At 41.2% G+C, this 72,089-nt stretch overlaps 1 protein-coding gene across 1 annotated transcript; it reads left to right on the forward strand.

Moving 5' to 3' along the window:
• The first annotated feature begins 11,063 nt into the window (after positions 1-11,063).
• Positions 11,064-48,283, forward strand: LOC124255331 (protocadherin Fat 4-like). Its single transcript, XM_046689225.1, has 30 exons — positions 11,064-11,151; positions 24,573-24,754; positions 25,395-25,623; positions 26,871-27,113; positions 28,686-28,921; positions 29,643-29,826; positions 30,313-30,854; positions 30,968-31,064; positions 31,213-31,460; positions 32,072-32,195; positions 33,068-33,316; positions 33,760-33,905; positions 34,022-34,118; positions 34,539-34,670; positions 35,088-35,834; positions 36,271-36,586; positions 36,775-36,890; positions 36,997-37,853; positions 38,366-39,041; positions 39,164-39,286; positions 39,472-42,091; positions 42,477-42,726; positions 42,837-43,815; positions 44,175-44,502; positions 45,265-45,413; positions 45,811-45,992; positions 46,078-46,138; positions 46,608-46,687; positions 46,978-47,149; positions 48,183-48,283. The coding sequence occupies exons 1-30, from the start codon at positions 11,064-11,066 to the stop codon at positions 48,281-48,283; spliced, it is 10,554 nt and encodes a 3,517-aa protein (XP_046545181.1).
• The last annotated feature ends 23,806 nt before the right edge of the window (positions 48,284-72,089 follow it).

Genomic DNA, 72,089 nt, shown 5'->3' on the forward strand with positions numbered 1-72,089 from the left:
AATCTGTGACACCACTTCTGCTCCCATACTCTGATTACAAAGCTTGCATTAGATCTTACATCCGTGATCTGATGCAAAAAGAAGTGGGACACCCAAGTAGGTATCAATAAATTACATGAAATAAAACCCTATATCGGTTACACTTACTTGGGTTGTCAGTCCAGATTTGAAGAGGTCATCATACGACGATGTCGTATTGGCCACACAAGATATACGCATGAGTACCTATTGAAAGGTGAGGATCCTCCGTTTTGTATCCCTTGTGATGAAAGAATCACGGTCAAGCATGTCTTGCTTGACTGTGTTGAGTACTCCATCACAAGGGATATTTATTTCAAAGTAAAAACTATGAAGGATCTTTTTAGTCATATAAGTTCTCATTTAATTATTGCCTTTTTAAAAAAATTAGACTTGCTAACTGATTTGTAAATAGATATATATTTTATTATTGGTAGTTTAAATTAGTAACTGATATTGTTAGTGGCTTTACCCTCAAAGGGGGGTTGAAGTATTGTAAAATTATTGTCCTCCTGAGAGGGTACGTAAGTCCCAAAACATATAGTCAATTTAAGTGTACCAGGTTTTTAATCGTAGAATATGTGTACTTTTAATTTATGGCTAGGTTTCTCTTCTGTCGCCAATGGCTGAAGGGATGGTGTAAATCCAGCTAGGGTCCATGCAGGAAGCAAATGTACTGTAAGTCCCCAGGGTCCCTAGTATGGTGATCTACCTTCAGTTGTTGGCGATCAATAGCCTGTTTTTTATATTGTATCGTCTTGTATAGTTCAAATGTTTTAGATTTAGTTACTAGTTTTATATCTATATCTGTGATAATCTAGTTCTTTTACTGTCCTTCGTCGGCAGAATTTTATAATTTCACTTAAATTGTTGATATATTTATAACTTGCTTTAGTCACGATATGGCTGAAATATTGCCGATGTGACTTAAAATCTTAACTCACTCACTCACTCACTTTTGCACGCTGCTTCACAGTATGTCAACCCAGACTCAGTGTCGAACGGAAACCCTGGCCTGATAGCATAATCCAACCTTTTAGCTGAAAATAACCAAACACAGTCAGACCAGCAGATCAGAGACATCATGTAGCATTTTTACAAAACGGTCGAGGTGGTCATTTCGATTAGTTTCACAAACGGGCACAATGTGTTAAGCCCATATCTGGTGTCCCCCGCCGTGATATTGCTGGAATATTGCTAAAAGCGGCGTACAACTAAACTCAGTCAGTCAGTCAGTTTCACAAACTATGTTTTCGGGGTTGAAAGTTGTATTGGTTATTAATAGATCTTGTAGCTCTTGGTGTGTTGTGAGTTGTCATCAGTGCTTGTGTGTGGCTGACTGTCAATGAATTTGTGTGTAACTTATGGCTAAATTCGACTACAATCGCCAGCGGCTAAAGGAATGGTGTAAATCCAGCTAGGGTCCATGCAGGTAGCAAAAGTAATGTTAGTCCCCATAGTTCCTAGTATGGTGATCTATCTTCAGTTGTTGGCGATCTATAGCCTGTTTTTATCTTGTATTGTCCTAATAGTGCTATTAGTTTTAACCTTCCACACTAGTTTTAAATCTAATTGTGATATTCTAGTTGTTTTACTGTCCTTCGATGACGGGTTTTATAATATACACATATTCCGTTTCAATGTAAAATGTTCTCATCACAATATGGCTGAAATATTGCCGATGTGACGTTAACTATTAACTCACTCACTCACGCACCGAAGTGATACCGAGGTAATAAAAATGTATTGAAACTAACCAGATATTCTGGTGCTAACGATGTTATTTTGTTCAGATTTGTAAGCAGTGAGAACAAATACATTAAATAAGTTAAGCTTTCAAAACACGTGAAAACAATACATTTACCCACACTGACATTATATCACATTTTTAATGCATAAATAGTTTCATTTCAGTATTATTTACAATAACAAAGATACAAATGATATGGACACTGAAATTCCTCATAGATTTAAACGTTACCAGCTGGAAGTGAAGAGTTATCCATGGTGACAATTCTGTCGAAGAGAGCGTTCAATTTAATGTTCACTTCATATGTCTTTCCTCAAAGTCGTGAAGGTTCAACCTGGATTTGGAGGAATTTGTAACAGCTTTTGTTGTGGATGAAGACGATGCTTGTGCGATTGTGGAAAAAAGGTCAAAATGGATATTGCCAGTATTGGGAGAAATGCGTTATTTGACTACACAAGTTGTCAGTGTATGAGAATTAGAATTATTGAAACGCACGTAAAATATCCCCGTAAGCGTCTTTGGAGACACCGAGTTTGCGACATAGAGATGCTTGGTATGTATTTGTCACCTCTTCCCCCGCTGAGCAAACAACGAAGCTGACGCAGCAGCAAAAACTGCTCTTCAATAAACCGCAACATACACTGAGACCTTCATACTGATTCAAAGTCAGCCATCAGGCAATACCAATCAGTGTTAACAATGAAACTGTGATAACCAGACCACCGAATAGCTACATGATGTACAACCGGCCGTGAGTGACTGACCTGACAAGCTACCCTTTGTACAGATGATTACGTTTTGTTCATGCTATTTCCTTTTGTGGCAGTATATATTTTATTTAAACAAAACCAAACAAAATAAACAAACTACCAACCTCTATTTCCCCAACAATTCCAACAAGTCGGCATTAAACAACATGCCAACCATACAGCCAAATGTTATAGAGACGATGTTATTGAATCAAATTTAACACCGCTTTGAACAGTCTTTAATTTACTAAGCCCCGAATTCTTAGATCTCTGACGTAATAATTGAGCTGGTTTAATAAAACTGATAGAAAATCTATAGTCATATGAAATCTTTGAAGGGAATATTATTTAGTGTGGTAAATATTGTTTTGGGTCCATTGATCGGCTGAGCATAGAACATTACTGAGCCGTGGTATCAGCATCTGACACACAGTTTGTTCCTCGACGCCACACTTTGCAATATCCCTGCTTTTCGACGTCGGCCTGAACATTATTACCATACCAAACAATAAAAGTCAATACGCATGTTTATGCCCGAGTGACTTGCATTGAAGTGCATGAACTGGAATTTTCTTGCTTCGAAAACTGGCCGACCTGGACAAGCAATAGATATTCATTAAAAATCGACCGTTCGCATAATCATACAAAATCGCTCTTTCCCATTTAGTCTTAAGAATGTGCTCGATTGTACATCTAAAACTGTGAAACGTGGGGGAAGTTGTATTAATGGTACCCATGCATCCCTCTCGTCAAACACTTCTATGGAGAATGTTGCCACAGTTAGTGCCGAAGTCCCGAAGTCCCGGGCTCAATTCCCCACATAGGTACAATGTCTGAAGCCCATTTCCGATGTCCCCCGCCATGATGTTGCAGGAACTCGTGAATATCGCGTCGCCTTCCTTGTTGTATTCATGTTTACTGCACACATCGATTGTTTCTCTGACAGGTGACAGTCATGAGTACCGAGCACACGTGAGCCGTCTCTTACGACAATCATGGGTTGTGCAAGACGAGTTCTAGCACGGATCTTTACGGGTACCAGATATACTATAATTTATAGTGAAAACACCTCTGGGTGTGAAGTGCCCGTGCATGACATACAAGTGCTGTAAAAGCTGTGTTCAATCGACAATGCACTGATTGATGTGACATAAAATATAGTTATCCAACCAAGTGGATGTACTGAACACAGTGGACAACATGCAATAGGTTTTCACGTTACTTTGTGAGTTGGCCAGAGCTGCTTACTTGAACTCGAACACCTGTCATACGTTCCCGAACTCACTGCTTCATGTCAGGGCGCTGATGCAGATACATGTATATGGGGTTATTCGCATTAATTGTTAAATATTAACGGACTGAGAGACAATGTAAGTGTCTGACAATATGTAGTAATTTGAAATAACTTACTGTAATTAACGAGGTTGCTTTTATCTTAATTTGGTATGCCGTTGAACAGAATGATTCTGGTTCCTTTAGAAGATCTGCACACACACGCACACATTGTACACACGCAGAGAGAGAGGGAGAGGGAGAGAGGGGAGGAGAGGGAGGGGGGAAAGAGAGAGAGAGGGTGGGGAAAGTGCGGGAGGAGGGAGGGATAGAAAGGGAAATGGGGAAGGAGGGAGAAAATGGCAGAGCTAGAGAGTATGTGTGTGTGTGTGTTTGTGTTTTGTGTAGTTTCCATATGGATGTATTAAGGGCAATGAGTTGCAAACTGTAAATTTACAACTTCTTCGGACGTTCGTGGCGAATTTCTTCTATGCACAACATGGTGCACAACATTTCCCTTCCGATTCAGACACTTACCTTTCCGACACACTATGCGGTAGGCGGGGCAAGGCTGAAATAACCAGTAGTCGTTAAAAGCCCGACTACTGGAATCTTAGCAGGTCATGGCTGGTCAAATTCTTGTCAACATTAGTTATGTGACCTCACAAAAAAGACTTCATTTCTAATTATATCAACTTAATAATTCTTTGAAATAAGAAAAGTTTATTTTTGTCAGTTGTGTTTCACATTATTGTGTTAGTTGGTTGGTTTGTTGTTTAACACCGCACTCAGCAATATTCCAGCTGTATGGCAACGGTCTGAAATAATCGAGTCCAGACCAGGCAATCCAGTGGTGAACATCATGAGCACCGATCTACACGATTGGGAAACCATGACATGTGTCAACCAAGTCAGCGAGCCTGACCACCCGATCCCGTTAGTCGCCTTTACGACAAGCATGAGTTGCTGAAGACCCGGATCTTCACGGGTCCTTTCACAAATGTTGGAAACAAAGCCATCCCGGGGCGGCCATGCCATATCACGTACATAACACCCAAGAGACGCACCGCTTCACACGAATAGAGCCAGTCTCTTCCAGGTGGTCTCATCTTTCACAACCAACAAGCCAGTAACCTTTAAATATAGTCATATATACATTCACCATTACCGTAACTGCATAAAACGTATACGTATCATGCTTCCAATATAATCATTGAAAGTGCCCACTGTCCATGATTGACTAAAAGAACGTCAAATCGTCAGTCGTTATTGTGATTTGAAATTTCCAGCTAACCAATCGGAATCAATTATTTGAACCTTTACGGTAAATAACAGAATATTGTCCAAGGATCGAGTACTATTGTAAAGCCTTGAGTGAGTGAGTGAGTGAGTTTAGGTTTACGCCGCACTATATGGTGGCGGTTTGTAATAATCGAGTCTGGACCAGGCGATCCAGTGATCAAGCGCATGAGCATCGATCTACGCAATTGGGATACGATGACAGGTGTCAACCAAGTCAGCGAGCAAGCATGGGTTACTGAAGATCAATTCTCACCCGGATCTTCACGGGTTCATTCACCCACTCACTATTGTAAAGTCTTTAAATCAGATATATCTCAGTATATAAATCGTAGTGCCCAGAACACTGGCACGAAATATTTCTTTTTTATGTTATGTCGTTAGTAGAATAAAAACCAATAGTTAAAATGACATTCCAGGTAGAGCATAGCCGCGTGATGAACTTGTCAGCGAGCATAATTGCATGGAGATTTGAAGATGTGTAATCCTTAGCTTTAATGCGACGCAACACAAATACCGTCTTGACCCTATGATGGGGCAAACAGCCCAGCCCTTTAAAGCCACATTTCCTATTCAGGATCAGCACATAATCCTGAAACCGATCCTTTGCCGTACTAAAGTGCTTCTGTAATCTGATAAAACCGTCCACTGCCTAATGTAAGAATACTGTGGGGCTATTCTCTGTGTGTACAAACATGTGTACATCCGAGCATTATAATAAACATGCATCGGGTCGTCACTAAGAGCTGCCTCTAAGCGTTCATTGAAACATATCGAGGAGTGTTTGGGCTCATATTTACGTATTGCCCTTAACAACATAAAGCAGAAAGTGATATGTACAACTGAATTAGGTTCAGGTTTCAAGTAGGGAGTTACAGGTGGAGAAGCAGTAGAGAGCAAGTGCAGGGGAGACTTGGGGGGGGGGGGGGGTTAGGGAGAAGAACGAGATGGTTTAGGATGAAGTGAGTGAGGGCGTGATAGGTATTGTGTCCGGAGACACAGAAAGATCACAGAGAGAGGGGAGAAAGAGGAGAGAGAGTGTGAGATAGAGGAGGGAGAGAGAGAGTAGAGGTAGCAAGTGTGAGAGATAGAGAGAGAGAGGTGAGAGAGAGAGGGAGGGAGATGAGAGAGAGGGTTAAGGGGGAGAAAATGAGAGATGGACGGAGTGAGATGGAGGTACGTAGAGAAAAAGAGTGAGAAAGAGAGGGGGGTGAAAAAGTGAGTGAGTGAGTTATTATTTAACGTCACATCGGGAATATTTCAGCCATATCGTGACGAGAACATATTTGATTTTGAAGTGGAATATATGTATATTATAATAACCTGTCGCCGAAGGACAGTAAAACAACTAGAATATCACAATTAGAATTAAAACTAGCATGTTTAAAACTAATAGCACTATTGGGACATTACAATATAAAAACAGGCTAGAGATCGCCAACAACAGAAGGTAGATCACCATACTAGGGACGGGGGTGAAAAAGAGAGGGAGGGGGAAAGAGGGAAATGGATAGATAAAGATAATAACATACAATCATTGAGTACACCATATAATTTACAACGTAAACCCTTTACCACTGAGTATCCTCGAAACGTGCTTCTAAATGTACGTTGGTGGTTACCTAAAAGTATCTGTTACTTTTTACAATCATACTTGTCCCACGACAATTGTCACTCTCACTCACCAATTACTAGGGGTGTTGTGTACCACTTACTCCCCTCTCCACAATCATATAGCTCTAGAGCCTGTCCATGGGAGATACACGACAAGCATTCAACACAGTTAAACAGCGAATATCGCGCACACTTTAATTGTTCAGACTATGAAGTTGCAGACAGTGTGTGCGTCTTCCAAGAACTGATACCAGTTTAATACCCAAATGCCGTGTTATGATTCAAAACATTCTCAAAAGAATGTTAGGAAATGCAACCACGCATTTGTGTTGTATCTGGGACAGAATGTAAGGAAATTGTTACCGAAAGAGAGACTATGGATGTAACTATTTCAGTGCTTTGCATTTTTGACATCATTACCATTTTAGGTTCCACTGCGTGTAGTTATTTATAACCTTCGATCCACAGACATCACCAAGCCGTGTATCTAATCGAAAAGTATCAAAATTATATCAGTATTCTTTTTTCGTATTTACACTTTGAAAAGGCATGAGGTATTTAAGTACCCGTGTTCAATTAGATATAATGTACAATGGCAAATTGTTAAACAAACGCATATACTTTATAGCACATAAAGTACGAATTCATATTAATTCTAAATGGCTACATATTTCAAAACTGTAAACATACATAGTAATAAGGTTACTATTGCCAAATATTTGGCAATAACAGTCTTCCGTAAGCAGGTATAAAACACAACAAAGTTGTTTATCTTCTACCAAAAGGACGTATTACTATCATCATGGTATTTGTATAACCTTCAATACCGTTGATACAACGTATCTTAGTTGGCTTTAAAAGGCCGTGTTTAATATCGCCATACCCAGGGTCATTTCAGATAATACCCTGCATGGGACTACACATAACTGCCGGAATCAGGAGGAGCTGCTTTCACACTGTTTATGGGAGCAAAATCAACTCCCGCCTTCGTGAATCCACAAAGACACAGTTCAAAGACTCTTTGACACTAAATCTTATTCCCAAGAGGAGACATGTTTGCTAGCTCTTAAAAGACCCAAGATATTGTTTGTTTGTTATTATTTGGGAGTCAAGCGAATAGCGGTCGCGATTTAACTTCATTACTTCGACTGTAAGGGTCATACTGAGAGATTAAATCATTGAATGTCGCGCTATATAACATCCCACAACACACTCGAAAACAGTCGACTGATGGAGGATATACATGGCATTGAATGAACTTAATCCGATGATTATTGCGTTGTGACTGTGTCTTTATATATAGTGGCCATAGGGGGGGGGGGGGGGAGGCTCTCGTTAACCCTCAGTGTCAAATACAGTTCGACCTCATTACACCTGTACTGCAGAGCAACTGGGAACAGTTGGATATTGAAATGTTTTACAGTTACTGGGGCGGTGGGGTAGCCTAGTGGTTAAAGCGTTCGATCGTCACGCTGACGACCCGGGTTCGAATGGGTACAATGTGTTAAGTCCATTTCTGGCGTCCCCCTCTGTGATATTGCTGGAATGTTGCTAAGAGCCGCGTAAAACCATACTCACTCATTATGCAATTACTTGCTGTATTATTGAAGTAACTATTAGCAATTTAATACAAATGAGAGCAAACTATACAAAATACTCAATTCAAGGGCAGTACAGTTCCAATGGCAATTATACAAATGACTGACTGACAGAGTTTGGTTTTACGCCAAACAATATTCCAGCAATATCACGGCGGGGGACATCAGAAATGGGCTTCACTCATTGTACCCATGTGGGGATTCGAACCCGGGTCTTCGGCGTGACGAGCCAACGCTTTAACCACTAGACTACCCCACCGCCCCTATACAAATGACAATAGTAGTGGTACTAATGTTAATGATATCACTATTCACCTGGCATCAAGAGTGTTTATTATTCAACATGGACCAAGGCTGGATATCCAGGGTGAAAAGTGATGATCTACACACAGTCACTATTCTTAAAGGGAACCAAACCCAGATAGTCAGCTTCTCCCCTAACATATTACCTGAATATCGGAGTGAAGCAAGACAATAGAATATCTAGTTATAGTGTATGCTTCCCCGTGAATACCCAGAGTACATAGGATGTGACCAAGCTCCCAGTAACGCCCCATTCAATTATACTCCAGTTACAGGACGCTAACCTGTACATATTCGAGATCCAGGTCTTCAGTAGCCCATGCTTGTCGTAAGAGGCGACTAACGGGTCGGGTGGTCAGGATCGCTGACTTGGTTGACACATGTCATCGGTTCCCAATTGTGCAGATCGATGCTCATGCTGTTGATCACTGGATTGTCTAGTCCAGACTCGATTATTTACAGACTGCCGCCATATAGCTGGAATATTGCTGAGTGCGGCGTAAAACTAAACTCACTCACTCATATATTCGAGTCTGAAACCGGTGCTTGATGCTATGAGCAGCACCACGGAGGTACGATGTGCACAATGCCGTTACAGTCCATTCATCCGAGCCAGTGGGTCATGTCATATAATTCGGACTTGTGACCCACAGAGATTCGAGTTGGCCCAGTGGTTAAGTGCCTCAGTGTTTTTTGACGGGATCCATCCCAGATTCGTCCCATTACGCCCTAGTATGGTGATCTACCTTCAGTTGTTGGCGATCTATAGCCTGTTTTTATATTGTATTGTCCCAATAGTGCTATTAGTTTTAAACTTTCCACGCTAGTTTTAATTCTAATTGTGATATTCTAGTTGTTTTACTGTCCTTCATCGACAGGTTTTTTATAATATACATATCTTCCACTTCAATGTCAAATATGTTCTCGTCACGATATGGCTGAAATATTGCCGATGTAACGTTAAATAATAACTCACTCACTCACTCGTCCCATTACGATCCTTGGTTCGTCAGCACTATACATGCCCTCGTGGGTTTCACATATAACATACCCGTGAAGATCCGGTTTAGTAGCGTTATTCAACAACCCATGCTTGTCGTAAGAGGGGACTAACGGGACCGGGTGCTCAGACTCGCTGACTAAGTCGACACATGTCATCGGTACCCAGTTGGGTAGATCGATGCCCATGATGTTGATTAGTGGATTATCTGGTCAAGACTCGGTTATTTACAAAAAAGCAGCCATATTGTTGAGTGTTGCGTTAACAACCAACAAACAAACACATAAAGCACATGCAACCCTCTTTGACGCCACTAAATCAGTCGAGTAGTTGGCGGCCTTCTTGATTGCATGTCCTTGTATGGTAATCTACCTTCAGTTGTTGCCGATCTATAGCCCATTTTTACATTGTATTGTCCAGAAATAATTTTCTACTTTTAAAGATATATGCTAGATAGTTTTAACTCAATCTGTGATAATCTAGTGGTTTTACTGTCCTTCGTTGACAGGGCTTTATATATTATATGTATGTATTATAAATTTAGAACTAGTTTTAGTTCACGATATGGCTGAAATATTGCCGATGTGACTTTAAATCTTAACTCACTCACTCACTTGATTGCATGTTGTATCCCAATTGCACTGATCAATGCTCACGATGTCAACCACTGGTTTGTCCAGGCTCTTTTGTTCACCGACAGCCATCATGTAATTAGAACAAGTGCAGCGTTAAACAACACCTCGCATACAACAAAGGGTGTGTTTTGGGTGCTTTCCTCCATTACATGGTATTTCAGTACTTCTGAAAACTTCGAAAACCCAACTGATTCACAATGCCGTAATGTCCACCCTGGACTAAAACTGAAGATTCCTGCCCGTCATCGTTTCTTTTCTTACAGTGGACAGATTCATGTGAAAGAGTTCCAAAACGATCAACCAACCTAGGCCGAGCCCACTGTTGCGACAGTCTGTGATCAATTGTGTGTTCAATCACTCTCGCCGCCGAGTAGAAAGCTACCACAGAAATACCCGCCTTACACACCCTCGTTATTTACACCGACGCCACAACAGCTGATGGCATGAAAAGCCGTTAGCTCTCGGACGTACAGATTAAACTGAGAAGGGAAGATCTTCTTTTCCAAGACCTTTAGTCCGTAATACAGAGAGAATCCTCTTCACTTAGACTAGGTAAATACCATCCGCCTCTTTATGCATACCCCCTAAATAGGAGGTGTTTGTTAAGCTTAACTTAGACCCACATTCTGTTTAAATGTTTAATACATAATATTTATAATCGCAAATGTTATGACACGGGTCTAGCAAGATATTTTGACATTGGGCAAACTAATATTTTGATGTCAGCGAGGAGAGGCGTTTAATAACCACCTATTGTGTAATGTAGAGATAGTTTCATGTGTCACCTAAATTCGTGTGTTTAAGGACACGGCTGAGTCTCTCAACATGGCAGGCCTCGAGGGCGGAGGACCTCGGACGGTGGTGTTGGTGTTGCTACTGTTGCTGTGCCAACTTACTTACACATTTGGAGCAGGTAGGTGTGACAATAGAGTCTATTATTTTTCTATCGTGACTTGTGTTACTTATTGAAATAACAACCAAACAAGGTTAGATTGTCAGCATAGATAGGATTTTTTTTGTGTGAGCGTATATTACCACTATTTAGAACCAGTAAACATTTCGCAATTTCTTACCTATCGACTATAGAATTATAAGAAAGTTCAAGAAGTCATGATGTGTCTGAGGGTTCGTTACCTTTTTAAAACTGTTTATTTATTTTTTCTTACAGTGGAAATGTTATGTTACTAAATTGCCAAGCGAAAATGGAAGTTTACAACCAGGTGTAATGGTGGCTAAAATGAAACAAGCTACAAATGATTGTTCGATCTGGTGTTAGGAAACTAGTATAACAGTTGTGTTTTAGAGCTAAGGTTTGCAGCGTTTCGGCGACTGTTGCCAGCCTTAAAATGTCAATAACGTTTATATATTTTAGGTTTTTAATCCATTTTGCAGGTGTACATGTGTACTTTTAATAGCCCGGAAAATCACAATCTCCAATTTAGTATTTGAATAGTTTACTCTGCCATACCCTGTTTTTCCTTCCTAGTCACACTAGAAAACAGTCGAATGATGGGCGATATACATGGCATTGAATGAACTTAATCCGATGATTATTGCGTTGTGACTGTGTCCTTATATATAGTGGCGATAGGGTGTTCGACCTCATTAAACCGGATCCTGAATCAGAACTGCAGAACAAATGGGAGCAGAAAAGTTATTTATTGGCGCTTGTTCTGTGAAGATTCGAAGATAGAAAAGTTCCAGAATTCTATACACGAAAAATATGGTGTATTTGAATTAGTTTACTCTATGCCATTCTCGATATTTTACCTTCTAGTCACACTTTATGACATCAATAATGACACAGCCGTATTATCCCAACCATACATGGTGGTAGATTTAGGTCCACACACATACCTTAGTACGAACTTAAGTGTGACCAATCCGGGGCTCCTTTCACGAAGCAACCTGTACTAAGGTTAACCTTAACTCCCATTCTTTAACATCGCACTAAGGTTACCTTAGTGACTTACGATCACCTTAGTGCTTTGTGAAAGGAGGCCCTGATCATTATGATCACTCACGCAGCTAGGACACTAACAAGAAGTATGTCAATCCCGCTACGTCCCAACTCAACACCTTAGTGATCATGCTTTGAAATGAAGTGTAGAGTTAACAGAATTTTTTAATTAAAATAATGCGGTAATGTATATGTCACACATGGTGTAACTTGTGGTAACAATAACAAATAACACATGATGATTGCTAAAGATTATATCTGTTTTTATTGGTCAGCGTTGTATGTACAAATTGTATACATCTACATTTAACACATGCCTGTCTGTGCGGTGTATATTTTGGACGTTCTTAGTAGCGGATGACCTTTGTGTATACAAATTATGTCGTACATGGCTCTAATTCCACGTTCGTAAATTTTGTATTCAATGCTGAGATTACGAACGATGATATTAAACTGCGCCCCTGTAGAAATTAGCGACATTTCCACTCGAATTTCAAGGATCGTTGTTTATGCATTAGTATCTAAGTTCCAGACAAGCTGTGTGGCGATATCTGGTCATAGTTATCGATAGGTTCTTTATCGGTACAATCCTGATTACATCAGCTAACGATTTTCTGTCCAGTGATGACATTAGGTACCTTGGTATTTAAAATGGTCCTCTTCAGTCAAGATATTCACGTCAGTTATACAACATAATCCAGACTCAAAATTCAGATACCAGTGAAAATGGATTTAGACAAGCGGAGTGACGATATCAGGTCAAAGTTGTCGATAGGGGCCCTATCAGTGTGATAAAATTACATTAATTTCAACTGACATATGGAGCTCACAAAATTCGAGATAACTCTTCGATAAATTGTGCAAAAGATAATATAAACGTTTTATCATATTTCATCGTCCAATAACTTGTAACATATTACTCCCTGCTCCTGGGTTTCACCCGTGAGGTAAACGTCTGGCACAGGCTTACCTTCCATATTATGTAGAACACTGCTGTTTTAGTTTGTTTATTTGTTTGTTGTTTAACGCCGCACTCATCAATATCCCAACTATATGGCAGCGGTCTGTAAATAATCGAGCCTTGATCAGACAATCCAGTGATCAACAGCATGAGCTGGGATACGATGACATGTGTCAACCAAGTCTGCGAGCCGGACCACACGATCCCGATAGTCGCCTCTTACGAAAAGAATACTGTTGAAAGAGGCATCCACTGTAACGTATTTTATTGTCTTTGAAAATGGAAAGTTGAAAATATTTTTGAGTTCACGTCAGTATATCAGGCAAACGTCTTTATGTGTAAAGAAACGGTGCTGTTACAACGAATTGGCAAAATAGATTTTTTTTATTTTGATAAGATAATTCATTTTTAAATAAGGTTTAAAGTAAAAATAGTAAGCATTTTGACCGGACAAAAGTACATTTGTGGTCGAGCTTGACCTGCATGTTTACCAAGGAGGCGGTGATATAAAAAGTTAAAGTATTGATGACGGTGAGATATCCTTATCCTACAGATTGACCTTATCCTATAACGGCCCTGTGCTGACTTTTACACCGGCTTTATCGCTGTGAATTACAGCCCGATCATCCAGGGTTTCGCGGTGAACGTGACACTGACGTTACCCGACGTTGACGTAAAAGTGTCCTCTTCTATGTTGCCTGCTATTATCCTCTAGCTTAATTGTGTATCAGTTTATCCGCCCACCTCAGTGTTGCTAGGCAATGTCTGTAAATCCTATCCTATTCACGTGTATAATCAGGAGGTTGGATATGTAGGGAGGCACAAAAGGGAACTTTTTCCACCCTTTGAAAGAGACTTTGTTCCGAATGTTGTATGGGTAACAACGGCATTGTGCGTGCTCGGCGTCATATCGGGACGTTTTTGTGCAGCTTTGGTATAATTAGACACAACATAAACTCTTAAAGGGGTGGAGACAAATTAAGTCTTTGTACTTGGAGGTTATTTGATATTAATATCGATACGTTATGTGACACAGGTCATGCGTGATTTTTAATATACTTTCCGTGGGCAATACGTCCTGTTGAATAGTACGTGGTTTATACATGTTACTGAAGAGCAATAAAAGTAGAAATCTATTTTTGTGTATAATATATAATAAACTTAAGACATGGTATACACTATGATGAGATTTTTAGTTTGAGCAGTGGCTATAGTTTGCACCACTCAATGGAGTTCATCATATGTTCTCGTCACGATATGGCTGAAATATTGCCGATGTGACGTTAAATATTAACTCACTCACTCACTCAATGGAGTTCACATGTACCGGATTGTGTTAATGTAATTGCAGGTAGTGTTTGCAAAGATCGTATCGAGTACATATTTGTGAGAATAATTGTACGCTAGTAATTGGTGTTCATGCCTAACAGGTAACTTTTGATTGTCATTTAAAAATATTGTCGAAAGCTTGTCATGCCATGCCAGTATTATTTAAATACTGTTTATCTCGGAAATGAACAATCTGATCCTGTAATTCCGACGCACAAAGCGAGTCTTTTGATGAGTAGTAGAGGTAATGATTGTCCTGGACCAAGTCCAACAAAAGCCTCTGCAAAGCCTTATTCCACAAATAAGGCTTTGGTCGGACCCTTAGCTCTTGCTACCATTACCCCTACTATGAAAAATTAGTAAAATGTCCCCGGCAGCCACAATTCCCCAAGGGAGAAATAGAAATGTATTGCGCTTCCTCCCAAGGGGAATTGTGTATCACATCACACAAAGTTGCGACGGTGGGATACGAACCCACATGTACAGCTTGCGCAGACTATACATAATGGGCCGCACCACTCAACCGACTGATCTACCGCGGACTTAGCTGAAGTAGGTCAGTTTAACGGGTATTGTATCACACACACCCACGCATCACGTGCTGTTGACAGGATCAATAGTCCTCTGTCTGGCCCATCAAGTAGTACAAGGTAGGTTCGTCTGATTTTATTTTCATTTTATCTATGTCCACGTGCCGCTATGTGGTTTAGGGACTGTGAGACAGACTACATTGCAGGGAGGACTAGGCTGTAGGGAAAATAATGTGGTTCAGGGACTGTGAGACAGACTACATTGCAGGGAGGACTAGACAGTAGGGAAAATAATGTGGTTCAGGGACTGTGAGACAGACTACATTGCAGGGAGGGCTAGGCAATAGGGAAAATAATGTGGTTTAGGGACTGTGAGACAGACTACATTGCAGGGAGGACTAGGCTGTAGGGACAATAATGTGGTTCAGGGACTGTGAGACAGACTACATTGCAGGGAGAGCTAGACAGTAGGGACAATAATGTGGTTCAGGGACTGTGAGACAGACTACATTGCAGGGAGGACTAGGCAATAGGGAAAATAATGTGGTTCAGGGACTGTGAGACAGACTACATTGCAGGGAGGACTAGGCTGTAGGGACAATTATGTGGTTCAGGGACTGTGAGACAGACTACATTGCAGGGAGGGCTAGGCAATAGGGAAAATAATGTGGTTCAGGGACTGTGAGACAGACTTCAATGCAGGGAGGGCTAGACAGTAGGGAAAATAATGTGGTTCAGGGACTGTGAGACAGACTACATTGCAGGGAGGGCTAGACAGTAGGGAAAATAATGTGGTTCAGGGACTGTGAGACAGACTACATTGCAGGGGGGACTAGACAGTAGGGAAATAATGTGGTTCAGAGACTGTGAGACAGACTAATCTGACCTGTTCTTTGCAGACTAAATTGAACAGTATGAATGATTTTATCACCTGTCAATGGAGTACAACAACACAATGACACAGTAGGGTGCGAGGGTGTGGCATTGTTACGTTATTCATTGTACGAGTCCCACTGTTGCGTGACGGACCACAGGCGGAATTATGACCAAGACGCTGGTCTGCACGCATGTGTGGACTGAATTGATCTCTCACAGCCAATAGAGTGTGAACCAGCCTGACCTCGACAGTGCTTCACACATGGGGGTGGTTCATATGTGTCGCATCCTTTTACTTCCTGGGTAGACAGTTATTGTCTGCATCGTTGATGTTCTGCATCGTTGATGTTCTGTATCGTTGCTCCTGCTACAGCGATTAGTTTCAAACTGAGAATCAACTAGCACTTCAACTACTACTACTACTACTACTACTACTACTACTACTACTACTACTACTACTACTACTGCTGGCACCCATGAAGGGCCACCTCCTCGTGGTTGGTGCTGGGTAACGCTAAGCGCCCTTCAACCCCCCGTTGTGGACCCGGGGGGATATTTGGTCCACCAACCCGTTTGCCGTGGGTTGCGCCCCTGTGTCGGTGGAGGAAGGGAGTCTGGTGGTTGAGGGCACTGGTTCCAGGAACAGTGTTCCTTTGCCCAACACACCACTTCGGCCCTAACTTCACCTAGACGGGAGGTAGAACTGGCCCGGTTCTATCAATCGGCTGGTCACGCCAAGCCCTGTGCATTGATTATATGTAATTGCACAAAATTTGATTTGGAATTGTTGAAATTTCGGTCTTGGCAGCCTTTGTTCCTTTACACTAATTTTGGAATATGTTTATCATGAACTTTGCCTAGAGTCGTATGCCCAGAAGGCGGTGGCTCATTGGCCAATCTGGTGGGATTTATCTTTTCAAGATTTTTTCTGCTTGAGTATACCCTCCTAGTATCCTTGGTGCCGTCTGCTGGAGATCCACAGACATGAGGCATCGTCCTTGTTGACACTCCATGGTGGGTGGGGAGCTAGGAGGACGAATCATATATATTTCTATCATGGCACCCCCACTCAAAAAACGCTCACACGAATCTGACGATTCGTTGTCTTCAGATGATGACGGTCAAGCAATCTCTAACAATCCGGATAATTGGCCTCGTTTTCTAGTTATGTGTGATCCCGACGGTGGCTCTTTAAAATTGAATCCCTTTGCTGTATCAAAGGGCATTGAAGGTTTGGCCGGAGACGTAAAGGAAATAAAAGTTGAGATCTGGTTCCTTGCTAATCGAGTGCAGGAAACAAATACAGTCAAATATTCTGCTCAAAACAACGTCTTTAGCAAATGTTCCTGTGGAGGTGTCCCCTCACAGGACGCTAAATAGCAGCAAGGGCATCGTCCGGGATACTGGACGTTGCCTTTCAGACATGAGCGAAATTGATATCATGACTGAACTGCACTCCCAAGGTGTAAGTCAGGTCAAACGCTTTACAGTCAAAAAGAATAACGAAGTTATCAAAACTAACACTTACCTATTTACATTTTGTTTGCCAGTTCACCCACAATCTCTGAAAGCAGGTTATTGCAACTTGAGGGTGGAGACTTTTATCCCCAACCCCTTAAGGTGTTACACTTGTCAGAAGTATGGTCACGGGGCCAAGTCTTGCAACAATCCAGCTGCATGTCATCGATGTGCGGGAACATGCGAGGACAGTAGTCTTTGTGACAAAACACCTGTTTGTGTCAACTGCGCGGGTTGCCATCCTTCTTCATCCAAGGAATGTCCTTCCTGGAAGTTGCAATCAAGAATTTCGCGAGTAAAGCATGAGCGAAACGTGTCATTCTTTGAAGCAAAACAGATTGTTCTTACACGAGAACAATCAGGTCCGAGTTATGCTGCCACTGTTTCTGCTTCTGTTCAGGCTTCTACATCAAAACATGTCTCATGTACTTCAGTTGGTTGCCAAACCGACTATACGTGGGCTAGGACTTCTGCCCCAACCTTGATAACTTCCGAAATTCAAGCGAGACCTCAAAAGGTGACTTCCAGTGTTCAAACCACACCTTCACAAACCATCATTCAGTCGAAGGCATCTTCTGAGAAAGACAAATCCTCATCTCAGAACCAACCATCTAAATCATCTGACACAAGTGCGAAAGCGACTGTGAAAAATCCATCCAAACCTAACTATGAAAACAAAAAGAGTCAAAGCAACAGACCCCGAAAGGGGTCAAATAACCAGGTCCAATTTTATAATAAGTTTGGATCCCTTGAGGACATGGATGTGTCCGACCATAGCCATAGTAGGACTCATAGCTTGTCACCCTCAAGGAAGGTAAGGGGTAGATCTCCTGTTCATCCACCGAAGAAATAATGTCCTCACCTATAATTCAATGGAATTGTAGAGGACTCCGGAATAATTTAAATGATTTACATCTATTAAACCAAGATTTTACACCTTCAGCGTTCTGCATCCAAGAAACGTATCTGAAACAAACAGATAACTTTGACTTCCGTCAGTTCAATGCATATCACTGTTTTTCTCCTCCGGGTGATAGAGCTTCTGGTGGATCATCCATCCTGGTGAGGAACACTGTGATCCATAGCCCAGTTCCACTTAAAACAAATCTTCAAGTGGTTGCAGTTCGACTTACATTACAGGTTGCTTTTACTTTATGCTCTTTGTACATTCCACCTTCATCGGCTGTACAACTAACCGATTTGCAAGCTCTTTATGATCAACTACCTAAACCCTGTATAATCATGGGTGATTTAAATGGCCACAACCCGCTCTGGGGTGGCACTCATACAAACACCAAAGGTAAATTACTTGAGGAATTTATTTCCAATAATGATTTATGCATTTATAATGACGGCTCAAATACGGAACATATTCAGCTCTTGATTTGTCTATTACTGACTCCAACCTATTGAGTGAATTCGAATGGTCAGTCCACGATGACCTCTGTGGAAGTGACCATTTCCCAACAATACTGAAACCTGTGAATCCATCTGATGTTCTTCCTTCATCAAGATGGAATTTTAAAAAGGCTAACTGGCCTTTATATGAAAATCTTTGTACTGACAAACTCAAACCTGAACTTTACAATGACATTCCTGATGCCATACAATGTTTTTCAGATGAACTAAATAACATAGCTGATGAGTGTATCCCAAAGTCCTCTGCAGTTCCTCACGTACGAAAACCATGGTTTACCAATGACTGCAAACAGGCTAGGAAGGCACGGAAGAAAGCCGAGCACTATTTCCGTCGCCATCCTATGGTCCACAATTTGGACAAATATAAAATTTTAAACGCCAAAGCACGACGTACTTTTAAGCAAAGTAAACGCCTATCTTGGCGAAATTATATATCAAAAATTTATTCTCGCACACCTATATCCAAGGTGTGGAATATGATCCAGAAAATCAAGGGTAAGGGCTCTAAGTCTAGCATTCACCATCTCAAAGATGGAAACGAATTACTTACTAATAAATCTGATATTGCTAATAAACTTGGTGAGACGTTGGCTAAACATTCTTCCTCATCTAATTATGTACCTGAATTCCAAAAATATCAAAAACAGCAAGAAAAGAAAGCTATTAATTTTAATTCAGATAATGGGGAAGACTACAATGAGACCTTTTCGATACATGAGCTACATACTGCTCTTGATCAGGCTCATGATACTGCTTCAGGGGCTGATAACATACATTATCAACTCCTGAAGCACTTACCTGAATCATGTTTAGAGACGCTCTTACACATTTTTGACGACATTTGGACATCTGGAAATTTTCCTTCGTCGTGGCGGGATGCTATTATTGTTCCCATACCTAAACCTGGACGGGATCATACAGATCCCTCAAATTATAGACCAATTTCACTCACTAGCTGCGTTTGCAAAACCATGGAACGCATGTTCAACAATCGACTTGTTTGGTACTTGGAAACCAATAACCTTATAACTGATATACAATGTGGTTTCCGTAAAAACCGTAGTACCATCGATCATTTAGTGCGTTTAGACTCTTTTGTAAAAAATGCCATAATTAATAAACAACATGCAGTGTCAATCTTTTTTGATTTAGAAAAAGCATATGACACTACATGGAAACATGGTATTTTAAGAGATTTACACGATTTTGGATTGAGAGGCCGTTTGCCTCAATTTATATCCAAGTTTTTAGCTGACAGGCAATTTCAAGTCCGAGTTGGTTCTACCCTGTCTGACCATTATAATCAGGGTGTCCCACAAGGCAGTATTTTGTCTGTCACACTTTTTAGCATCAAAATTAACAGTTTATCCAAGGTTTTAAATGATTCTATTGATGGATCACTTTTTGTGGATGATTTTAATATTTCTTGTCGTGGTAAGAATATGCATACTATTGAACGGCAACTGCAGCTGTGTTTAAATAAGATACATAAATGGTGTCTTGAAAACGGTTTTAAATTTTCCAAGTCAAAAACTAATTGTCTACACTTTTGTAGAAAATATAAGCCTCATAAAGACCCGGAACTATCTCTAAATGGCACTCCTATCAAAGTTGTGAAGGAGGCCAAGTTCTTGGGTATTATTTTTGACTCACACTTAACGTTTCTACCACATATTAAAGCACTTAAAACTAAATGCCTGAAGGCACTTGACTTGTTGAAAGTTGTTTCCAATTCTAAGTGGGGAGGGGATCAAGCTACCCTCCTCCACCTATATCGATCATTGGTCCGCTCGAAACTTGATTATGGCTCCATCGTATATGGTGGAGCCTGCAAAAGCAACCTAAAACTACTTGATTCTGTCCACCACCAAGGCCTAAGACTTTGTCTTGGGTCCTTTAGAACCTCTCCTATTGACAGTCTATATGTTGAAGCAGATGAGCCCTCTCTAACACAACGTCGTATCAAATTATCTTTACAATACATAACTAAACTATATTCTAGCGAGTCTAACCCTGCATTTAACTGTGTCTTTAATCCCCTCTACGAGGATTTATACAACAAAAAAACGTCTCTTGTTCCGCCTCTTGGGCACAGAATTAAGCCCTTCATTTCTGCTGCCGGCATTTAGCTGGAAAATATATCTCCTTCCCGTCTTCTTTCTTCTCCTCCTTGGCAACTAGTGAGGCCTGAAGTTGACCTAACTCTGACAAAGTTTAAGAAATCTGTAACTAATGAATTACAATATAAACAAGAATATAATCAATTAAAAAATAAATATAATACTCATAAATCCTTATTTACAGATGGGTCCAAGGATGGTGGCGCGGGGGCATGTGCCACTGTCATAGGATCCCGAACAATATCTTCTCGACTACCAAATAACAGCTCTATATTCACAGCAGAAGCAAACGCCATATTAACAGCTCTTAAATATATTAATAAAAACCGTAGATATAAACAATATATCATCTTTTTAGATTCTCTTTCGTGTCTTCAGGCTATTAAAAATCTTTCTTGCAAACATCCACTTTTATTAGAAATTCTTGAATTGTACAATGAACTTGCTACTGGCCAATGCGACATCGTCTTTTGTTGGTTACCCAGCCACGTTGGCATTTCTGGGAACACGATGGCTGATATTGCTGCTAAGGCAGCCCTCAACAAATCAGTGACACCACTTCTTATCCCATATTCAGATTATAAAGCCAGCATTAGAACATACATCCGCGATCTAATGCAAAAAGAAGTGGGACACCCAAGTAGGTATTAATAAATTACATGCAATAAAACCGTACATTGGTTACACTTACTTGGGTTGTCAGTCCAGATTTGAAGAGGTCATTATGCGACGATGTCGCATTGGCCACACCAGATATACTCATGAATATTTATTGAAAGGCGAAGATCCTCCGTTTTGTATCCCTTGTGATGAAAGGATCACAGTCAAGCATGTCTTGCTTGACTGTATTGAATATTCCATCACAAGGGATATCTATTTCAAATCCAAAACTCTGAAGGATCTTTTTAATAATGTCAGTTCTCATTTAATTCTTGCATTTTTAAAAAAATTAGATTTGTTGAGTGATTTGTAAATAGATATATATTTTATTATTGGTAGTTTAGATTAGCAACTGAGATTGTTAGTGGCTGTATCCTCAAAGGGGGGTTGAAGTATTGTAAAATTATTGTCCTCCTGAGAGGGTACGTAAGTCCCAAAACATTTAGTCAATCTAAGTGTACCTGCTTTTTAATCGTAGAATAAGTGTGTTTTTAATTTATGGCTAGATTTCTCTTCTGTCGCCAATGGCTGAAGGGATGGTGTAAATCCAACTAGGGTCGGTGCAGGTAGCAAAAGTAATGTAAGTCCCCATGGTTCCTAGTATGGTGATCTACCTTCAGTTGTTGGCGATCTATAGCCCATTTTTACATTGTATTGTCTTCTTTAATTGGAATATTTTAGCTTTGTTCGCTAGTTTTATATTGATATCTGTGATTGTCTAGTATTTTTACTGTCCTTCGTCGGCAGGTTTTTATAATAACTATATATATATTCTATTACAATGTCAAATGTTCTCGTCACGATATGGCTGAAATATTGCCGATGTGACGTTAAATAATAACTCACTCACTCACTCACTACTACTGCTACTACTACTACTACTGCTGCTGCTGCTACTACTACTGCTGCTACAACTACTACTACTACTACCCGACCGCGTCATACCAAAAGACGTTAAAATATGGTACTTGTTGGTCCCTGCCTGGCGCTCGGCATTAATGGGTACAACAAGGACAGGTCGGCTCGGAGACAGTATAATGTGTCTGAGTTGGGTATTCATGCTTCGCTGCGGCGTGGTATCTCAGTGGGCTAGCACTTTAAAACCAGCTTCAGTCTGGGCTAGTACAAGCAGCCGCACATACACATACACACGCATGCACGTCGTCATATGAGCGAAATATTCTCAAGCACGACGTTAAACCCAATTCCACCACCACCACTACTACTACTACTACTACTGCTGCTGCTGCTGCTGCTGCTGCTACTACTACTACTACTACTACTACTACTACGACTACTACTACTACTACTACTACTACTACTACGACTACTGCTGCTGCTGCTACTATTACTACTGCTGCTGCTGCTCCTTCTCGTCACGATATGGCTGAAATATTGCCGATGTGACGTTAAATAATAACTCACTCACTCACTCACTACTACTGCTACTACTACTACTACTACTGCTGCTGCTGCTACTACTACTACTACTACTACTACGACTACTGCTGCTGCTGCTACTATTACTACTGCTGCTGCTGCTCCTTCTCGTCACTCACTCACTACTACTGCTACTACTACTACTACTGCTGCTGCTGCTACTACTACTACTACTACTACGACGACTACTGCTGCTGCTGCTACTACTACTGCTGCTGCTGCTCCTTCTCGTCACGATATGGCTGAAATATTGCCGATGTGACTACTACTACTACTGCTGCTGCTGCTGCTGCTGCTGCTACTACTACTACTACAGACAGTATAATGTGTCTGAGTGGGGTATTCATGCTTCGCTGCGGCGTGGTATCTCAGTGGGCTAGCACTTTAAAACCAGCTTCAGTCTGGGCTAGTACAAGCAGCCGCACATACACATACACACGCATGCACGTCGTCATATGAGCGAAATATTCTCAAGCACGACGTTAAACCCAATTCCACCACCACCACTACTACTACTACTACTGCTGCTGCTGCTGCTGCTGCTACTACTACTACTACTACTACTACTACTACTACTACTACTACTACGACTACTGCTGCTGCTGCTACTATTACTACTGCTGCTGCTGCTCCTTCTCGTCACGATATGGCTGAAATATTGCTGATGTGACGTTAAATAATAACTCACTCACTCACTCACTACTACTGCTACTACTACTACTACTGCTGCTGCTGCTACTACTACTACTACTACTACGACTACTGCTGCTGCTGCTACTATTACTACTGCTGCTGCTGCTCCTTCTCGTCACTCACTCACTCACTACTACTGCTACTACTACTACTACTGCTGCTGCTGCTACTACTACTACTACTACTACTACTACGACTACTGCTGCTGCTGCTACTATTACTACTGCTGCTGCTGCTCCTTCTCGTCACGATATGGCTGAAATATTGCCGATGTGACTACTACTACTACTACTACTACTGCTGCTGCTGCTGCTGCTGCTGCTACTACTACTACTACTACTACTACTACGACTACTGCTGCTGCTGCTACTATTACTACTGCTGCTGCTGCTCCTTCTACTACTACTATTACTACGACTACTACTGCCACTGGGGCGGTGGGGTAGCCTGGTGGTTAAAGCGTTCGCTTGTCACGCCGAAGACCCGGGTTCGATTCCGCACATGGGTACAATGTGTGAAGCTCATTTCTGGTGTCCCCCGCCGTGATATTGCTGGAATATTGCTAAAAGCGGCGTAAAGCCAAACTCACTCACTCATTCACTCACTACTGCCACTACTATTGGGATATTGAAAGAATCAGCTGAAATGAAGATTCAGTAGACAGGCTGTCACCAGTTATTTTCATATCGTCGATATGAAAAAGAGATGATTATAGTTCATTAGATACGTGAGAGAACGTGTTATGGTACACATGTTTTAAGGGGGGTAAGTTAGGGCTCAGCTCACCTTTGTGTAACATATGTAACATTCTTATATTTTCCAACACAGGCGCCGCCACAACATTTGACAACATAGCAACTGATGGCAGTACTCGCGTCAGTATTGCTGAAAACACCGGAACAGGGGCCTCAGTGTTCGGTATCCTAGCAACTGACCCGGAAGCAGACGCCCTGACCTTTACACTGACCACTACGTCAGTGCCCTTTACACTTGTGGGTCAACAGCTGCAAGTAGGCGGGGCCTTGGATTATGAAACAACAACCTTTTATCTACTGACTGTGACGTAAGTTCAGTTGGGCTTTTTTACATGTGTAATTGCAGTCTTAGACAATATACATGCTTTTAAAATGTGTACACACTCTTTAACAGAAAATACTTGAGGATAGTTTAGTCAACCAATGGAGACAGGGACGGTGGGTTTGCCTAGTGGTTAAACGTTCGCTCTTCAAGCCGAAGACTGAGTGAGTGAGTTTGGTTTTACTCCGCACTCAACAATATTCTAGCTATATTGCGGCGGTCTGTAAATAATCGAGTCTAGTCTAGACAATCCAGTGATAAACAGCATGAGCATCGATCCACACAACTGGGATGCGATGGCATGTGTCAACCAAGTCAGCGAGCCTGACCACCTGATCTCGTTAGTCACCTCTTACGACAAGCATGGGTTACTCAAGAACAATTCTAGCCCGGACCTTCAAGCCGAAGACTGGGTTTGATTCCCAACATGGGTACAATGTGTAAAGCCCATTTCTGGTCTTACTGGTATTAGGGCCTGACCATATGTATCTGTCACTTCATTTATATACGTATAATATTATATGACAGAACGCCATTTAGGCAGTTGCATGATTGTGTATGTTTTACTATTAGTGCGTTGCATCCATTCAAAGACTTCCGTACTTCAGAGTAAGTGATGGAACCTCGACAACAACAGGAGCCGTGAACGTGGACGTTACCGACCTCAACGACAACTTGCCAGTGATTAGCGGAGCCACGGTCATCGCCATAGACGAGAAACAAAACGTTGGAACTGTCGTGCCCTTCACATATACTGTAACAGATAACGACGCCGGAGACACTCTGTCCTACCAACTGACAGGTTGTGATCTAACTCCTGACTTGTGGGGATGGGGAATAGTCCAGCGGCTAAAGTGTTGGCTTGTCACGCCTATCACCACAATGATGTGCTGAAAATAACAGCGGGGTACAAACCACACACGCACGCACGCACACATGCACGCATACGTACATACCGATGTCAACATGTTAAACCATAATGTTATACTTAGTTAGATATGATCGGTCAACCCATACTTGTCGAAAGAAGCGACTAACATGATCTATTCGTCAGGCTCGTTGACGTGGATGCCACGTGTCATCGTATCCTAGCTGCGTGGTTCGATGCTCATGCTGTTGATCACTGGATTGTCTGGTCCAGACTCGATTATGTACAGCCCGCCGCCATATAGCTGGAATATTTCTAAGTGTGGCTTTAAACAACAAACATTCAACAATTATTTGAATAGTAAAATGTGTGTGTATTTCTTTCTAATTTTTGACTCGTTCCCCGATAAGCTTCCTCAAGCACATATGCATATGTTTACATGATCTTATGATCTTGAAGATCGTTAACTCACTGGGAATTCCAGTGCTTGTCACAAAAGGTGACTTAGTGTATCAGGTGGTCAGGTTCGTTGACTTGCCGGCCAGCAAAGGCGATAATGGCAGCTTATGTTGTCAGTGAGTGGATTGCCTGGTCCTTTGTGAAGACAGCAATAACAACAAAAATCAATACTACATCTAAGTAGATGCATATATATTTTGTTCTGTTTATTTAGCGTTGAACGACTTCCTCAGTTATAGTCCAGCTATATCGAGGCAGGCTGTAAATTATCAAGTCAGTCTAGTGATTGATATCATGAACAGACATGGGATGCGATGACATGAATCAACCTTACCAATCGCTTTCGTTTATCGTTTCTTACGACAAGCACGGGTTGTTGATCATAAATTCTTACCCGTGTCATAAACAATTAGTGATATGTAATATACCCATGCCAATAATGGTTGTCACCCCCCTTCCCACCCCAACCCCGCACACACCTCAAACACACACCCCACACCCCCACCCCACACCCACTCTCCAATTAAAAAAATTGAAGGGGGTGACAACCATTATTGGCATGAGTATACAATCAGTTTAAATTAAACGTTAATGTGAGGCAAATATTAAGATATTCTAACTTCAATCCCTAAATGTATCAATCGATTGACAGTACAATGTATTTTTGCACATGTACGTTATCCTAGGATGAACTTATTGTATGACATACATAAATGCTGTAGGAGTCCACGCGACCTACTTCACTATCGAGAGCAACACTGGAACTATAAAGACTTCGCAGAAACTGGACAGAGATGCTTCGGGTGCAATCAAAGTTTTTGACCAGCTGACCTTGACGGTGACCGACAGTGCTGGTCAGCCCACTACCGGGACATTGAGTGTGACGTTGAATGACATCAACGATAACACCCCCACATGCACACCGTCTGCATTCTTCGCCGATGTTACAGAGAACTCTCCCGTCGGTGAGTATGACATTTCACTTTAAAGTCTGACCCGTGTCTTCAAGAACAGGTGTTCAGCAACATTTGGCTAGCTATTCTCGAAACGTTCGTAGCCATCTTAAGCCTATTCTTAACACATTGGCTACGATCAAAGTTAAGTATTCTTAGGGCTACGAACGTTTCGAGAATAAGGCCCCTGCTTTTCTCGTATGAGTCAAAAAGTGCCATCTGGGTGGTCCGACTCCCTGACTTGTTTGATGCATGTCACCGTATCCCAACTGCGTAGATATACGCTCAATGATGTTGATCACTGGATGGTCTAGTCCAGACCCGATAAATCTTCGCAGAAGTTTTAGAGACCCCTCCAGTCAGTGAGTAGCCACTCCGGAATCCCTTCAATATGTACCATAAAATGCGGCATTTTACATCAAATCATGAAACATTGTATCGACATAATAGTTGAGTAACCGGCCTGGTTGAGCTGGTCCTGACAAGGACGTTGTGTAGTCCATGAAGTGTATCGCTGATTAACATCATGGTTGCCGGCTATGAACGTACTTAAAACTCAAGTCATTGCTTACGGTATGTTCTGGAATCGTTCGTTACTGGCATCATGGCAGGTTCGGACCCACAAGTTGTGAGGTGAGGTGAGGTGAGGTGAGGTGAGGTGAAATTGGATTTAACGTCGTGCTTGAGAATAATTCGCCCATATGACGACGTGCATGCGTGTGTATGTGTATGTGCGGCTGCTTGTACTAGCCCAGACTTAAGCTGGTTTTAAAGTGCTAGCTCACTGACATACCATGCCGCAGTGAAGCATGAATACCCCACTCAGACACATTATACCGACTCCGAGCCGACCAGTCCTTGTTGTACCCATTAATGCCGAGCGCCAGGCAGGGACCAACAAGTACCATATTTTTACGTCTTTTGGTATGACGCGGTCGGGGATCGAACCCGCGACCTTCCGCTCTCCGGGCAGAGGCTCTAACCACTACACCACGGAGGCGGTCAAAAAGTTGTGAAGAAGTGCCTGGTTGTAGTTACTTGTCGTCCATTATGTCCACGTTGTGCAAGTCAAATTCATTATCGATGGCCTGGTGTAAATCTAGCTGGGTTCCATGTAGGCAGTAAAAGTTCTCCTTGGTCCCTGGTTACATGCTTGTTTTAAATCTATAACTGAAATATTATAAATGTTTTATTCTCTTTTGTAGACACGTTTGCTTTCGATGTATGATTTATTTTAGTTACGATATGGTTACAAAACTGCCAATGGGACTGTATTTCTTCACTTAATCATCATAGAGGTCCCGAAATTAGATCCGTTACCGATACACACTAAGCCTGTGATACTATGGCTGGTGAAATTTATAGGCCATAATGTAAACAGCGCAATAAAGCGAAAACCCTACGAAGGATTTTCTCTCATACTGAGCGCTCCTTGTCGATTTCACCTTATTGGTATAGTTCTTTAATGTTTCATATGAACCATCCGGTTTAATCTATTATTTGCTCATAGAACGCATAGAAGACGTTGACTAATTACTTCTGAATGTATTTGTTGAGATATCAAGTGTATTCCTGTTGTTACAGACACTACCGTCGTTGCTTTAACGTGTACCGACGACGACGCCTCCCCGAACAGTGATATGACAGTGACCATCGTCAGTGGAGATGATGCCACCCAGAAGTTCAAGGTCACTGCCATGAACATTCTGACGACGGCAACAGTGACGGACTTCGAAACGACGACGTCATACACCCTTGTCGTCAACATTGCCGATGGTGGAGCAACGCCGAACGTAGCCACAGCTACAGTTGTTGTTTCTGTAAGAAATATAATGGAAACATGTGAACGTGTTTAATCAATAATAACATAAATAAATTATCATAGTTAATACAGCGGCTACTGTCTCAATTACTGGTTGAACATCAGTTCTAATTGCTAGCTAGCCACCAATGTTTGAAAGAACATTTAATTAAGTCATGAACCCGTGAAGATCCGGGTTAGAATTGGTCTTGGGTCACCCATGCTTGTCTCGTGATGCGAGTAACGGGATTGGGTGGTCAGGCTTGCCAGACTTGCTTGATCCATGTCATCGTACCCCAGTTGCTTAGATCAATACTCATGACGTCAATCAGTGGATTTTTATACGTAGCATAAAAGAATAAAAAGAAGTTGTTATCCATAAAAACGGGTCACGTATCCATGTTCTTCAACTTCTAAATGCCTTTCAAGAACTTCGATCTAGAAGACCCAATTCTTTACAGACCACCGCTATATAGCGGGACAATTGCTGAGTGCTGCGTAAAAAAATCAAACGAACTTTTAACTCTATAAATTAATTTGTTCTCTCAGTTCCATGTGTTTGGAAAGTTCACATTGAGTGTTTTTCACGATTGGCGGTCATTTGCTATTTTGAGAAGTTCGGGATGAAATTACTAAGTTGTTACCCCCGCTTGAAATATGTAAGGCGATAGTATTCTATACACACGGTTCCTATTCTGTACAGTTATATGTAATATGACATTGCTGATCCCATCCAACAGGTTCTACCAGAGAATGAAGGCACACCGGCATGGGGAACGTTCGTGCCTGCGTTCGTATCAGGAACACCGTATCCCGTGTCAGAGAATGCCAACGTCGGTACATCTGTTGTTACCATAGCAGCAACAGATTCAGATGCTGGGAATGATGGCACAATCACGTACACACTGGTGACAACAACTGGAGGTGGGGGAAACTGTTTGCAATTGAGTCTCATATCCTTTACTTCATTTCCATCCATCATTTCTTGTTTATGTTTGACATATAGTGTATTGTCCCAGTAGCCTTTAAAGGGGGATGTCGGCAATATCGTAAAACGTACAAACAGGTATTTACTTAATATAACCTTCTTTGCGTGAATCAACCATGCGATGCACGAATGAGAAATTGTGTCTTTTGACAACACCACACCTTCCTCATTCGGCATTTGTATTATGAGTGAGTGGGTGAGTTGAGTTTTACGCCGCACTCAGCAATATTCCAGCTATATAGCGGCGGTCCATTTGTATTACGTATTATTTGTATTATGCATTATTTTTCAAGGATATACAATTATGTCAATTTCATATGTGTTGATTAAATCATCCTCTCTTTCAAACTTACTTTCATGATGACAGAAATTAAAAGATCTTTTATTCTGATGACAAGGTATTATTATGTTTATATCTGCAGCTGGTGTAGGCACTGTAAGCGGGATTTTCCACTTGGATTCCGTGTCAGGGAAAATCTCAACAACTGCGTCCCTCGACCGTGAATCGGTTGCATCTTACGATGTGACAGTTCGAGCATCTGATGGAGGAACTCCTGCTAAGACAGTAGACCGAACATTCACAATCTCAGTAGCAGATTACAACGACAATGGGCCCGTCTTTACATCAGCCCCATATTCCAACTCTCCTCTGGAAACTGCCACGACAGCAGGTGCAACAATAGTAGCAGTAGCGGCAACAGATGCTGATGCAACGTCAACCTTGGCATATGCGATAGAGTTTGGGGACACTACTAGATTCCAGTTCGGTGCATCTGGTCTTGAACTGATAACTGCAATCAACCTTGACAGTCCGGCCAATGACCCTGACTACTATGTCCTCAGGATCATTGTGACCGATGGTGGAACACCGGAGCTGACTGGAACGACGTCTGTGACGGTATCCGTTGTGGCAGTCAATGACCACGATCCTGCATTTGCTGCTGGCTTCCCATCAACTGTCTCGGTACGTGGTGGTATTTTAAAATGTGACCCAGTAGTCTATATATTGCCACTTCATAATTATCCTCTTCATCTGCTATTTTGCCGTGTTAGCTTGTTAATTGACTGTTGTTTCAGTTTGCAGAGAACACCGCAGTAGGGACAGTAATTGATACTGTGGCCGCCACAGATCTTGATGCTGGCATCGACGGACAGATTACATATTCTATTACAAGTAAGGAAATATACTATCGTTTCAAGTATCTGTATCATCGCCGTCCTTTCTGGAATAATGGCGTGACACCAGGCATTTTGTTGACATCGGTTACATTTTTTCATTTTATACCTGTGACTTTAATTATTTCAAACCACCTGTATTACAGATGGCAATACCAACACTGACTTCAGCATCGATCCGACATTTGGTATCATCACACTACAGAAACCTTTGGATTTTGAGACGACCCCTTCCTACACGCTTCAAGTGACTGCTAGTGATGGCGGAGGCACTGTGAGGTCGGCAATAACAACAGTGACAGTCACAGTTACCAACATCAACGACAACTTGCCTTCCTGTGCTTCATATGCGGTTTACGTGACTGTGCTTGAGAGCAGCAGTGTCAATGATGCGGTATGTATGTTTGAGCTTTGTATCATTGTAGATTTGCACCTGATTATTATGCAACATGTCCATTGGGTGATTAGGAACTAATAATGGCACTCATAGTACATCTTTGCAAGTAATGTTTTGGAATGAAACATGTGCAATTTATATTATCAATATTGGTAATGTTTCGCCAGTGTGGCTTTCGTAAAACTGTCTTTGTCATCACATTTGTGAGTTTGTTTCCCTCAAAAGGACGAGTATGACTACATTCTTCGTAGTGGTAGTCATACTGACGAATGTGCTGCAAGGAAACATCCAAACAAACTAGAAGACCCTTGAACAGGTATCCTGAAGAGTTCCTGTCAAGTACTAAAACCTTACATCTCGAAACAGATGACATGCGATGTACTAGGCAAATTGTGAAGACATTGATGACACCACATGTCAGCAAAAGGTCCTTGCATGTCCTGATCTACCGGAGCACCCGCTCCACAATTTTCACAAAGAAAACTTTGTTTCTGGACAAGACAGAATCAGCAATCCACTTACTATGCCTACCATTGCAAGCTATATGATGTAACAAGGCTCCATTGTCAACATAGTGTGTTGTGTTGTAATGTGTCCACTGGTTGTAGGTGTCCACACTGACGTGTACAGATGCAGATGCGAGTGACGTCCTATCGTATACAATCACATCAGGGAACGGTGACGGAAAATTCGCTCTCAATGCTGCCAGTGGTACTATAACGCTGGCTGCAAGTAAGATGACATTGTATTGTCGGTGGTTCTTTCTTAAACATATAACTTCAGTGGGGCCTTGTATAGGTAGATGTTCAAGATGTGTAAAAGAGCAGCCTTTTGTGTTGTTACTTTATTAAATAAAAATCGAAACTTCACACTTGGAGAAACGAATTATTATGAAAATTGGTTGTACAAAGTAGTTAATATGGGTGAGTAACACAATACTCAGGCCTAGCCTGAGGTATCCGCCTATTTCAACTGTGGTGAACCACGCGGGGTGCATGCAGCACGCTCTTTCGTGAACACGCGACCGGGTGAACAAATTCAGGTCAGGTGAACAAAATTTCATTTGCCTTGCCACTAACACGTGTGCAAATGTTCAAATCTGGTGATTAGAAAAACACATTAACAATCCTTGAAAGATGCTTTAGGGAGGCATGCTTCTACTATGGCTGTTGCACGGGTGATGAGATGTAATACACTGACAATTCACACGTGTGCCTTGAAACAGGTGCGAAATCTGATCACCCCAGGTGAGGACGACCATGTTTGACGTCACATGCCTAGGACGATCAAATTACATTTGCGTAACCGCTGTACAACCGCAACGTCAACTCTTAAGGCACTGTTTAGGGGTGATGCGCGGATCTGAACAAGCTCCAATGCAGATGGCTGGTCCCTGTGAAATGCAATCGGACTGCTGTTGACTGGGGAGGGTGCAGCAAACGCAACTAAATGCCTAATCCTGTTTCAGTGTACGACCATTACCTCCATAAACCATATGTATCCACTGACAACGCACTTTGTTCTATAGGGGTATGTCTAGGATATAACGTAACATGTATGACGTTTGTACAGCCTGTTGGTGTAAATTGTGGTATGTTTTTCAGCTGTGGACTACGATTCTGCCACAACATCTTACACCCTGCAGATACAAGTCAGTGACGGGACCAACTCCAGGACTGTCACTGTTTACGTAAGTGTCGGTGCTGTAAATGAAGCCACGCCCACCTTTGCAACACCATTCCCTGCAGTGTCTGTATCTGAGAGTGACTCTCCTGGAACTACAGTCCACACCTACACTGCCGCAGACTCCGACTACGTTCCCCACGCTGTCACAACGTATGCTATCAGCACTGGTGAGCAACTTCGTCGATATGCTCAGTGATATGTATTTTTGCCATACAATCAGAAATGTAAAATTCTGTTGATAGATATCTTTCATGTAGTTTAACTTTATATGTGTACAACATATCAATGAACAGTATCCTGTAGTTAACATCCATACATAGTTTTCCAGAGTTGTTTCAAACATCGTAAATGCTTGCATTTACTTTCAATATTGACTTGTCCGGAAGGACAAAATTCCGGTATGTGACCACTCGCTTGACAAGGATTCAGACTATGTCAGTATATACAGTTGTACATGACGTATTACAACTGTACTTTATATACCCGAGTGTAAATTTCTTCCAAATTACCTATTGTTGAAAATATCAAGTTATTGGCCAAATAACTTCTCATTGAAAAACATCAAGATTTGTGTCAAGATTTGTGCATTTCGTCTTCGAAATATATTCAGTAACCCAAGGAGGCCTGTCCCTGTTCAGCATAGACCCGTCCTCTGCTGTCATCACCCTGGCCTCCAGTGTGGACTACGATGCTCTTCCTGCTGGCACCAAGTTCTATCTCCTCACCCTCACAGCTACAGATGGCGGCGGACTTCAGGCAAGTGTCACATATGTATGCACATGTATATCCCATAACAGCTGACTGTGTTCATAACGGGTTGTTGATCCATTTAGTACATACATATTTATTTGTTGTCTTTGTCGGTCTTGTAGGGGACTGGCACGGTAACAGTCAGTGTGACAGACGTCAATGACAACATCCCCTCCTGCACTCAATCCAGTTGGTCCCAGAATGTTGCAGAGGATGTCGGTAAGACTTTATACACGTGGAGTGAGTGAGTTTAGTTTTACGCCGCACTCAGCAATATTCCAGCTATATGGCGACGGTCTGTAAATAATCGAATCTGGACCAGACAATCCAGTGAGCAACAGCATGAGCATCGATCTGCGCAATTTGGAACCGATGATATGCGTCAACCAAGTCAGCGACCCTGACCACCCGATCCCGTTAGTCGCCTGCTACGACAAGCATGGGTTACTGAAGACGAATATTCTAACCCGGACCTTCGCGGGTCTTTTTATACACGTGGAAGTGTCGTAAGCTACACCAAAACGTTATTTGTCGTCAATTTTGTTTTTGCTTTACCTTTCAGGATGTTGTTATTGTTTTCCGCACACTGTATTATTCATGTCCATTAGAATTAATGGATTCTTATTTGCTCTGCTTCAGCTACATTTCCAACGACACTTATTGCAAGTTTGGGATGCTCAGATGTTGAAGATGGAACATCACTGACCTACACTCTTGTGCAAAGTCCAGGTTCTCACTTCGGCGTAACAGCAGGCGCTGTAACAATAACAAGTGAGTTAAATGTGATAACAATATCTATAGGTGACTGGACGTATGTTTCACTTTCATATTTGAGCTGTAGGTAGGTATGTCATCTTAAAGTGCAATACATTAAGGGTGGATGTGCGATTAAAACCATTTTTATATTCATAAGACATAATGGCATTCTGACTAGATTATTGGCATGTGTTTATAAATCACTACCAAATCGCGATGGCACCATTGTTCCCAAAGACTTCACACGCAGCAGAGATTACAGACCTTAACCAAATCTTTTTGGCTGTTATGACTATCACTCTGGTACCAGTATTTGTTCGTCCTTCAGATCTACATTTTAGACACAACGAATCTATATGTATCCTGTGAAAGGGTATCGAAAACATCTGAGTCATCTTAGTTTTCATAATGAAACTTATTTGACTATTTCAGGTGCTGTTGATTACGAGGCAAACACTGGCCATACTTTGACCATCACAGTCTCTGACACCGGAAGTCCTGTACAGTCAACAACAGTCACTGTTAACATCAACGTTGTCAATGTCAACGATGGCCCACCAACATTTACTGGAACATTTTCCGCCACCATTGCTGAAGACAGCGCCATTGGGATATCCGTTGCTGATGTTGTAGCCACAGACCCTGATGGAAATAATGCTTTTGGAAGTCCTGTTTATTCTATTCAGGGTGGTGACCTCAGTAATCAGTTTAGCATAGATTCAAATACAGGGAGAGTGTCGACTATTGCTAACTTGGACCGAGAAACAAAAGCTAGCTATGATCTCGTCATCAAAGCCACGGAAAGTGGAGACATTGGGACTGCCACAGTTACACTTACTGTAACAGTCACAGATGTAAACGACAATACACCATCTTGCTCTCAGAATTCCTTCGTTGTGACTGTCAGTGAAGCCGAGGTCGCCGGATTCGGTGTCAACACATTCACGTGTACTGATGCTGACACTACTGGAACTGTAACATACACCTTGTCAACTGGAAATACGATCAAGTTCGAAATGAGTTCAAATATTCTTCAGTTGAAGTCACCCCTTGACTTTGACTCTGGTGTGACAAAATATGATGTTATTGTAACAGTATCTGACACCACAAATAGCGTGGCTATCCCCGGAACAATTCATGTTGGAAACGTCAATGAGGCTCCGCCAGTGTTTTCACCAGGTAAGTAGTCTCACATATAAAACTGAATTAATAGAGAGGGAATACCTTTCAAAGCCAAATATTCAGATTTCAGAGTATTCCTTCTTGAGATAGATAATGTAAACACATTTTTGGAAAGTTACTTAGAATCAGATCTTGGACAAGCAATATTTTAAATATACATCTGGGATTTTGGAAATTTGATGCATATGTCGGCCAAATATTCCGCTCACCTTTCAGTTTCATGTTGCCGTTTCATCCTCAGATTCATGTGTACTCATATATGAGCACCTTGCTTTGACATTTTTAAAAAAGGTGATCTGTGATTATTCAGGGTTCTTCTGCAGCCATTTTAGCTTTTCACAACATGCATTGTTAATTTCACACCCAGTGGTATATCTAGTGGTATATTTCAGTTGCTGTTCACTACAAACATATTTTTGCTTTGTTACTATAGTGATATATCCAGTATCCCACAGTGAGAATCTAGCACTGGCCTCCACAATAGCACAGGTAACTGCAACAGATGCAGATTCCGCCTCCACTTCAGATGGACAAATCACGTATGCCTTTGTAGCTTCGTACCCTTTGTTTGCGCTGGACTCAACCTCAGGCGTCATCACGCTTGTGTCATCACTGGACAGAGAGACGGATGCAACTCACGATCTCCTGGTTACAGCAACAGACGGAACAACCACAGTAACTGCCACTGTCAGTTTGACCGTCACAGATGAAAATGACAACACTCCTGTGTTTGGTTCTGGATCGTACAGGTACTTATACACCCTTTTCCCTCTACGTCGCACACTGATGACTCTCAACAGATGCTATGCCACTGACTCCACTCATCTTGTATTGGACCCAAACCATTATCAGACACAAAAAGTATTTTTGATATATCCATGGAATTCAAGACATTAATACTAATGTCTCCGTGATTTGTCATCTGTTTTCTCTACAGTGGCAGTGTGTCAGAAGCGGATGCTGTTGGAGCTAGTGTCGTGGTCACCGTTGCTGCAACTGATACTGATGACCCTGCAACTGGAGGAAATGGACAAGTAACATACTCGATTATCGGTATGTAAAATGTAAAGCATTATCAATACTAAGTGTGTCTTATGCTAATGTTCTTTTGGAGTTTTTTCGGAAACCATTGTAAAACACATCACCTCATTTGTTACAGGTGGAAATACGAACAGTGACTTTACGATCGATGTCAGCAATGGCGAGATAAGAACAGCCAAGTTGTTAGACTATGAGACAGCTGTGTCCCACTCTCTGACAGTGAAGGCAGTCGACAGAGCAGGGGATGCACAATCCAAGTCCGCTACCACAATTGTATCAGTTACAGTCACTAATGTGAATGAGCATAACCCAGTGTTTACCCCAACAACTATCATCAAGTCAGTCCCTGAAAACACAGCTATTGGGACGCTCATCCATCAGATCCTTGCAACGGATGCCGACAGTGGCACAGATGGAGATCTGACTTACTCCATGGCAACACACGCCACATTTGCCCTTGCATCTGATGGTGCTCTCACCCTCAAAGATAATCTTGACTTTGCAACTGCCAGTACATACTCACTTACTGTGACAGCAACTGATGGTGGAACACCAGCTAGAAGTTCAGACGTCACTGTGACAATCAACGTCGTTGACGACAACAACAACACACCAACATGCTCCCCTAGCTCCACGACTACCATTCAAAGAGAAGACTACACTGGCAATGTAGCTACTTTGACATGCACAGACCTGGACACAGGAGCAAGTGGTACACTCTCCTACATTATAGAATCCGTGAATGCTGTTGCTGGGAGTGGTTCGTTTTCTGTTGATGCGAGTGGTGTTGTTTCTACAACAGGTTTGGATTATGAAACTGCCACTTCACATTCAATTATAATAAGAGTTGAGGATGGTGGTGTTCCTGCCCGAACAACATCAGCTACAGTCATTGTGTCAGTGACAGACGTCAACGAGGCTGCTCCAGCATTTCTTGGAACGCCATTCAACCCTTCTATGGCAGAATCAGAGGCAGTAGGATTTACAATACTTGCAGTGACTGCAACTGATGCTGACACTGAAAATAGTGTTACATATTCCCTGACAGACACAACGAACGTAATCATAGGATCTGCCACAGGAGTAATAACTCTGAAGGTTCAACAAGACAGAGAAACCAATCCAACTGTGACTGTTGATGTATGTGCTACGGATTCAGGCACAGTTGATGCAATCAAATCAACGTGTGAAACTTTGACACTCACTATAACAGATGTCAATGATAACCTGCCAGTGTTTAATCCATCAACATATACAACAAACGTTGACGAGAACACACCCACAGGGACGACTGTGATTACAGTAACAGCAACAGATGCTGATGCTGCAGGTTTTGGAACTATTACCTATTCCATAGAAAGTGGCAACACGGGCACTGTTTTTAGTATTACAGCCGGTGTTATTACAATTACTGACAACACTGGCTTGAACTTTGAGACGACCCAACTCTTCACTCTCACAGTGAGGGCCACTGATGGTGGGGGCAGACAAGTGACGTCATCGTGTCCATATCTGTCAATCCTATCAATGAAAATTCTCCAACGTTCACCCCTGCTTCAAGCACAGAAACTGTCCCTGAGAACAGTGTATCGGGGCACGTTGTTATTGACCTTGATGCCACGGATAATGATTCTGGACCAGATGGACAAGTAACCTACAGTATCATATCAGGATCACTTGGGAAGTTCATAATTGATCCATCGACTGGCGTCGTGACTGTAAGTGACGTACTTGATGCTGAATCTGTGTCATCATACACTGTTACAATCCAGGCAACGGATGCTGGAACTAATCCATCACCCCTGAGTGGTACCTACATCCTAACGGTGTCAGTGACTGATGTGAATGATGCAACACCATCTTGCACTCAGGCATACTACGCAACTGCCATAACGGAATCAACAGCGCCAACAACATCCGTTCAACAAATTGTGTGTTCAGACTCAGATATAAACGCTCCTAACAATGTCCTCAGTTATGCCAAGATTGCAGGGGATCCAGTTAACCTGTTTGATGTTGATGCTTCTACAGGACTGGTCTCTGTTGCTGCAGCAGCATCCTTTGATAGGGAGACGACTGCGTCATACCTTCTGAATGTTACTGTCACAGATGGTGGAGCCACAGCACTTTCTGCAGTCATCCATGTCTTTGTCAGCATCACAGGTAGGTGGTGTGAGCAAGCACAAATACATTGTAAATAGGAACTAGATCGTTTTGCTCATCATTGTGTTAGTATATAGGGACAAAGTACACATATTATTATTTGCTGTTTTATCTTTTTATAGACGAGAATGACAACAGTCCTGCGTTTGTCCAGAACCCGTACACGCCCAGCGTAGCTGAAGATGCTAGCCCTGGAACAGCTGTTGTGACAGTAGCAGCAACAGATGCAGATGCGGGGTCGAATGGTAGTCAGCCATGTTATAGATTAAAGTATTTGATTGGAATTGGATGAGCCATGTTCAGCCACCAATATCCTAATGCCATCAAATCACTGATATCTCCAGAAATATGTATTTGTATAATCTATCAATCAATTCAAGAGTTTAATCTCTTCATGATTCTCTAATGTAGATTTTGTTGTCTTTTTCAGGAGATGTAGTGTACTTCATATCAACAGGAAATTCACTGGGCCACTTTACTGTGGACTCTGTGACAGGAGTAGTGTCTGTTCAGGCATCTCTTGACAGGGAGTCATTATCTTCATACGTTTTGGAAGTAAGGGCCCAGGACAAAGGGACCCCCACAAGTCTTACTGGAACGTCTACTGTCTCGATAACTGTAACTGATGTCAATGACAACTTTCCTCTTTGTACCTCATCCGTATACACTGGCAGTGTACCAGAAGATGCTGCTCTATCCACGTCAGTTACCACTGTGTCCTGTCCGGATGCTGATGTTCCTCCTAACAATAACGTTGTGTACACAATCACAGCAGGCAACACTGGTAGTGTATTTGCTATTGGATCTACATCAGGAGTGGTCACAGTCAATGCAGGTCTTGACGCAGAAACACTGAGTGCGTACAGCCTCACAGTACAAGCTTCAGATGGAACCCTTACTACCGATGTCATTGTAACAGTCACAGTATCAGATGTCAACGAGCATGACCCAGTCTTTGCTCCACCCGGACCCTATTCCGAGTCATTCAGTGAGGACACAGCTTTAGGAACTACGATAAAGAACATTAATGCAAATGATAATGATATTTCCAATTCTGTTCTATCATTCAGCATAACTCTAGGAAACGCAGATAACAAATTTTGGATCGATCCAACATCGGGGACCGTTGTTCTTCAGGGGGCTCTTGACCGGGAAACCACAGACACATATTCCTTGACAGTAGAAGTTGCTGATGGAACAGGAGCTGGAAGTCGCACAGCAACAACTCAGCTGACAGTTTTAGTCCTTGATGTAAATGACAATGATCCAATTTGTGCTCCTTCCAATTATATCAACACACTACCAGAAGATTCCAGTATTGGAACAACTGTTAGTAGTCTAACATGTTCCGATGCTGATTCCTCTACCCCCACCCTGGCTTACAGTATCACAACGGGCAATGGAGAGGGTAAATTTACCATCGATGCTGCTTCTGGGGTGGTTACCATATTTGCGTTGCTTGATTATGAAACTACAACTTCCTACAACTTGGAAATTCAAGTATCCGATCAAGGGGGTACTGCACGAGTTATCACCGTTCCTGTAACTTTAGATGTGACACCTGTAAATGAAGCAGCTCCAGTATTTACTCCAGTTACGCCTGTACCTATTCAGGAAGATGTCTCTATAGGATCTGTTGTGTACACAGTAACAGCTACAGATACCGATAAGGGTTTACTTCATGGAACGGTTAGGTATTCAATAGCATCTGGCAATGATCTTGGTCATTTTAGTATTGATGAAGGAACGGGAGAGATTAAAACTGTTGGTAATTTAGACAGAGAAAGCACTACCTCATACACTTTGAGAATCCGTGCCACTGATGACTTTGCTAGTTCAGGGGCTGAGCGTAGTGCTGAGGTGGATCTCAGTATAACAGTTGGTGATGTGAATGATAACATCCCTGTGTTTGTACCAATCCTCTACATCAAAGATGTTCTTGAGACAGCTCCAAGTGGATCTACAGTTGCAGTTGTGACTTCACGAGATGATGATGATGTTCCAAATGCAACACCCGTGTACTCCATTGTTTCAGGAAATACGGGAAGTGTATTCAACTTTGTGGCAAACGAACTTCTCTCAAATGCAGCCTTAGACTTTGAAACTTTGACAATGTATGATCTTGTCATACAAGTGTCAGATAGTGGAACGACACCATTGACATCAAATGGCAGAATCATCATAAATGTACTATCCCAAAACGAGTTTGCTCCGATTCCTGCTGTCCCCAATGATAGCATCACAGTGAGCGAGCTAATCCCAGTAGGAACCAACTTCTACAATGCAAGCGCTGCAGATGGTGATTCAGGAACTGATGGGGAATTCTCTTGGAGTATCACAAATGGAAACATCCCTGAGCTTTTCTTCTGCAGTCCACAGTTAGGAGAACTGTATACATCGTCCGTTCTCGATTACGACACACCTCCCAACACTCACAACATTACGGTTGAAGCACAAGACAAAGGTGGTCTGACCGGGTCATTCTGGCTTGAAATTGTACTTCAGGATGAAAATGATGAGTATCCAGTATTTACTAAATCTATATATACTCCTCTCTTGAATGAAAATGTAGCGATTGGTCAGTCAGTAGAAACGGTAACCGCCACTGACAAAGACTCGGGGACAAATGGTCAAGTTACATATTCAATAACATCTGGAGATGGACAAGCATATTTTGCAATTGACTCCTCCAGTGGTATTATTACAACAACACAGAACATCGACTATGAGACAAAACATGTTTTCTTCCTAATTCTACAAGCAATAGATGGTGGAACGCCTGCTCTATCTACTGTTGGAGTCGTCAGGATGACGGTTGTTGATCTTAACGATAATGCTCCTACATTTACACCTGACTTCTTTACTCAAAGTCTGTCAGAAGATGCTACTTTGGGAACAAGTGTGACGACTGTCTATGCCACAGACGCTGACTCATCTGCTAACAATAACAACGTCTTCACCTACAGTCTCACTGATGCCTTTTTCGAAGTCAATACAGGATCTGGGCAAATATCTACAAAAGCTTTGTTAGACAGAGAAACTATTCCCAGGTACTGTGTCTATATACACTTACCCTCTGAACAATAAAGGTATATAACAGTTAGAATAGTGATATTTATGACTGGATTCTGGGTGAGAATTGATCTTCAGTAACCCATGCTTGTCGTAAGAGGCGACTAACGGGATCGGGTGGTCAAGCTCGCTGACTTGGTTGACGTGTCATCGTATCTCAAGCTGTTGATCGATGCTCAAGCTGTTGATGACTTGATTGTCTGGTCCAGACACGATTATTTACAGACCGCAGCCATATAGCTGGAATATTGCTGAGTGCGGACTTCAACAATTACCAAGCAAATATGACTGAATAGTCTATACACTTTTATCTAATTGACTCAATGAACAGTAAGAATTCTAAATGTTCCTGATATGTTTCAGCCACAATTTAACAATTTTGGCCATCGACCAGGGAACACCAGCTAATACAGGAACAGCAGTTGTGACAGTCAACCTCCTCGATGTAAACGATAACAAACCTAACATCACGGGAAGTTACTCAACTAATCTGAGTGAGGACATAAGCCCTGGAACCATTGTCTTCACTATCGCAGCCTCTGACTTAGATAGTGGCGTGAATGCTGAACTTGTGTTCTCTATTGCGTCTGGAAGCACTGATGGAGATTTCAAGGTCTGTAACCATTGTATCATTATATCCATGTTGCATATATAACCGTAATCATATGAGTATACACCAGTCATAATCGGCATATTTAATGCAGTGTGAAATTGTTATTTCAGATTGAAATTGGGAGTGGTATTGTTCAAGTTCAGAATTCACTGGACAGGGAGAGAACCGCCTCCTACAACCTCGTCATCCATGTAACGGATAAGGGAACCCCTCCACTAACTGCTTCTGTTACCACTACAATAGTGATTGATGATATCAATGACAACAATCCAATTTTCAAACAGTCTCAATACACATTTAACATAGCCGAAAATGTTCCTTTGGGGTCATCTGTTGGGACAGTAGAAGCTACAGATAAAGACAGCCTAATAAATGCAGCACTAACATATGAAATTGTTGTCTTCTGGACTGGTGAAGCGTCCCATTTTGTCCTCGACCTTTCTTCTGGAGTGATCACTACAGCAGGGAATCTGGACCGAGAAACTATTAACACATACAGTTTGAGATGTCGTGCTAAAGATGGTGGAACTCCTCAGTTAACTGGAGATGTTAATGTGACCATCGTGATTGATGACCTAAATGATAACCCACCTGTCTTCAACTCGTTACAGTATACAGGATCTGTAAATGAAAACACAGCAGCAGGAACGAGCATATTAACTGTTACAGTCACCGATGCAGACGCCCACAATGGTGCCATAACTCTGTCAATCGATACTTCAACTCCTGAAGGGGTCAGAGGTGACCAGTTCCTAACAGTTGATTCTGCCTCAGGTATTGTAAGTGTCAAGTCTGTTATGGACAGAGAGGTGGACGTGGACTTCAATGTAACCATTTTAGCAGTTGACAACGGGACAGTTCCCCTGACTGCTTCAGCTGTGGTGTACATCACAGTTATCGATGAAAATGACAATGCTCCTGTCTTCAGCTCTACATTTTACAACACTGAGATTGCCTACACTGGCACCTGTGACAACACTATTGTGACTCTTACTGCCACTGATGCTGATTCTGGATTAAATGGACAGGTGTTCTACGTCTTTTCCCAGAATCCTTATGGATTTTTCTTTGCTGTTGGTGTCAGTTCAGGTATGTTTATCTATTTATCCATGACGTGATATCGCTGATGTAGTTCTATTTTTAGTCTTGTCTGAAGCAGAATGAATGCTTAAAACAATTCAGTGTGAATCTATCGCATGCTTTTCTCGGATACGATAAACAGCCAGTCGCCAATGCACAAACTTATGTTACACAAACCTAAACTGAGGGAGAGGCTGTCACCTACAGCAGCCTTTGATAAATATAACCATGTAGGCACAATGCTACACTATATTTTCGGTGTCATATCAACCTGGGAAGATAGCTGAAGGTTCGAAGTGTTCGTTTTTGAACAACAATGTTGCCTTTCTACATCAAAGTCATGTTTATGTTTATTACATGTATTCCAGGTGTTGTGGTGCTACAGACCCCAGTATCAGTCAACACCAAGTATGTACTGGAAGCCTCAGGGAACGATGGTGGGGTTCCTTCACGAACAACCAGCCCGGCAGCAGCAATCCGGGTAGACACATTCGACCCCAATACCGTGGCCGTCGTTATCAAACTTGGCATAAGCAAGACAGATTTCCTCCTCAGACAGGATCAGTTTGTGTCCCAGTTCAAGACTGTCATGTCGTCCAGCTATCCTTCATGTCTGGTACGGATCTGGTGCATCACAGAGAGGTCAGGCGAGACAGCAGTAGCAGCACCAACACGGCGGAGGCTCCTTGCTTCCAGGTTACCAAGTCATTTCTTTTTAAATCCATCTGCTTAATGACTGGACTAATGATACCTCCTGTATAACCTAATGCAATGTGATTCTGTATAACTACCAGGGTGGGTTAATGTTTTATTATATGGTTGCGGTTATTGTTTGACCTTGGCGGGTATAGTTTCCAAATTGAAACAGGTTAACTAAGAAATATGTCTGCAATAGAACCAGTAACCTCTTGCAATTGTATTCAAACATAAACTATATCTAAAAATATAAAAAGTTAAGTACAAAACAACAAAAGTTATTAACAATGTTGCAGTACAAGTACGATGGCAATACAATTACGACTGCAGTTCAAAATATAAGAATAGTGATCATAATATTCACATAGCAGCAACATTGGCTTCCGGTCTAGGTTGATAACCAGGGGCCCGTTTCTCAAAGCGATCGGATCGCCCTGACTGTTGTAAGTTTATGTTATAGTATGGGAGTTACGATCACCTTAGCATAGGAGTTATGATGACCTAAGCGCTACGATCGCTTTGTGAGACTGGACCCAGGAGGAAAATAATTATCTTCACACAATTTCTGGTCTTTTAGTTAATGTGAGAGGAGAGTGGCATACGCTTGCCCACTACATAGTCTTCAAACTCAGAATATTTGATACTATAACTCATTCATCAAAAGTCTTCTAGAAAATTGTGTTACAGACCACCCAAATTATATAAATATAGAACCTTCCAGCAACAACTTGCACTGACATATAACAAAACTATATGTTTCAGTCCAGTAAATGTCAACCTTGTGGTTGTTGCTGACAACACAACTGAAACGTCCAGCAACCTGGCCCAAGGCAAGACTTTCCTCACTTCCAGCGATGTCACCAGTGTCGTAGCGTCTGACCCATCAGGGACTCCATCATCAGCACTGCAAGGTAAATAGAACTTTTAAAGCCGTCGTAGACATATATGACATCATCGTCGTCATCATCATCATCATCATCATCATCATCATCATCATCATCATTTACACATACATACAGGACGTGTGTATAGACTATGTAACACATTGATTCTTTTCTGTGCTTTAGGCGATTTCGATAAACAATAGTTAAGACCATGCGAATGGCAAACTATCTCAAGGGTATCCTTGGCATCATCTCTCACTGCTCACAGCTATAATAGTTGTTTATCATCATCATCATTATCATCATCATCATGAATGTTAGTAATGTAACGGGACAGATGTCATTTAGTTTATTAATGCTGCATTCGTGCCTCTCATAACTACTATTAGTTCTTATATATATATTACCCTTTCCTGTGATGTAGGATCAGCCTGGGACTACTTCGTGATCCAGAACGCCAGTCCCTACTCCGAGACTGTCACTCCCTGGCATCAGACAACAGTCGGCATTGTCTTCATCACCCTGTCCTGCCTCCTGGCCGTCGTACTCATCGGCATCACAATCTTTGCCATCCTCTGGTGGAGGAAGAAGAGAAGGTTGGTCATTGTAACCAATTCACCTTTCAAAAGGTCCGTATGGAAACATATGGGTGTGCTGTTACTAATCGTTCCATGTGTGTTTCTTTTCCTAGGCCGATTACACCAACCCGTACGACAATCTTGGAGAATCGACCTGGAGTAAGGACTACACTGGTTAGCAAAGGTAAACACATTTTCTCACATTATTTTCTTCTGTAGGATATCAATAAATATATCAATAATGTTAAACATAAAACAAACATAGTAGTGGTCGTAAATGCCAGAATTAAAAAACATAGAAGTGTGTTCAGATAGACAAGTATCATTTCATAGTATTTCACATTTGAAGAAAGATCAGCAAGCTGTTTGAGAAAATACTTGTGTTTATAATGAATGTACCATTGTGTATTTGAGAAGTCCAACTGGCCCATTTGTTGCATACGTTGTTGACAATATAAACAATCCCGTTAGGAATTTACCAGAAAGAGGGGTTACTTTCTGTTTTATTTCAGATACATGTACATCAAGACGGAGGCTGGCCTAAGTAGCAATTAAACATATTTAGGAAATGAAACTTGCAGCATTATGCATGCATGTGTACTTAGATTAAACGAGTTATATACTGCATGGTGGACTGTTTCAGCAATGGTTCCTGACCTTGACCTTAAGGATCCCAAGAAACATCCTCCTCCAGCTTTGTTGACGCTTCCAATCCCACTAAAGGTTTGGTGCTTTTATTGATAAATAAAATATATAGGGCATATAAATACACTAAAGCACATAGTTCTGTCTCTCTGTGCCCCTTCCACAAGTCGACCTCAGGATTGCAGGGATCATAACTCCCATACTTTTACAAGGCTTAACATCGTGACACCGTTTTGTGGAACGGAGCCCTGGTTAATTTAACTGCAGTGAATGCTGAAGAATATTCAGGCAGATTTAATAGAATAAATTTATGAATTATCAGTTATTGGTTTCTAAAACACAGACTAAGCATTTCAGTGATGTTTTAGCCACGAGTGCAGAGCTCAGAGCCTGATGACTTCTGGGGAGCCCCTGAAAAAAAGAAAGGACGTAGGAGCGAAACGCCCCCTCGTACACCACGCTCCGTTATCGTCACATCGAATGAGATTGATGGCTACCCCATACGCAACAGGCACTTCGATGGGCAAGCTGTGGACCCAGGTAGGTGTAATGACGTCTGTGTATATTACAGGTAGATAGAGTTTCCATAGATTGTTTTTGTTGTCGTTCACTCACGGGTGTCTTCAGTGTCAGCTGTAATTCCCGCCTCATAGTCTCCTCAAGCCTACAGTTGTTTTTATTATGTCTACTCCCCCCCCCCCCTCCATAACGTTCAAGCTATATGATGATGGCCTGTAAATTTTCCATCTGGTCCAGAAAATCCAGTGATAGACAGGGTTGCTGTACTACCTTTCCATGACCATCTTCTGAACACGAGGCCAACGGTCATGGACGACAATGATATGCCACATCGTGCACGTGCCATTGGTGATTTATTTCGCCAAGGGGCGGTAGCAACTCTACTTTGGTCCGCCATGAGTCAAAATACATATGCAAATTCTAGAGGATTGTATGCCAGAATGTTGAAAATCGCCGCTCTTGTAAACGTCATACGACCATACTTATAAGCACTAAATATTGATATTAAATATTTCTTATAAAAGTTTGCTTCTCTAAATAAACCACTGTTTTTCGCTCATTTTACATTTTACATTTAATTGTCCCTTTAGTAAGTTGAATTGAGGTTTGGATAGGTGCCTTTGATAGCATATTAATACTTTAAAGAATATGACATTTTTTCCATGTGTATATGTTAAGCTGTTTGTAAGACTGTACTGTAGTTCTTAAATCGTGATGTGCAGTGGTAAACCACCACATTCTTTGGAGGAAAGACTCACATTACATGCAGAAAACGACATAGCTGAATAGCCATCGGTGATATTATTTAACATTACCCTTAAAGTTAGAAATATCCAAAGTAATACTTTTCAAATTTTGTTTATTATCATGATTCATTTTTGCATTTTGACGTTATCCAAGATGTCCATGACATTACAAATTGATAATGTTACTTCATCAATAGGTTTGCTATATTTGGCGCATTTATTTGTATTGTTTGTTGTTCTCAATGTCGCGTTCTAGGGCAGGTAGATGGCTGTCAGTGTTATCTAACAAATTCATTATGTCTCCTCAGTGACAGACAAGGTGTACCAATACAACACCCGAACCAATCAGAGACGCTGGGTGACGACGCCGGAGGGCAAGGCTGTAGTAGCCAGGGACAGCAACGTCTAGCTGGAGTCTCACTACCTCTATCTCACTTAAACTCACGGTCTTTCATTGATTAGAGGTGATTTTCTACACGTCACATCTGTTTGGTGTTCTCATATTTACGTTTTCTTTTTTGATACTGTGCATGTCTACTGGAGGTTGATTTTTAAACGTTTCGGGTGATGAACCTGATATGTTATGTTGCCAGTTTGCACGGTGTACATATTATAGATATTTCGTACAGACGACGGCGCTTTTGCTTGAATTGATCCATTAAATATATTTATATCACGAAGAAAAACAATGAAACACCGTTAACTCGAAGTCCCGGGGATACGAGTTGTCCGTAGTCCCATGGAAGAGAACAGAGATATCGTTTAGTGTTGATAAGGTTTCTATCTTAAACGCTTTATATAATTCATTAGGATCAAACCTCATGTCAATTTTGTTTAAAGAAAAATGAGCCGATGTTATTGTATTTCCTGTCTTTGCATTGTAATGACTGCACTTATCCATATTCAAAATCTGTAACAACTTATGACAGAATTAAAATAATTCGTTTGGAATTTAATCAGAAACTCTTGTCCTCGAAGCGAGGTTTTGAAAGTATTATAAATGTGCATTATATCTAAGCAGAAAGATTCCCGTACGAATTGGGTCTTGCACACGTTTAAAATGACACCATTGAAATAATATTTATTGAGAGAAATATGTGAAGTGTAATATATTGTTATACTGTGATATGATTTGGATGTTGTTAATGTTCACCCCTTTGTACAAACACCCGTTGTAGCATGACTGTTTAACTGTACCATATATCGGTATATTGTGATAAATATGACAGTTAGGAACGTTCTTTATTGGAAGGTCTGTGATACATCATTTTGTCTTAATGCAAGTGGAATACTGATAGCAAAGTATTGATTCCGGTTATCTTGTATTCCTTCTATCTCAGAGACAAAAGCGCTGAATCAACTGTATTTGCAGTATTCAGACAGTTGTGTCAACAAATGTTGTTTCGTTTGAATGATTATGTCAAGTCAAGAGTTTTAACTTGCATAATTATGTGTCAAAATATGCGTAGTCATTCAGTCCGACTATTGTTTGTGTTCCTACGTCCAAAAGGAACATGCCAAATATATTCCTAGACTATATTGTTTTTGTACATTGATTAACTTTTTTCTTACTTAATCCTCGTCGTGCTCTTAGTACATGATGCCGATACTAGAGTTTTCCAATGCTGTCTTTCCTGGGCTATTGCTGCACCAGGTCCACCCCGCGTCCTTCATCTCTGCCTCTACAGATCTTCGTCAAGTCCTTTGGACGTCCTCTGTTTCTTTTTCCTGTACATTGACTGCATGAGCTAAAATTTAACCAGCGTCTGTCCATGCGTTTCGTGCGATAGGTGAAATTACATTCCGCATGTAATTTCGTGTTTGTGTATATATTTGTATAATGCATCTTTCTACTGCCGTCCACATTGTTTGTTGTAGCAACGTCTGTGATAAAACACAATAAATATCTAGAAACCACAAGCCGTATGTTGAGTGTTGAATGACACAGATTGTCGTGTTGAAAAGAAATAAACATGTAACAGCACCTCGATCGTAATTCATTTTCTTGACATTAAAGGTGCGAGTTATGATCTCTTTAGAAAAAGGGTCCTGGTGAAGTCAACAGTTCATAGCCCAGTTTCTTGTATAGAACGCTCGTAGGACTGGATGCAACCGGTTGGATAGCCTAGGGGTTACAGCATTCGCTCGTTATTTCGAAGGCCCGGGCACAATGTCTGAGGCCCATTTATGGCGACCGCCGGCAGGGTCTCTTTGCTCAGCACCCTTTGATCAGCACAAGCTTGTCGTCATCAGAATTAATGAGCAACCGACAATGGCATGTAAAATAGTTGACAACGCAAAACAATGTGTAGTAATTGTGTCATTTTTTCTTGAGTAAATATATATTATGGATGCACTATATTTGCACTAAATGACCAGTCAGGTGCGATACTGCATCCTGGATAGTCGATGGCAGATTTCTGACCAACAGGCATCACGAACTGCAACCATCACCTTCTGTCCAAACCGTCGTGATGTAGTCCGGGAACTTGACCACCCCTCGCGTATTCTGGAACCTACCACTAGACATACCTGAAAGGTTGACATTATGGTCAGATTGTTTTCAGTGGACATACATCTGCTTAACCACTGTATGTAGTGGACATACATAAGCTTAAATACTTAAGCTGAAGTAGCTGACCCAGACATCTGGAACTGTCACATGGAATATCAGTCACAAACGTGCTTTGTGCAGGATCCATGTACATTGGCCGTTGTCATATAGCTGGAAAATTGCCGAGTTTGCTGAGATGGAGAGAGTGAGAGAGAGAGACAGAGAGAGAGAGAGAGAGAGAGACAGACAGACAGACAGACAGACAGACAGACAGACAGACAGACAGACACACACACACGAAATTGGGTTTAACGTCGTGCTTGAGAATATTTCACTCATATGACGACGTGCATGCTTGTGGATGTGGATGTGCGGCTGCTTGTACTAGCCCAGACTTTTGTATAGTGCTGGTTTTATAGTGCTAGCCCACTGAGATACCACGCCGCAGTGAAGCATGAATACCCCACTCAGACACATTATAATGACTCCTTCAGTTGTTGATCAATAGCCTGTTTTATATTGTATCGTCTTGTATAGTTCCGTAAATGCCTAGAGTCTTACGCCAGGCATGATATATTTATAACTTGTTTTAGTCACGATATGGCACCAACAAGTACCACATTTTAACGTCGTTTGGTATGACGCGGTCGGGGATCGAACCCGCAACCTTCCGCTCTCCGGGCGGACGCTCTAACCACTCCACCACGGAGGCGGTCGGAACAGCCCAGAAACGTTGTGATATACAATAAAGAAGAAGTTGTCATCCATGATATTTGCGTTTTACATGTATGAAGCCTGTTTTTCAATGTATTGCAAATAAATAAGTACACCAGTGTAATACTACACTCGTAAATTATAGTATTTCATACGCTTTAGTTTTACGTCATTAAATGCTGTATTCTACATAAGTGTAATAGTTATGGGCTGTTGTCTATACAAACCTGGTAGCAAGCTGGGCTTGCCAATTTTCAAATATCAGACAGAGGAGAAATGACACAATATAATAGCAGTTGCCCAGTTACACCCAATAACAATAACACACATATATATATACACACACAAACGCGCACATGGATATTTTTATGTACATGAAGCGATCCTTACCACACACTGAGAAATATCTACATACACACACGCAAACAAATTAAATTTATATCAGAAGTCAACTTTTGAGGTTAGAGGAAACATGCTGTTTTTTGTGTCCATTTTGGACAAACTGAACCTAGTGGTTTTGGGCAAACAGATTACAACCACTGTTTACTGCGTGTAGACATATGACAGCCATACGAAATTTGCATATGCAAAAGAGCTCAAGAACCACTTATGTACACAAACGAATGCAGATACTTTACTTAGCTCCCCTACTTCAGGCCTATAAAGTAATATAGGCAACACAAGGTTTCAAGCTCTAAACACTGACAGTGAATAGGTGATGTTATTCTAGCTCCTGTGAGGATACAATGGCCCTTTCCATTGCTCGATTGTCTGCTTACAGTTCAAACTTTGGTGAATTTCCTATTTTATGAAAAGATATAGCAAGGTATATATAATGGTAAGAAATATCAAGCGTTGATCTAAGCTGAAAAGGATTTGTCTTAATTGTTTCATATGATAACTCTTTTTAAACATAAGACAATTTTAAGCTTCATGGTTGACAATATGCGTCGAATACATAAACGCATTTCCTGTCAATTGCAGCGAAATGTACCCTGTCCTTAGCATAAAGTACACATGTACCGTCACTGGCATTTATACCTGATTCTACATAGTCAGCTCAAGTTCAAATAACAGTTGATATATGATCTGATATAATGGTAGGACTGATATAAAGGTAGGACTGTTTGATAACAATCAATGTATTTCTGTTAAGTCCACATGATACAAGTTTATGCCAAAGTCCCACACGCCACACGACACGGATATACATACCGAAAGCTGTTTTGATTGTGTTCGATGTCAATGAAGTCTTGGAGCGTACAGAAGATTGGAGGTGTGGGATGTGTTTCAACACTTGATTTCAAACCCATACTGGTTAAGACAAGACATACAGGTGGGAAGAACCGCCAAGGTGGCAGAAGAAGGTATTTGGCCGAGCATTAGTGATTCCAAATTGGCTGAAACAAGTTATTCGGTAAGTACAAGTGACACCATGTTGGTATAAACTAGATACTAAAACTGGTATAAGTGACTCTACTAAATACTGAGTGTTGTAATGGTTACCCCGGAAGACTGAAACAAGAAAATAAATGAGATATAACATGACTAGGGCGGCTGAATCAGGACATTAATTCTGACAAATCTAAGATGACAGAAACAAGACCAGGTACGACGCTGACTGAAATAAGATATTATGTCAACATAAATGACTCCACGTTTGCTGATATAAGATATATGTTTAGTAACAGATATCCAGGATGGTTGAAATAAGATACTGAGTCAGGTTAATATTATGTGAAACAAAATAGTGGGTATGGTGACAGTTACCCGAGATGGTTACACTACAATACTGAAACAGGTACAGGTAAAATGTGGATCAATGACGCTAGATTCTGAGTTGCAAAAGCTGAAACAAGACGTTTTGTCTAAACTTACGTACAATTAATGAGTCACGGTGGCTGACAAAAGATATCAAGTCAGGCTGAAGTTGTCTAAGGAGACTGACAAAAGATATTAAGTCAGGCTGAAGTTGTCCAGGGTGGCTGACAAAACATATCAAGTCATCCAGAAGTTGTCTAAGGAGACTGACAATAGATATTAAGTCAGGCTTAAGTTGACCAGGGTGGCTGACAAAACATATCAAGTCATCCAGAAGTTTTCCAGGGTAGCTGACAAGAGATATTAAGTCAGGCTGAAGTTGACCAGGGTGGCTGACAAAACATATCAAGTCATCCAGAGGTTGTCAAGGGTGGCTGACAAAAGATACAAGACAGATCGAAGTTGTCCAGGGTGGCTGACAAGCGATATTAAGTCAGGCTGAAGTTGTCCAGGGTGGTTGACAAATAATATTAAGTCAGACCGAAGCTGTCCGGGCTGGCAGACGTCTGGAATACATTACCCCATCTTGTTAGGTAAACGTTATTAAGTCTCGTATATATTATCGAGGAGTAATCGATAAACTAAGTTGCCTTTTGTTTGTTGAAACAAGATACTTTCTCTGGAATAATTAGGAAAGTCACCGTGGGATACAATGTCAAGTACATGTTGTCCTGGATGGGTGAAATGTGACACTACGTCAGATACGCGGAACAACCAGAAGACAGGAACAAGATACCAAATTTGTCCTCAACGAGATACAAAGTTTGGCATGTTAGGACAACCAATGGTGAATGAAACTCGGGTGTGAATGGCTAAGACGAGATGCCTTGTTTGCTGCCTTCCATCAGGCCACGGGGCGGTGGGGTAGCCTAGTGATTAAAGCGTTGGCTTGCCACGCCGAAGACCCGGGTTCGATTCCCTCATGGATACAATGTGTGAAGCCCATTTTTGGTGTCCCCCACCGTGATATTGCTGGAATATTGCTAAAAGCGGCGTTAAACTAAACTCACACAATCAGTTAATCAATCAGGCCACACATTGTGAACACTCATCCTCCTGTGAATCTGCAGTTGTGTTCGGAGCCCCTTCCGGGTTGATTAAAGAGCGGCGACATACCCGAGACGCCAGACTATCAATAAGTTTGCATGTTAATCTCAGTATCAAAGTACCAGAGCAACTGTTAAAGGTATGAAAAAGAAATTAAAACTGCAGTCACCCAACACTACCGGGCAAAACACGAGTTGTGTTTATATTCCACTTCAGGACGACATGGCCTCTGGGCCCCAGTACAAAGCGGGAGGGTCAGAGACTATTCGATACTTGTGGGTTGTTTCGTAAAACCCAGGACGGGGTAGTTCAGTAAACACAGGAAGGCGTGTTTCTGGAAACCCATGAAAGAATGTTCCAGGTAACCAATGACGGAATGTTTACGGAAACATAACATGGCGTGATTCAGAAAGCCCAGAAAGGTCCGTTCAGGAAATCCACAGAGGATCATTTTAGGAAACCCAGGAAGGTAAGATTAAGAAAAACAGGGAAGGTTAGTTTAAGGTAACTCAGGAATGCATGTTTAAGGTAAAGCAGGAAGGTATATTTAAGGAAACCCACTTAAGTATGTTAAAGGTAACCCAGTACTATATGTTTAAGGAAACTTAGGAAGGTAAGTTAAAGGAAACCCAATATCGTAGATTTAAGGAAACCCAAGAAGGTAAGTCTACGGAAACTCGGGAAGGTAGGTTTAAGGAAACTCGGGAAGGTAGGTTTAAGGAAACTCAAGAAGGTAAGTTTAAGGAAACCCAAGAAGGTAGGTTTAAGGAAACCCAAGAAGGTAAGTTTACGGAAACTCGGGAAGGTAAGTTTAAGGAAACCCAAGAAGGTAAGTTTAAGGAAACCCAATATCGTAGATTTAAGGAAACCCAAGAAGGTAAGTTTACGGAAACTCGGGAAGGTAAGTTTAAGGAAACCCAAGAAGGTAAGTTTAAGGAAACCCAATATCGTAGATTTAAGGAAACCCAAGAAGGTAAGTTTACGGAAACTCGGGAAGGTAAGTTTACGGAAACTCGGGAAGGTAGGTTTACGGAAACTCAAGAAGGTAAGTTTAAGGAAACCCAAGAAGGTAGGTTTAAGGAAACCCAAGAAGGTAAGATTAAGAAAAACAGGGAAGGTTAGTTTAAGGTAACTCAGGAATGCATGTTTAAGGTAAAGCAGGAAGGTATATTTAAGGAAACCCACTTAAGTATGTTAAAGGTAACCCAGTACTATATGTTTAAGGAAACTTAGGAAGGTAAGTTAAAGGAAACCCAATATCGTAGATTTAAGGAAACCCAAGAAGGTAAGTCTATGGAAACTCGGGAAGGTAGGTTTAAGGAAACTCGGGAAGGTAGGTTTAAGGAAACTCAAGAAGGTAAGTTTAAGGAAACCCAAGAAGGTAGGTTTAAGGAAACCCAAGAAGGTAAGTTTACGGAAACTCGGGAAGGTAAGTTTAAGGAAACCCAAGAAGGTAAGTTTAAGGAAACCCAATATCGTAGATTTAAGGAAACCCAAGAAGGTAAGTTTACGGAAACTCGGGAAGGTAAGTTTAAGGAAACCCAAGAAGGTAAGTTTAAGGAAACCCAATATCGTAGATTTAAGGAAACCCAAGAAGGTAAGTTTACGGAAACTCGGGAAGGTAAGTTTACGGAAACTCGGGAAGGTAGGTTTACGGAAACTCGGGAAGGTAGGTTTAAGGAAACTCGGGAAGGTAAGTTTACGGAAACTCGGGAAGGTAGGTTTACGGAAACTCGGGAAGGTAAGTTTAAGGAAACTCAGGAAGGTAAGTTAAAGGAAACCCAATATCGTAGATTTAAGGAAACCCAAGAAGGTAAGTTTACGGAAACTCGGGAAGGTAGGTTTAAGGAAACCCAAGAAGGTAAGTTTAAGGAAACCCAAGAAGGTAGGTTTAAGGAAACCCAAGAAGGTAAGTTTACGGAAACTCGGGAAGGTAAGTTTAAGGAAACCCAAGAAGGTAAGTTTAAGGAAACCCAGGAAGGTAAGTTTAAGGAAACCCAAGAAGGTAGGTTTAAGGAAACCCAAGAAGGTAAGTTTACGGAAACTCGGGAAGGTAAGTTTACGGAAACTCGGGAAGGTAAGTTTAAGGAAACCCAAGAAGGTAAGTTTAAGGAAACCCAGGAAGGTAGGTTTAAGGAAACCCAAGAAGGTAAGTTTACGGAAACTCGGGAAGGTAAGTTTAAGGAAACCCAAGAAGGTAAGTTTACGGAAACTCGGGAAGGTAAGTTTAAGGAAACCCAAGAAGGTAAGTTTAAGGAAACCCAAGAAGGTAAGTTTAAGGAAACCCAGGAAGGTAGGTTTAAGGAAACTCGGGAAGGTAAGTTTAAGGAAACCCAAGAAGGTAAGTTTACGGAAACTCGGGAAGGTAAGTTTAAGGAAACCCAAGACGGTAAGTTTAAGGAAACCCAAGAAGGTAAGTTTAAGGAAACCCAAGAAGGTAAGTTTAAGGAAACTCGGGAAGGTAAATTTAAGGAAACCCAAGAAGGTAAGTTTACGGAAACTCGGGAAGGTAAGTTTAAGGAAACCCAAGAAGGTAAGTTTAAGGAAACCCAAGAAGGTAAGTTTACGGAAACCCAAGAAGGTAAGTTTACGGAAACTCGGGAAGGTAAGTTTAAGGAAACCCAAGAAGGTAAGTATAAGGAAACCCAAGAAGGTAAGTTTAAGGAAACCCAAGAAGGTAAGTTTAAGGAAACCCAAGAAGGTAAGTTTACGGAAACCCAAGAAGGTAAGTTTAAGGAAACCCAAGAAGGTAAGTATAAGGAAACCCAAGAAGGTAAGTTTAAGGAAACCCAGGAAGGTAAGTATAAGGAAACCCAAGAAGGTAAGTTTAAGGAAACCCAAGAAGGTAAGTTTAAGGAAACCCAAGAAGGTAAGTAAAAGGAAACCCAAGAAGGTAAGTTTACGGAAACTCGGGAAGGTAAGTTTAAGGAAGCCCAGGAATAAAAATGCAGGAAACTCAGGAAAGTAAGTTAAAGTAAACCCAGGAAGATACGTTTAAGGAAACTCGGGAAGGTAAGTTTACGGAAACTCGGGAAGGTAAGTTAAAGGAAACCCAAGAAGGTAAGTTTACGGAAACTCGGGAAGGTAAGTTTAAGGAAACCCAAGAAGGTAAGTTTAAGGAAACCCAAGAAGGTAAGTTTAAGGAAACCCAAGAAGGTAAGTTTAAGGAAACCCAAGAAGGTAAGTTTAAGGAAACCCAAGAAGGTAAGTTTACGGAAACTCGGGAAGGTAAGTTTAAGGAAACCCAAGAAGGTAAGTTTAAGGAAACCCAAGAAGGTAAGTTTAAGGAAACCCAAGAAGGTAAGTTTACGGAAACTCGGGAAGGTAAGTTTACGGAAACTCGGGAAGGTAAGTTTAAGGAAACCCAAGAAGGTAAGTTTAAGGAAACCCAAGAAGGTAAGTTTACGGGAACCCAAGAAGGTAAGTTTACGGAAACTCGGGAAGGTAAGTATAAGGAAACCCAAGAAGGTAAGTTTAAGGAAACCCAGGAAGGTAAGTATAAGGAAACCCAAGAAGATAAGTTTAAGGAAACCCAAGAAGGTAAGTTTAAAGAAACCCAAGAAGGTAAGTAAAAGGAAACCCAAGAAGGTAAGTAAAAGGAAACTCGGGAAGGTAAGTTTAAGGAAGCCCAGGAATAAAAATGCAGGAAACTCAGGAAAGTAAGTTAAAGTAAACCCAGGAAGATACGTTTAAGGAAACTGAAGATGGTAATTCAAAGAAACCCAAAATGGTAAGGTTAAGGAAACTCGGGAAGGTAGGTTTAAGGAAACCCAAGATGGTAAGTTTGCGGAAACCCATGAAGATAAGTTAAAGGAAACCCAAGTTATTCAGGACAATCTGTGTAAAGATCTGATTCAGTACAAATCATTCAATTTGTCAGAGACAGTAGCGTGGCTGATATTTGCTACATCACCGATATGTTTAATTATAAAATATGTCCCATATGAACGTGTGAATGTCTGTCTTATAATTATGTAGTTTAAACTAAATGTGAACATTTGCTCAACTATATATCCTACTACGTCACATACTGACCTATTCACGTCTACGTTTCATACAGAAATGCCTTAATAACATGTGTGATTAACCTAACCATTATCAACGCTAGATGTTTATAAACAAACAGGCATTCAAAACTAATGATGAGATCCTTTTTCATTCCAAAATCATGCCGCAAGCTTTTCAAAGCGAAAATGGTGTTGACGTATTATTATATATGTTTGTCAATGCAGAATTAATTAACTCTACTTTGAAGTCGACGTGTTCATAAATCGGGTTGATAGCAACACTCCTCCCTTCTGTTGTAGGTCTCTATCAGATTAAGTGACAAAGCCGTCTTTTGACACGGAGGTTAACACAAAACGCCTGTGACCCGCTCGGCGACGTATGATGAAGCATTGGGGAGTAGGCTTATCTCTCTCTCCGCTGGGGTAGCGCACACATGGCACAGGTACAGGGGGAATATAGTTCAGGAACTTTATATGGGATTAATAAGTGACTGTTTAAATCTACAGTCACACGCTAAGAGAACAGCTACATATTTTATTTAAATTTTCAGTTATGCTAATTAAGTTGACTTTTATCTTAATAACATTAATCGTCATAAGTATAAGTTTATATAGATCAGTATTATATAATTGAGGGTTCATGTCTCTATACATGTTATTCTTGTTTTGTATTAATAATATAGTGTGGTGTTTCTGATGCTATTATTATTAGTAGTAGTAGTAGTTGTTGTAGTACTGGTGCTATTAGTATCATTGCTTTTAGTAGTAACCGGGATCGGATGGTCAGGCTCGCTGACTTGGTTGACACATGTCATCGGTTCCGAATTGCACAGATCAATGCTCATGCTGTTGATCACTGGATTGGCTGGTCCAGACTCGATTATTAACAGACCGCCGCCATATAGCTTGAATATTGCTGAGTGCGGCGGATGACTAAACTCACTCACTCACTCCCTACATGGATACAATGTGAAGCCCATTTTTGGTGTCCCGCACCGTGATGTTGCAATGTCAATGTAATTCTTCTATTGTCAAAAACCTAACACCGTGAAACTAGTTATGAGTGAGTGAGCAGCACTGTTTGAACAGTATTTACGATATAGCATGCGTGTGAGAGGTGTTGGATTGAAGCCCGAAGTAAGGCAGATTTTAGATGTTTACAGCTTCGCTAAAACCCACGAGCAAGTCTATGGTGCTGACAAACACAAAAGCATAATCAGAGTGAATCTGTTCGAACCCCCGATCATAGGTTCCTGACACGTCAAAGGGAAGTAACTTTGCATTGCAAATTACGGTGCATTTTACGGCTGAACTGTCTGTGTCAACTACGTCTATCAGTGATCATTATAACAATGACGATGATGATCATTATTATTATTACAAACAACTGGTAACTGCATTAGCCACGACAAAATATGTGTCGGAAAGTATTTCATTCAACACATCAGTTATTTACTTGTCGTGTAGATCAATGGAACACTGAACCGTGGCACCTACATTCACCTATTGTCCTAGAGTGTTTATACTTGACTGTTGAGTGCAAAGTGACACCGACCTACCCACCTGTCCTGTAGGTATGCAGTCATCTGTAATCTGAGAAAAGCGTGATGGCTGTTTCCACCTTCTCCTGGGCGCCGTGGGTAACGGTACTCGTCGCCCTCATCAACTTCGTGGATGCTTCTGGTGAGTTGTCCATTTTCATGATAATTCATAATGTCTCTTACACACGTTCCTCTTATACATGAAGTATAAAGGATTTCTGTGCAAAAGAATTATATCAACTATTTATTTTAAATTAGGACTGCTGTGTAGATCTTGATACTCCTAAGTACAGAAAAACGTTTGAGAAATAGTTTTGTTTTATAACATTGCGTGACAGTTTTAATGTCGGACCAAACACTTCTTAAATATCAACAAACACTTATCATAATTTGAATGCAATTATATTACATTACAGAAGAGAAAACAAGTGATTAACATTTAATAAATATTCTCTTCCCTGCTGTATAAAGAAAGTATATTACGAATATGCTTATCATAGTTTAGTTTACTACTTCCTATTTGATTATTCTTATTATAATAATAGTGAAACCCTGTTATTACGGAAAACCCTCATACCACGCTGTTGTTGTTGGGTGAGATTGTTGATTTCCGAATTAACAGGGGCATTATCACGTGTATCGCTGTTCGGAACATTTCCCGTAAATTCACTGTCTCAACTTTCGGGGTTTAAATATTATAAACCGTCACTAGTAATTTAAATGACACGTCAGTATCAGCATCATGCCGTGGCTGGACCTTTGATGAATAAATAATTTTGATTTAGTAATGCTAATTTTGTAATGCTTTATGAAATGGCAGATGTGTTTTACAGGAATGTATCAGTATGATATAACAGTTTTGTTTTGCAATGGGGAAAACCTTTTGATACGTGTGATTGAGTGATATCATTAAATATATGAATATATGCATAATATGTAACCTCTGGTGACAGCGATAAAGCATCTAATACAGTGAATAACATAAATTGGACCGATGGCTGAGTAAACTCTTTAATTTGATATTACTTGCGTAAACAGGACCGATGCCATTAGTTAAACCTGAATAGTGTGAACAGGACCGATACCATTAGTTAAACCTGAATAGTGTGAACAGGACCGAGGTCATTAGTTAAACCTGAATAGTGTGAACAGGACCGATGGCAGACTAATGTCATTAATTATGTCATTAATTATGTCATAATTGTGTAAAAGGGACCGATAGTAGTCTAATGTTATTAATTAGATCATAATTGTGAAAACAGGACCAATAGCAGAGTAATGTTATTAATTAGATCATAATTGTGTAAACAGGACCAATAGCAGAGTAATGTTATTAATTAGATCATAATTGTGTAAACAGGACCAATAGTAGAGTAATGTTATTAATTAGATCATAATTGTGTAAACAGAACCGATGGTAGACTGATGTCATTAATTAGATCATATTGTGTAAACAGGACCAATGGCAGAGTAATGTCCTTAATTAGATCATAATTGTGTAAACAGGACCAATAGCAGAGTAATGTTATTAATTAGATCATAATTGTGTAAACAGGACCGATGGTAGACTAATGTCCTTAATTAGATCATAATTGTGTAAACAGGACCGATGATAGACGAATGTTATTAATTAGATCATAATTGTGTAAACAGGACCAATGGCGATGGTAGAGTAATGTCCTTAATTAGATCATAATTGTGTAAACAGGACCGATGGTAGACTAATGTCCTTAATTAGATAATAAAAGTGTAAACAGGACCGATGGTAGACGAATGTTATTAATTAGATCATAATTGTGTAAACAGGACCAATGGCAGAGTAATGTCCTTAATTAGATCATAATTGTGTAAACAGGACTGATGGTAGACTAATGTCCTTAATTAGATCATAATTGTGTAAACAGGACCCATGGTAGACGAATGTTATTAATTAGATCATAATTGTGTAAACAGGACCAATGGCAGAGTAATGTCCTTAATTAGATCATAATTGTGTAAACAGGACTGATGGTAGACTAATGTCCTTAATTAGATCATAATTGTGTAAACAGGACCAATGGCAGAGTAATGTCCTTAATTAGATCATAATTGTGTAAACAGGACCCATGGTAGACTAACGTCATTAATACAATCTTAATAGTGTTAACAGGACTGATGTAGAGCAATGTCATAAATTAGACCTACATTGTGTAAACAATACCGATAGTAGACTAATGTCATTAATTCGACCTTCATTGTGTTAACAGGACCGATAGTAGACTAATGTCATTAATACAATCTTAATAGTGTAAACAGGACTGATGTAAAGTAATGTCATTAATTAGATCTTAGTTGTGTTATCACGACTGATGATAAAGTAGGTGTATAAGAATGACTCATGGTCGACTGATTGTAGAAGTGACTGTCTGGAAATTGAGTTAAACAGTTTAATAAAAGTTGATTATTCGCTTATATTTATGCTGTAGTGCTTGGCTTTTACCTATCATTTATTACAGTAAGATACACGAGAGGATTGCAACCTTCTGTTTTCACCTCTGTACATGCTCTTTGTCTAAGAAAACGTCACGGGTAGACTAATGTCATTAATTAGATCATAATTATGTAAACAGGACCGATGGTAGACTAATGTCATTAATTAGATCATAATTGTGTAAACAGGACCGATGGTAGATTAATGTCATTAATTAGATCATAATTGTGTAAACAGGACCGATGGTAGACAGCCGTTTATTTTCTGTGTAACGGGCAGATCATAATGTGTAGTAGAGTGCTCGGAACTCGAAATACAATCAAACACCATTCTGCTTGAAGGTTGCATACGTGAATCTTTCGAGTTATCCGGTGTTCGCCACAACTATATCAATGTATTTTCGGTGAACAGGGGAGCAAAATGTCAACGGTCTCTGATTCTGCTCAAGTTCGAGTCCTCACAAAGCCAATTCCGTATCCCCACGTCATGATCTATATGATCGAATCATTGTTTAAAACGTAAAAAAGTACGTATTCAGTCAATCGTGTATATGCATGCGACAGTACCGTGGGAAAGAAGCCGATGTCATCGTTCTGTGCCACACAGAGATATCCCGAGAAAAGTAATGCCAGGGGTCAGCGTTAATATTCAATTTATATTGTGGTTTCAAAATATACACAACTTAGCAATGGAATATTTACATATTGTGACTGATGTACAATCCCTGACGTCGCGCTTAAACGTGATCTCGCTGACATAGAGCCGTGGTAGATGTTCCTCTATTAGATGAGTCATCGCCCAGCCCTTCACATCAATGCGCAAAATCCACACGTAAATACTGACATATTTATTCGAAGTCTATGAATGTAATCAAGTCAATATCAAAGTTTGCAAGTAGACAACACCGAGTCTCTCTGACGACTGACGCAAATCATATCACAAAAAGAATAATTCAAAGCTTTCGAAGCCATGTGGTGCAGTGTATTCAGAATGCCCAAAGCATTCATATAGGGTCAGGTGTTAATAAACTGATTTGATACTTATATGTAGGTACGTTTTACGCCATTGGACTGGCATTTGATAACATGTATGTACCTACCCTAATAGACTTAACTCCGACGTCAGGGGTATATTTGATGTACTATATCAACATTTTAATAGGGACATATACAATGGACGCTATACAACGTAAAGATATCGCACAGTGGGTATTTCGTTGTAGTGAAAGAACGATTTGTGAGAGTGAAGGGCTAAAGCAATGACTCGCGTTCTTCGTATGCTATTGTCACTTCGCTTGGTACAATGGAACACAATCGTCAAGGTTGGATTGTAACCTTGACGAGTATTATAAATGAGTATTATAAATACTTGACCAGTTTCCCGGTATCCTAGCACGCGGGGTCAGTGGTATTGTACACACATCTACATGGTAATAAACAACCAACTGTCCTTGGCGTTCCGCAATGCCACACAAATATAGGTCGGTATATAAAGCTATGAGCGAGTGAATAAGTTGAGATTTTACGTTGCCTTGAACGATATTTCCTTTATATTACGTCATGTCAGAAACAGGTTTTAAGCATATCCTTCACCCTTTACCCCGGAACTGACAAATCAAGAAAAAAGCTGAGATTCGAAGCCACTGGTTAGATCCTTCAGATGTCGTAAATGCGTGAATCCCTTCTCTTGTGACTTCTCTATACACGTCTATTTCAGACTATAGTACCTCCAAATATAATAGCAATAATACCGTACACTAGTTTCACTACTGATACATGGGGCCGTGAAGTTCCGGTTGGAAGTAGTCCTCAGCGACCCATGCTTGTCGTAAGAGGCGACCAATGGGATCGGGTGGTTAGGCTCGCTGACCTGGCAGATCGATGCTCATGCTGTTGATCACTTAACTGTCGTGTCCAGACTATTTTTATAGACCGCTGCCATACGCTGGAATACTCTGCGTGCGGCGTTAAACACACAACAAACTGATACACAGATAACACAATTGTTTCAAATACGAGTAGAAAAAGCAACTGTCATTTCGAAAGATGCCTCCAAATTTGGTACTTGTTACTCACGTTGTTTATGTTGTCTGTAAAACAACGCGATATTTTTAAATAGTGTGCCCTTAGTTGAGAACTTTAGAGTTGGTACTTCAGAAAGAAACCTAACTTTGATTGTGGTCAACAAACCTCTTAAGCAACGTCGATACACCTGAAATGTCTCAGATTCATACCGGTAAAATATACAACATGAATTCATAGTTCAAGTGTCCAATGTAAGGTGTATACAAAGACAATTATACTCCGCCGAAAACGTAAAGCTCTTAGGGCGACCTTCTTCAGCACATTAACGATGCCTGCAAGGGTAAGAGAGTCTGGATTGATGATTCGATGATACAGGCACGGAGTGTTTTAAGGTACACATGCATGACGATACCTCTCTATGGTCTTGTCAGGGAACACTGAACATATACCCAGTTTTTGTGATTTGTATTCTGAATCTCAGATCACATGCCAAGTAGCGATATTGTTATAACCTAAGAGGATTAACGTTTTGGCGGAGTATGAATAAATCTGGAAAGAGGTCAATGTCGGGTCAAATGTGCTGTCTAACGTCTCGGAGATTTGTAGAGTTCTGCGAGAGTGGTTAATGATATTTTTAGCAAGAATTTGCTTCCCAATGAAATATCGCTACTGTGAGATTGCAAGAGATATTGTTGCAAGTGTAGCAGGGCGTGGAGTCATCCCACAGATGACATCCTTACCTTGTCAGCTTGCTGACGGGGTTAACCTCTTTGGTCATGTGGACAAGGCGTCCGACTTCGGATCAGAAGGTCCGTGGTTCGAATCCCAGCACGGGACTCGGAAATTTATGGCCGCTACATTGGCCGCCTAACGTGGGGCTGAGCACGTTCATATGAAATTTGAGCAAAATTAGTCTCAGTACCCAACTATGCGGCTCAGGACGTGCCTTCTGTTGACGGTGGTTAACCTCTTTGGTCATGTGGACAAGGCGTCCGACTTCGGATTAGAAGGTCCGTGGTTCGAATCCCAGCACGGGAGTCGGAAATTTTATGGCCGCTACATTGGCGCCCAACGCGGGGCTGAGCACGTTCATATCAAATTTGAGCAAAATAAGTCTCAGTACCCAACTATGCGGCTCGGGACGTGCCTTCTGTTGACGGGGGAGTATGTAGCAGGGCGTGGAGTCATCCCACAGATGACATCCTTACCTTGTCAGCTTGCTGACGGGGTTAACCTCTTTGGTCATGTGGACAAGGCGTCCGACTTCGGATCAGAAGGTCCGTGGTTCGAATCCCAGCACGGGACTTGGAAATTTTATGGCCGCTACACAAGGAAATTGCATCAGAATTGTTTGCAGGCCCTTGTGATGGCCTCGGTTGTCATGTCGTCTCTGCCAACGGAGCTGTGTACCTGTAGATTTGAAACCTGTGATGACCCGGGGTAGAATTGGTCTTCATTAACCCATGCTTGTCGTAAGAGGCTACTAACGGGATCGGGTGGTCAGGCTCGCTGCATTGGTTGACACATATCATCGTATCCCAGTTACGGCGATCAATGTTAATGGTGTTGATCACTGGATTGTCTGGTCCAGACTCGATTATTTACAGACTGCCGCCATATTGCTGGAATATTGCTGAGTGCGGCGTTAAACAACAAACAAACAGACAACTGTACATTTTACACTAAAGGCTATGAATATTTCTGTTTACAAACATGAAAACGTGAGAGCACGGTTTTGGATATAAAATATGTCAACACTCATAAAAAAAGCATCGGAGATTTATACGTTGAGCAACTTGCCTTCATATATACTGAGTCAAAAAAGAAACTTCACAAAATGTAATTTGAAAAATAATGAATAATTTTTCTCTGATGATACATCTTTGTATCCGAAATGGGATCCCTATCTTTCGGCTCTAGAAAAACGTGAGCAAAACCCACTCAAACCCATCCATTCGTCGTGCAAATGACGTTAGTGCCAAATCAGGTTTTGCACGTGCAGTCGATCACGTGATCTTCGCATCGAAGTTTTCTTCATATGCACGTGTTTGCATTGGCCTCAAGAATTGAAAAAACACTTTTAAACCACAGTTCTAACGGTACTTGAAATGCCACGATTGTCAAATGTGCAACGTGAACTTGCCGTTGGCATGTTGCAAGCGGGAAGATCAGTTATTGACGTCGCAAGAGCAATGGGATGCAGCCGTCGTACTGTGTATGACTTACAACAAACTGGCACCACTTCTGATCGCCCAAGGTCGGGTCGTCCACGTGTGACGTCACGAGCAGAAGACCGTCAAATCGTCCTACGTCACCTACGTGACAGATTTCTGCCGGCTACACGAACCAGGGCTGAGATGTTTAGAGGTCGACTGTCCTCACAGACCATTCGAAATCGGTTGCGGGCTGCCAATCTCCATTCTCGACGTCCATAGCGTGGGCCAATATTGACGCCGTTTCATCAACGTCAACGTCTGCTGTGGGCCCAACGTCACCTCCGATGGACCCAGAGAGACTGGAATCGAGTCGTCTTTAGCGATGAATCCAGGTTTACCCTCAGATTCGCGGACGGCAGGCATAGAGTCTGGAGACGACGTCGTGAACGGTATGCCCAAAGTTGTGTACAGGAAGTCGACAGATTCGGGGGCGGAAGTTGCATGATGTGGGGTGCTTTCTGTGGGAACAACCGTTCCCGACTTCTGGTCATCCGTGGAAACCTCACAGCTGCTGCTTACCGCGACCAGGTGCTCACCCCTGAACTCGTTCCTTTCATGGCGGCTCATGACCCAGGTCTACAGTTCCAGCATGATAATGCTCGGCCGCATACCGCGAAGTTGACACGAAATTTCCTTCAAAACGCTGGAATCAACGTCATGGACTGGCCATCGAGGTCCCCTGACCTTAATCCAATAGAACACGTTTGGGATGCACTTGGGAGAAGGCTTCGTGGTTTTAGGTACCAACCTCAGAATTTGCAGGAACTTGGCGCTGCCTTGCAAGAGCAATGGCGCAGAATCCCCAACCACGTGTTCACAAGCATCAGGCAGTCGATGAGGAGACGGTGTTTGGCAGTGGTGAATGCGCGGGGCGGCCATACACGATATTGAACTGAGAAATTTCGCATTTTATTCTTGTGACTTGACATTCTGTATACCCATGTTTTGGAACGGCGGTGTAGCCTAATGTAACTGATTATGGCACTGTAAGTGTATCGAGTACATCACACAGATCTCAGCAATGAAATAATAACAATTTAACCATCTTACCATCTCTTGTTCTTTTATAGTGCCCTGAAGAAAGAATGTGAAGTTTCTGTTTTGACTCAGTATATTTGATATTTAAAAACACTCAAGTGAAATTCTAAATCTGCCCTTTACATTACCAAGGTGTAGTTTTGAGTATCGGACTGATAGATATTAAGTGGAACTGAACGCTGCATCGGCATATGTTTAAAGGATGGTGTCAGTATCAGTATCACGGGTGAGTAAGTCTACCCGTACCCTTATTGCAAACACCTGGTGTCATCACTGAGTGCCAGTGATCCAATCATATAATTTTCAAACATATTTTCCCCTTAACGCCAAACTGAATGTCTTTCTGAGGACATGAAGACTGGGTATTCTTATGCACTGACGATGTGTGTTACGCATATTTCGAAGTGTCCTGGCATTGATCAATGACATCAAATAGCCCGGTACTTTAACGGAACGTCACATTTTACCTTTGAGAAGACCGCCTCCGTGGTGTAGTGGTTAGAGCGTCCGCCCGGAGAGCGGAAGGTCGCAGGTTTGATCCCCGACCGCGTCATACCAAAAGACGTTAAAATGTGGTACTTGTTGGTCCCTGCCTGGCGCTCGGCATTAATGGGTACAACAAGGACTGGTCGGCTCGGAGTCAGTATAATGTGTCTGAGTGGGGTATTCATGCTTCACTGCGGCGTGGTATCTCAGTGGGCTAGCACTATAAAACCAGCTTCAGTCTGGGCTAGTACAAGCAGCCGCACATACACCTTCACACGCATGCACGTCGTCATATGAGCTAAATATTCTCAAGCAAGACGTTAAACCCAATTTCACCTCACCCTCACCTTGTCTCAATAATACTATCAGCCTTCAGGAAAGCTACCATATAATTTATTTATTTACTTTCAAATACGTATTTAGATCACAAGAAAAAAATTAAAAGTTCGAATGAATTAATGCAACGTTGCATTAACTCGACTTTCGCGCCCTCTAACGGCCGAACATTATTTCAAGCGAATTCCATAGAGGTATGTCCCTTGGAGCGCTATTTACGAATATCCTCCGCACAACTTTACTTCATTCGTAACTGCTCGCCTCTTTCCGTGACCCTGGCAGAAGACTCGAATCCTTATCGTACCAAACATTTGATACTGTAAAACGCATTTCGAAGCATGAAAATGGCGGCACAGTTGAACACGGAAATTTCGCTTAACATGCAAAGCACAATTTAAACATACGCTAGCTTCAGAGGATCAGCAAATTTCAACACTGAAACATATTTGCAAAGGGAATGGCTGAATTGTTGTTTTGCTTTCCACGGGATATAGGATATTCTACAGGGAATGCTCTCGGAAATTCAGAGTTATCTTTCCTTGATAATGAAGTAGGCCTCCAGACCACGAATTATTTTCCTTCTTTGCTTATCAACAGTGACATACCAGTCCACACCATAAGTAATATGGGTCGTATTAGGCTGTTCTCCTGTTGCATGCTGACCAACCACCATAACCGGCAAAATATGGGCCTGGATCGACCATGTCAATTTTGCTGTATCCACTGTAAACAATGGTCACCGGGAAGTTAGTGAGCCGAAACGATTAGACAGCCTTGAATTTGGGGGTCAAATCATGGAAAGCTGGTGTCAATACCATGTGTAGATTGTGGACCAAAATTTTGCAATAAAGTACAATGTCTTACCTTTCATTTAAGCTTTTCACAAGTCACCCTGAAAATATTAGCACACACAGAACAGCCCATTTAAACCGTAAGGCACTATATTCTCCTATTTTCCTTCCGGGTCATACTTTTTTAAGGGGTAACTGTGGTCTGAGGCCAGTACTAGACGATTTTTCATCTCCATGCCCGTTTGCGCTTGGACAGGGCCCAGTCGTAAAACATGGCCACAATGAGAGGGGACGAGACGACATCAAGCTTGCCGGAATGACACAGTAGTTACGAATGGGATTGAAACCAATTCGGCACATACCGACAACTTTCGATGTACATTCCAAGACAAGTGTTATCCATTTGGAAGCTGTTCGCTTCGAAGTTTCAATTATCGAGTTTAGGCAAGTCGTAAGGGATAATAAGTCTTTTTATTGCATGAACAAGAAGCAAAACTGAGTTAGTGCATATGCCCCGATATACACTAAGCGCCAAAGAAACGTTACCCTTCTACCTTTATGAATTACTTCAAAACTATCAAAGATATGTGAGGTGGTATTAGTTTGAAGAAAGCTTAACAACACAGCTTTATGCGAATCACGAAAACAATTCTCAAATGCATTTATATTTGGGTGAAATGCATCTTTTCAGAAGGAGTTAAATTGTCCTATTTTAGTCCATGCCGAAATAAACCAAATAACAGTGATTTAGATGTCCAAAGAAAGGTTGAAATAAAATTCTACTTTGAGACAAAGATAAACCCCAGCGAGCCGTGCTTCACCCACTCCTCTAGGGCTGGGACCGGTCTGGCGCGACGAGAGTCGCCGGGCCAGTATAAGCAAACGACGAGACTCTTTGGACAACTCACAGCTTAGTTAGCGGGGTGACCGAGGCCGGGCATCAGCAGCCGGTACCAAGCTAAGTACACATTTCGTTATAGATGGAAAACTCAATAAAGACAATATCAACAATTAATGACAATGATAACGATAACAACGGTGAAAAAAAGTAATTATAATACATTTCTATGTTGGAACGTAAATGGCCTTAATTCTAAATTAAAATCAATTGGCTAACCTCACAGGGTTATGTCAACAATTTAATAATCATCGCTCGTGGAGACGTGGGCAAAGAACCCAGTAGATTTTGCTACTCTGTTTCCAGGATATATCTCCTACCAGTGTGTGCGAGAACGCATCCACTCTGTCGGACGATTCAGTGGCGGTATCGCTGTGTATGTGAGACAGTCCATCGCATCAAAGATTCACCCGTATACACGGCGAGTGGTCAGACTGTATATTTTTTCAGAAGCGACATTATGAACGACCTCGCCAATAAAACCCACGATATTGGGTTCGTATATGTAATGATACATGCAGAACTCCGTTGATGTAGGACTTTCAGGAATCGGACTCCTTGAGAGTAGACTATATACTTTAACCCGAGAACATCCCGATGCATCGCTTGTTTTATTTGGAGATTTTAATGCCCGTATAGGCGACAAACAGTGTTATATAGAACAGCGACTCCACTGAGTATTTACCAATTGAAGATATAGACTATGTGTGATCCATTTAACATTTCCTAGATCATCAAAGATAAAATAGTCAATTCAGAGGGATTAAAACTCCTTGATATAGCATGCCGCAATTTTAACATACATGTTTTAAATGATAGAAACGGGAACGATAAAAATGGAGAATTTACATTCATTGGACACCAAGGAAACAGTGTTGTGGATTATTGTTTGGTTTCCTCATGTTTATATAGATATTTCGAGAACTTTGATATTCTAGCGCAATCCGAATCGGACCACTTGCCTGTAATAGTAGATATGAGAAAACATCACATGACATGACACGACGTGACAGCAATCACTCCGAGGTATGCGCGATGCAGAGGTACCACAACATTAAGACAGAGCTGTGGGACGCTAGCCGTGTAAGGGTGAGTTTATTCAATACATTTCAGATAATATTAACCAAATTCAGCATAATATTTCATGATGTATTACATGACAGTGTTGAAGGTGCTATTACATCGCTGAATGACTTTATCCGTAGAGAGCCATACATGCACCCAGGAACAAACACACCGACCCACGAGAACGCGTGCACGCTCACGCTCACGCTTCACGCGCTCACAGCACACGTGTACAGCCCAGGTGGTTCGACCGTGAATGCGAACAGGCTAAAAGGTATAAGTATGTTTTTACTAAATAGATTCAGAAAATCAAATAACTCACTGCATTGTAAAGCATTATCTAAGGGCAAAGAAAGGATTTTAAAACACTTGCTGTGATAGAAAGAAATCAGATTATGAAAAAAAGCATTTTAAACGAAATTGTTGATGCTGCAAAGAAACAAGACTGTCGACATTTCTGGAAATCTATAAAGAAATATTGTTTTGTAGGGAAAATATATCTGAAAATATATCAGTTGACGAATGGTTTAACTGTTTCAAAAATCTGCTCGCTGGAGATACGAACAACATTGATAATTCCTTTAGGGGAACATGTTCTTAGCTATATAAGTAATCAGAACTTTAATGACTGTGAGAGTTGTATTACTTCTGATGAATACCTTGGTAATCGTATAACTGATAACGAGATATTGTGTGCAGTAAAAGTCTGAAATGTGGAAAATCACCCGGGGTAGATGGTATTCAAGTTGAAGTTTTTAAAGAATGTATTTCTTTATTGCTTCCTTTTATGAATAGTCTATTTAATCGAGTTCTAGACAGCGGCGTTTTTCCAGATTCCTGGAATGTAGGATTAATTGTACCTCTGCATAAGTCAGGTGAAAGGGTGATCCAAACAAGTATAGAAGTATTGCATTATTGAATACACTAAACAAAATATTTACCACTATATTAGATAATCGCATTAAGGCTTGGATTTCCACTCGTGAACTTTTATCTGAGTGCCAAGCGGGATTTCGAGAAGAGTATTCAACTACGGACCATATATTTACTCTCAACAGTATTATCCATAAATATCTGCGGAAGAAAGGGGAAGTTTTATTGTCTTTTCGTAGATTTTAAGAAAGCGTTTGATTCCGTTAATAGGTCAAAACTGTTATATGTACTACTACAGTCAGGTATACATGGCAAACTCCAACGTCTTTTACGT

Source organism: Haliotis rubra, unplaced genomic scaffold, assembly GCF_003918875.1.
Source record: "Haliotis rubra isolate DU_JTF1 unplaced genomic scaffold, ASM391887v1 Scf1152, whole genome shotgun sequence".
In the NCBI taxonomy this organism is placed as follows: Eukaryota; Metazoa; Mollusca; class Gastropoda; order Lepetellida; family Haliotidae; genus Haliotis; species Haliotis rubra.

Coding starts and splice junctions, on each gene's coding strand:
- LOC124255331 (XM_046689225.1), top strand. CDS start 11,064: ATGGCAGGCCTCGAGGGCGGAGGACCTCGGACGGTGGTGTTGGTGTTG. Junction 11,152..24,572: donor TACTTACACATTTGGAGCAG/GTAGGTGTGACA, acceptor TTTCCAACACAG/GCGCCGCCACAACATTTGAC. Junction 39,287..39,471: donor TGCAGATGCGGGGTCGAATG/GTAGTCAGCCAT, acceptor TGTCTTTTTCAG/GAGATGTAGTGTACTTCATA.